Genomic DNA, 72,089 nt, shown 5'->3' with positions numbered 1-72,089 from the left:
AGGGAATTACAGCAGCAGAACATAGTGTGGGCCCAATGTTACCTCGAGCGACACCCACTAGGGCAAGCTGCCAGTAACAAGCAGGGCCCACCGGCCATGTAAATAAGAAAGGAGAAAGATGAGAGAGCCTCACAAAGCCTGAAGGAAGAATGAGAAGATGGAGCAAAGGGGGAAGGTGGAGGTGGAGGAGAAGGAAAGTAGGACGGAAGGGAACCCTGAGGGAGCTGAGCTAACCAGGGTGCCTTACTGAACCTAGCACCATGCATCGGTACTAACAAAGGGAGAGTAAGGATTAATCAAATGCCCCTGGCAGAGGATGTTCCACCCATGGCTTCCACAATAACTCATATGGTCAAGTAGGACTGCCTCAACCCTGGCTTGTATCATGACCCTGGTAATTCTATTTTCGGTTTCTACAATGCTGAGAAGTGGGGTTTTCCAAGGCCTTGGCAATGGAATCCTAACTGAACTATTCTAACCATAAGCTCCAGACAAGGTGCAGGTGGACACACATTTACCCCAGTGTTTCTTGTTTTTTATTATAGTTGTATTATATTTTTATTTATATATTTTATTATATTTTTTATATTATATTTTGTATTATATTTTAAATGATAGTTTTATATAATTTGCAATAACCCCACATCCTTTGAATGCAACTTTTGATTAGAATTTTGATCTGAAATAAAGTTAATCTAATAGAATTTTTACCCACATATGTGTATCACCGTATACTGAGGAAGAGGTGCGTATGTTTAGTGAAATAGAGTAATCTGATGTTCGTCATAGGCAACACTTGGGTGGAAGAGTAACCCAAAAAATGTCAAACACAAAAACACTGAGGACTTCTGCCATTAATTTCACCAATTGCTATTTTCCTCCTCTTTTCCTACCAGTGTTGTCCTGTGCACTCTGCAGCATTGCTGTATATCAAGCAGTATTATATCAGCCCTGCCTAGTTCTGCCCGTCAGCTACAGAGAAGAGAGGGAGTGCTCTGTAGACCCAACATACTTCCTGTGCCAGAGTGACAACTCTGTTTCTCTACAGATATGGTATAGTGGGGGAGCGTTATCAACCTAAGCCAGGAAGAGAGCTACAGGATCTCCAAGTGAAAATAACAGAAAAAATACCCCAAAAAACACTGATATAAGCACCACATCTAAGGACTAATAGGATCCAATGGGGCTAATTTACTAAAGGCAAATACACTGTTCACTTTGCAAGGGAAGCTGTACTTTGGGGAATTTTCCCCAATCACAGGTAAGTAAAATCGAAAAAAATAAATAAATAAACAATATTTCTGCTTGCACATGATTGGATGATGGAAGTCAGCAGAGCTTCGTCTCATTCACTAAGCTCTAGGGAAAATTCCCTTACAAACTGCAACTTAATTTGTAAAGTGGACAGTCTATTTGCCTTCAGTAAATCATTCCGAATGCATGCAATATTTGTTCCTGGGTCAATATATACTTTAATGTCACGTCTGTGAAAGTTTTCGGTATATCTAGTTGTTAGCCAACTGGACTTGTTCTATAATGTTAAGGACATTTTATAGGTTATCCAAGCCACTTCTTCAGCTCTAATGAGCATCCAAAAAATACCCCAATATTCATATCCACACAGGTAGCACCAACACCTTGAAAATGCTATTGTCCAAGAATAGGACAGGAGACATGAAAGTTGTGGAACCACTGTGTTCTAGTTACATAATCCCACTTTTGGTGTCAGTAAGGCTTCGTAGGCATTAATTCTTCAATTTACAAGGCTGAAGATGGGAATTGTCAAAATGCCAAGGTAGAGATATTAAAATGGCATTTTATTGTATGTGAAAGACAGATGATGTTGTAAGCCCCCACCAATGTTCAATGATGGTTGTTCCAGTTTGACGTACATGGCCTCTTTCTTGCCTCTTGTGAACCAATTGTCCTTTCTGTCCATAATGGCCACCTCACTGACCTCAAACGAAAGACCCTTTTCTTTAAAGGGTAAGTTCACCTTTTCATGAAAAATGAAATTTAAACTAACTCTAAATATGTGATGTCCCTTGGTGCCAGTGTAGCAGTTTGTACCACCATACACCACCTTACCACCGCATACCACAGTACCACCACAACACAGTCCTGGAGTGATTGGTCAGCACAGTCATGTGGCTGGCCATACACTGAGCAAAATTCTTCCGGTCCCTGCTGAACCATCTGAGTTTTGAGCAGTGCATAGCCAGGTTTAATTTGAATTACCCATAAATCTTGCATTGATGGCAGTCCTTGCCAGCAAATGTCTCTTCTTCCAAACAATACATATCTTTGTGATATCTTTAGTGATTCATTCGTTCTTTTTTTTTCCACTTTTTAAATTTTTTTTGTACTATTGGAAGACAGACAGAGACCGATGTAAAAATAACAGATACAGCAACTAATAGCTTTCTGTCACAAAGTTTGAAGTGACAACAAAAAAACGAAAGTACAGCAATTAAGGTGAATACAAAACCTCAGGTTTCTAAGCATTCAGCAGCTAAATTGAATCACTTAAAGTGATACTAAAGTCTCGTTTTTTTTTTAGTTAAAAATAACAAACATGTCACACCTGTTCTGTGTAGTGGTTTTGCTCAGAGCAGCCCAGATCCTCCTCTTCTCGGGTCCCTCTTCGGTGCTCCTAACCCCTCCCTCCAGTTGAGTGCCCCCACAGCAAGCACCTTGCTATGGGGGCACCCGAGCTGAGCCACAGCTCCCTGTATCCATTCAGACATGGAGCCTTGGCCCCACCATGCCGCCTTTCTCTCTTCATTGTCTGACTGACTTAGATTGACAGCGGGGGGCCAATGGCAATGCGCTGCTGTCTCGGCCAAAAAGGAGGGGAGTCCCGAGCAGCCGAGACACTCCTGCAACATTGCTGGATAGAGATGGACCTCAGGTAAGTATTAGGGGGGATGAGGGGGGCTGCTGCACACAGAAGGCTTTTTATCCTTATGCATAGAATGCATTAAGATAAAAAACCTTCTGCCTTTACAACCACTTTAAGCAGGCCATACGCCTTACAATCTGATTGTACCTTTAGGTATACCAACAAACATGTAGTGCAAGGGCCTGCCTGACTGCATACAGACTAAAATGGATAGTTGTGGTAGGTCTTCATATTACATAGGTTTGGTAGATCTGAAGTTGATTGTACACAGATTGTGTGGACAGATTGTTGTATTAATGTGTATGATGACCCTTACTGAGTATGCAGCTTCTTTGACATTTAATATTTTGATTATTAACCCTTCCCATAATGAAAAGTGCTCCATGAATGGAGGAGGCATACCTTTCATTCATTCATCCACCTGTACTCAACTCAAAGAGCACTTTTCATTACGGGAAGTGATAGTACAGCTGTTATGAATGAGCAGGGGGGCAGAAAGGGCAGGCATACTCAACAACAAGAGGACTGAATATTATAACAAACACAGCAGCCATCAGCACAAGGGTCACTCCTCATTCATTTTAAATATAGTCCCTGGTGCTGATTTAAAAATACAAATAAATAAATAAATATATATATATATACACTATCTCACAAAAGTGAGTACATCCCTCACATTTTTGTAAATATTTTATTATATCTTTTCATGTGACAACACTGAAGAAATGACCTTTTGCTACAATGTAAAGTAGTGAGTGTACAGCTTGTATAACAGTGTAAATTTGCTGTCCCCTTAAAATAACCCAACACACAGCCATTATAGTCTAAACCGCTGGCAACAAAAGTGAGTACACCCCCTACGTGACAATGTCCAAATTGGGCCCAAAGTGTCAATATTTTGTGTGGCCACCATTATTTTCCAGCACTGCCTTAACCCTCTTGGGCATGGAGTTCACCAGAACTTCACTGGTTGCCACTGGAGTCCTCTACCACTCCTCCATGATGATATCACGAAGCTGGTGGATGTTAGAGACCTTGCGCTCCTCCACCTTCCATTTGAGGATGCCCCACAGATGCTCAATAGGGTTCAGCTCTGGAGACACGCTTGGCCAGTCCGTCACCTTTACCTTTAGCTTCATTAGCAAGGCAGTGGTTGTCTTGGAGGTGTGTTTGCGGCCGTTATCATGTTGGAATACCGCCCTGCATCCTAGTTTCCGACGGGAGGGGATCATGCTCTGCTTCAGTATTTGTCACAGTACATGTTGGTATTCATGGTTCTCTCAATGAACTGTAGCTCCCCAATGCCGGCAGCACTCATGCAGCCCAAAACCATGACACTTCCACCATCACGCTTGACCGTAGACAAGACACACTTGTCTTTGTACTCCTCACCTGGTTGCCGTCACACACGCTTGACCCCATCTGAACCAAATACGTTTATCCTGGTCTCATCAGACCACAGAACATGGTTCCAGTAATCCATATCCTTAGCCTGCTTGTCTTCAGCAAACTGTTTGCAGGCTTTCTTCTGCATCATCTTTAGAAGCGTCTTCCCTCTGGGATGAAAGCCATGCAGACCAATTTGATGCAGTGTGCGGCGTATGGTCTGAGCACTGACAGGCTGACGCCCCACCTCTTCAACCTCTGCAGCAATGCTGGCATAATAGTGTGTACCAGGCTTAACACTACTCTCTCTCTCCTGACTGAATTCTGCTGCCCAAGAGTCCATTGGTCTGTGGAGTCCATTGGTGTGTTACTGGCTAGATTGCCAGGTGAAACTAAAGTATAAACAGCATTAAACAAAGAAAATGAATGCATCCACCACAGCTAAAGATTGATACAATTATTTTTATTTTTTTGGGGTAATACCTCTTAAACTTTTTCTTACCCTATCCTGCACAATAACCTCTTCATCTTCATCCTCCCACTGTGACCTGTAAATTAAAGTGATATTAAAGTCTATTTTAAAAAAAAAAAACAAACATGTTATACTTCCCTTCTCTGTGCAATGGTTTTGCACAGGGCAGCTCAGATCCTCCTTCTCTCGGGTCCCTAGCCAGCACTCCTGGCCCCTCCCTCCTACCAAGTGCCCCCAGAGTAAGCAGCTTGCAATGGGGGCACCCGAGCAGCCACACTCCCAGCCAGTGGCTCCGGCTGCTGTCTCAGCCAATAAGGAGGCAGAGTCCCTGGAGAGCACTCTTGCACATCATCTAGATCGAGAGGGGGCTCATGTAAGTATTAGGGGGGGGGGCTGAGGGGCTGCTGTACAGACAAGGTTTTTTACCTCCATGCATAGAATGCATGAAGGTAAGAAACCTTGAGCTTTTAGAACCACATTATTTCCTTCACATCCTTCTCCCTCAATGTATAACCTGTACGTAGTGCACACTTTCCAAGTTCCAAGTTTTAACCCCCTCAATACCAGCACGTTTCTTCATTTCCAAAAAATGTGTGGCAGAAAAATGAGATCACCTTGGAGTATCTCTATCCACTTTCCAAAACAGGGGGTGTTCATTCTGTCCTAGCTTTTTATTTTAACTGAAAATTAGGGGAGCATTTCTTGAGCTTTTTCAGTCATGTCACCCTTTAAAAGTATGTAAAATTTTAAGGCACCCCAGTCTAAAATGTATAAAAACCAAAATGTGACTTATCAATAGGGAACATGAGCCTGGGACAATGCACACAACCATCTTGAAGCCAGAAGGTGGTTGTGTGCATCCCCTTCACAGAGATCCCTCTTTCACATCAGAGCACCCCCTTCACATCAAAGTCCTTCCTTATTACCAGATCCCCATCACCAGAAGCCCCCCCATCACATTAGAGTACCTCCTGTATACTGCTATACATCACATCAGAGCCCCCCCCCCCTCCTTCACATCAAAATCTCATCATATCAAAGTCCCTCCTCTATTATCAGATCCCCATCACCAGAGCCCCCCATCACATTAGAGCCCCTTCTATACACAAGAGCCCCCCATCACATCAGAATACCCCCATGACAGAGTACCCCCATCATGATAGAGTTTATTTATAACATCAGAGTACCACCCTGGATCACAGAGTCCTTTCATCCATCTTTGATCCAGGACAAACGGAGTCTTGTGCTAGAGTCACCATGGGAGAACCCAAAGTCCACCACGAGGTGCCATGGCACCCTGGTTGACAAACACTGCATTCATTTTTTTTTTCCGCCTAATAAAAGTAAAAACAAAAAAAAGTGCTTATTAAAAAATTATCTAAAATTGTTAGTCAAAATATCACATCATAATAAAAACAAAACAAATCAGAGTGCTTTCAAAAAGTGGTATAAAATGAATTTGGGTACAGTGTTGCATGATAGAGTAATTGTCAGTAAAAGTATCACATCACAGAAAACTCAAAAAATAGTTGGGTAAAGCAAGGGTAATACAACCTGACATGCACGTCTCCTCATTCTGCGCACCAGCCTGAAATGCACGCCGTTGTTGGCTCTTCCGGTGAAGTGCGGCTCCCTAGCATAGTGCGGGAAACCGCATGGGAGCTCTGCTCGGATCAAAATGTTTGTTTTTTGTTATTTACTGTATTTGCCCTATTAGGATAAGCTTTTTTTAATAAATCAACATATTTTTTGATACTACACTATGAGGAGTCTTCCTCTCTCTATATTTGTGTTTCCCGAGATTCTCATTTAAAAGCATTCACCATATGGAGAGGACCCTTCAGGAGGATAAACTGAGTACCCATATTTAGATCATGGAGATCTTACAAGCCTACTTAGATCTCTGCTTACCGTAAGGTAAGAGAGGTCAATATCATCTGGTGAGTGTGAATTTTCTGCCATTTTTTGCAACAGAGAGGGTGTCACCTTCACTACAATCCAGGAAATATAGCACTTTGAACTTTGAGAAGAGTGTATTCACTTGGAGGGATATAAAGGAGCCAGGACACAGATATAGTTGGACTTTTGGACTGAATTTGCAGTTTTTGTTTTTTATGGTTTCTGATATATATTTTTTATATTTTCCGTTTTTATTTATTTATTTGTACGGAGCACTTTCTTATTATTATTTTTATTATTATTATTGATAGATTGTGTCTATTTAATTTGCACTATGTTTGATAAATTATTTATTGGCTTTTGAACTTGCGCTGCTGATCGCATATATGATTGCGGTTAATTTATTTACATAATACAAGCTAGTACTCGAATGTTTTAAACTCTAAAATGCAGTCAACATTCACATTTTAGCATATTTTCAGTTAAAATATACAGTATTTCCCAAAACAAATCCATATGAATTCCCTGGAAGGGAACTCTGATTATCCATGGAATACAGGCACTCATACAATAAATATTGATCGTGCTTCTTCTCTTCAGCTATGTGAAGTTTCATTTGGAAGGATCAGTAGTATTTAGCATATGGGTTCTAGGAGAGAAGACCACAGGCAAGGAATCCGACATTGAGTGACTAACCCCCCCTTTCAGAGTGTAAGCATTGCTAAAGGGTTTGTATGTGCCAGTACACAACACTTAATGAGCTACAAGTGTTAACCTTTAGTGAAATGCCACTTGTCAGTTTATCAGACCGCGGCAGAATGCGGAAGCTTTCATCTTTCTGCGGAATCTTGCTACTCCTTCAGCAACAAAGACTTCAAACATTTTTTGTTGTTCAACATGGAATCATCAGTGACAAATCCAGGAGAACTTTGCAGTCTTTTGATGTGATTTTCTGACACTTAAAATAACTGAAAAACAAAATTTAATAAACCCAGATTGGGTAGTTTGTTTTTCAGTTGGCATTCGCTATTACAGTAAAGCACAGCTAACCTTTCTACCATACCTTATCTTGTAAATATTGCTTTCATGGATCGTTAGAGAGATGAAGTTTGATTTTAAAGCGGAGTTCCACCCAAAAGTGGAACTTCCGCTTTAGGGAGTCCTGACCCCCCGACGTGCCACATTTGGCATGTCATTTTTTGGGGGTGGAGCGGGTACCTAGTTTTGACAGGTACCCGCTCCCACTTCCGCTCGGAGCGCCGCGGCGCCCTGAACGGAAGTTCTCCTCTCCCCCTCCCTCCCTGCAATCTTCTGGGACACGTCAGAGGTCCCAGAAGATTGCCGGCCAATCACGGCGCGCAGCGCGACTCGCGCATGCGCAGTGGGTACCCGGCTGTGAAGCCGCAAACTGTAACAGCCGGGTGCCCACAGCAGTGATGCCGGCGCCGAGGGAGAGGATCGAGGCTTCCGGCGGCCGCATCGCTGGACCGTTGGACAGGTGAGTAAATGGCTGGAACTCCGCTTTAATTGAGCAATTTCAAATGTTATACACAGCTCTGATTTCATAAATATGTATTACGATTAGTGAAAAATACATTAAAGTGGACCTAGCATCATATATATGTATTTTCCTTAACCACTTAAAGCGGAGTTCCACCCAAAAGTGGAACTTCCGCTTTAGGTATTCCTACCCCCTGACATGCCACATTTGGCATGTCATTTTTTGGGGGGGAGCGGGTACCTAGTTTTGACAGGTACCCGCTCCCACTTCCGCTCGGAGCGCCGCGGCGCCCTGAGCGGAAGTTCTCCTCTCCCCCTCCCTCCCTGCAATCTTCTGGGACATGTCATAGGTCCCAGAAGATTGCCGGCCAATCAAGAAGCGCAGCGCGACTCGCGCATGCGCAGTGGGTACCCGGCTTTGAAGCCACAAACTGTCACAGCTGGGTGCCCACAGCAGTGATGCCTGCGCCGAGGGAGAGGATCGAGGCTTCGGGCGGCCGCATCGCTGGACTGTTGGACAGGTGAGTGAAATGGCTGGAACTCCGCTTTAAGCCCTGGATGATTTTACTGCTCAAAGACCAGGCCCTATTTTACGATTCGGCACTGCGTAACTTTACCGGAAAATTGCGCAATCGTGCGACGCTGTACCCAAATAAAATTGATGTCCTTTTTTTTCCCACAAACAGAGCTTTCTTTTGGTGGTATTTGATCACCTGTGCAATTTTTTATTTTTTGCGCTATAAACAAAAAAAGAGCAACAATTTTGAAAAAATAACAACATTGTTCACATTTTTTTATATGAAATTCTCAAAAAAAAAAAGTAAAAATCTAAATTTTTTAAACATTTTAGGCCAATTTGTTTTTTGCTACATATTTTTGGTAAAAAAAATTGCAATAAGCATTTTTGGATTGGTTTGCGCAAAAGTTATTGCGTTTACTAACTACGGGAAAGATTTATGTCATTTTGATTGTTTTTTTTTTTTTTAACTAGTAATGGCGGTGATCTGAGATTTTTTTTGCGGGACTGCAACATTGCAGCGGACAGATCGGACCCCTGACTGACAATTTTGACACTTTTGGGAGTACCAGTGACATTACTACAGTAATCAGTGCTATAAATATGCACTGTTACTGTAAAAATGACACTGGCAGGGAAGGGGTTAACTTTATTGGTGATCAGTGGGTTAAATGTATCCCTAGGGGCGTGATTCTAACTGTGAGGGGGCATGGCTTGTGATGTAACCACAGAGACATACGATCCTATATAGCAGGATTGTATAGTCTCTGCATTCACATCAGGGAGAATGACAGACGGCTGTGTTTACATCAGCCGTCTGCCTTTCTCCCTTTCCTGCGGGAGATAGCGAGTGACCGGCGGACATCGGAGCTGCCGGTCACACACACGGGGATTACTGTGAACGAGCGGGGGCCGGAGAGCGCCTCCGGCGGCGCAAGCTCACCCCCTACAGGCTCCTGGGCGAGCGACGTAGCCCTACGTCGGTTTGCCTAGGAGCGGCTGACCGCCGCAGTAAGCTAGCCATAAACTCCTTGGAAGAAGATACCTGTGAGGCCATTATGGTATTGCCGGTGGAAGAACGTATCACCTTGGAGGAAATAATTGCTAGGCTGGAAGGCCTCTTCGAGGAGAATGTCACTATGAACCAGTTCTTCACATGCAGATAACAAGAGAGAAAGAGTCTCATCCGTTATGGGGTAGCCCTGCAGAAGTTGTGGAAGCGGTTGGAAAAGAAGGAACTCCAGGTGAGTGCTGACAGAGGCACCCCAGACAAGCTCTTACGGCATAATTTTATTGGTGGTATGAATGCAAGCCCTCTATATAGGGCCCTACAAGAGTGGGTGAGATCCCAACCTTCTCTCACCTTTAACAATGTTGTTGTGCGATTGGTGGCAAAGGAGCAGGAAGAGGCCACTGTGGTGATGACCAAGAAAAAAGGAGCAGAGGTGATCAAATACCACCAAAAGAAATCTCTATGTGTGGGAAAAAAGGACCTCAATTTTATTTGTGTACAGTGTCACACGACCACACAAAGTAACGCAGTGCCTAACGGCAAAAAATGGCCTGGTCATTAAGGGGGGTAAAACCATCCAGTCCAGAAGGGGTTAAAACAAACTGTGTAGCTCTGACTAAAGATGAATAATACCCTTGCTATAAGTGGAGGCCATTTACATACATTATAAAGCCTGACTGGAATACTCCCAGGATGTTGCTAAGTGAGGCCTAGTCTTCTTCACCGCTCATCTCCACCATCACAGGAGAAAGCTCTTTCTCTGATTCACAACCCCTCACATTCTCTCTTTCTCTCCCCTCCTGCAGTACATTTGAGCTCAGCATTTGAGAGCTTACTCCTGTAATGGTGGAGGTGAGCAGTGATGACTAGGCCTCACTTAGCAATGTCCTGGGAGTATTCTAGACAGGTTTCATGAGGTAGGTAAATGGCCTACACCCAATGGTGTATTTTGGTTTCGTGATGCCCTAGGCAAGACTAAAATTGCCCCCCCCCCCCCTTCCGACTCCTATGTAAATTTCCCCGTCTCCTTCCTTTTTAAGGGATGTGACTCCGTCCAAAATTGAAGGACTCCAAGTCCCAGCATGAACCCCTGAGAGCTCACGAGAGGGGGGGGTAAGAGAGGGTGGGAGAGAGAGAGAGGGGGTGGGTGAGGGAGGGAGAGAGAGGGGGGGGGGATGAGAGAGAGAGATGGGGGGGAGAAAGAGGAGGGGTTGAGAGAGGGGGTGTGAGAGAGAGAGGGGGGTGTGAGAGAGAAAGGGGGTGTGAGAGAGAGAAGGGGGGTGTGAGAGAGAGGGGGGTGTGAGAGAGAGAGGGGGTGTGAGAGAGGTGAGAGAAAGGAGGTGGGAGAGGCGGCTCTAGCAACCAGTGGCCAAAAGAGTCTCAGGTGGAGGGGGGCGGCTTTTTTGCTGCCCCCCTACAAAGTGCCGCAAAAAAAAAAAAGCCGCCCCCCTACAAAGTGCTGCCCTAGGCCTAGGCCTTGTTGGCCTAGGCCATAATACAGCACTGCCTACACCTATAGCAAGGGCTTTTTTAACTTTAGTCAGAGCTGCACAGTTTATTTTTATCTACAGATTCCCTTTATCTGCATAGGCAGTTTTGTGGTAAAGGTGAACTATCCCTTTAAGGCTATTTTCTCTTAGGATCAATGTTGAGGGGAATGTTACATTGGTCCTGTAATAAGCAACAAAGAAACTGATATTTCTTCTTGCCTTTTAGATGGAGCGGAATCCTTCAAGCTGATCTGGCTGCTCAACGGGAGATCTCTCCCCTAATCCCGCTGAGCAGGCAATGCAGGGCGGACACAGCCCGCTGTCCTCAATGGTGCGGTCAGATGGAAACAGACTGCATGTCCGATTCCATCCGACTGTCATCTGATCATCTGCCTTGGCGGATGGAATCGGACATGCAGTCTGTTTCCATCTGACTGCCCCATTGAGGACAGCGGGCTGTGTCCGCCTGCACAACGGGAGATCTCTCCGCTAATCCCGCTGAGCAGGCTATACAGAGTGCACACAGCCCGCTGTGCTCAATGGGGCGGTCAGATGGAAATAGACTGCATGTCTGATGTCCAATTACTGAACAATGTTTGGATCTGAGTGGATACAGGTGCTGTTAGGCCAATCATTTTTCGCCCGGCTCCTTTAACAAAATTCGATTGAAACATTAAAGCTGGGTTCACATATCTGCGAATTGATTCAGGGAAAAATTCGGAGCAGAATCGCACATGAACCGGTGAACAGACATGCACCGGACCCCAGACACGAACCCGCAGCTGCACATACAGTATGTGAACCTGGTTTTGCTTTTGTCAAGTAGGGTGGTGCCAACTGGACCAACCGCAAACCAATATCTGTTCAATCGACCGAAATGTGATCTGTGTGTGCCCAACTTTATTCACAATCAATTTTTCCCCTTTTATAAATCAAAATTGATAAAGCTTAATTTAAGGTTAGTAAGGCGTGGTTCACCGAGCATGGGCACATTTTTTTGTGTATTCTCACGCGTAGCATGTAGGGCAGCCTATTCTTTTCAATGGGCTGCCCTATGTGCAGGAAACGCGGACAAGAAGTCCCTGACTCTTTTCCAAATGCACGGCACACCGAAACACATGGTGCTGCGGCACTATATGGTTTGGTGCACATGAAAACATACACATTTGTGTAGGGGAATCCGTTAACAATTAAAGGCAATACCACGCATCTACTAAAGGGCAGTGGACTTCTGTGTGTTGGAAAAGCGAGCAATTTTGTGCACATTCCCAACATACATAGATGTGGACCTACCCTTATTACTTCAGTAATAACTGATAAAACCTTGGTAGGTGAGCTAGCCTTTCTACATCTTTCCAAAATAAAAACTTTTGGCTGAGGTTTTCCTTTAAAGCCAAAACCAAACATTTTATATATTGCAACTTACAAATCATTGGATGTAGTGGCTGCAGCTTTTCTTCCCCGTTTTGACCTGGTGATCTGGCCAGTAACACACCTCCTGTATTAGAGCGCCTACACTCTGAATGAAGGTACACAGGAGGCACAGCAGACAACAGCCATGTCAGTGGGGGGGAGGGGGGTGGTAAATGTTAAATGTATTGGCAGATATAGATACACTAACAAAATTGAAGCCAAACTCCAGCTAACACTTTATAATCAGTTACAGCAAATATTTTATTTCCTTTTGGGATAAAGGTTTTGTATGAATATATAAAAGCTAATCATTTTATACACCCCTGCCAGTATTAAGTAGTCTGTTCCATCCATGTAATCTGATACATTCTGCTGGAGAGTTTGAAGTGGTTGTAAAGTGCAGCAGCCCCCTTAATACTTATCTGAGCCCCATCTCTATCCAGCAATGTGCATGAGTGCCTCTCTTTTCTGAATGGCACAGGCCATTGGCCCCCACTGCTGTCAATCAAAGTCAGTTAGCCAATGATGAGAGAGGGTTGGTGGGGCTGAATTGCATCTCTGTGTCTGATTGGACACACAGAGCTGCAGCTCAGCTGGTGTGCCCCCATAGCAAGCTGAGTCACAAATCAGCAAAAGAGGCAAAGGAACCGCTCAGGTGAGAAGGTAATCCCGACCATCACGGTAAGGTGCAGCAAGGATCCGCAGTCCAGATAACTGTGATATACATAGAGAACTGTAGCCGCACTCCAACTTGAAGGTACAAAATGTAAAATCCGTTTATTAGAATCCAAGAGATAAAATCAATTCAAAGTATAATCCATAATACAGTCAGAGACAGGGGATGAAAAGCATAGTAGTTAACGCGTTTCACGGATAAACGTCCGCTTAGTCGTAGCGTAGGTTCGTTACCAGATGAAAATAGAAGAAAGAAAGTCTAAAAAAGAAAACAAATGCAGCCATCACATCTAAGAATTGGTAAGTTGCAATATAATAAATGCTTGCTTTTCGGTTTAATACTGCTTTAGGTTAACCTCTTGCTGACTACATAACGCACATATAAAGAGACAGAAAAAGCGAGCTGTAATGCCCAGCCGCCACATATATGTGCCCATGGCAGCCTGACATTGTGTGCTGACAGCCAGCTCACTACATGCTCTCAGCATACCAACTGAGCTGCCACCAACCGACAGGCTCCCTGATCATGTGACCGTCGTGAAAGCCAATCAAAGTGGTCACATAATAGAGAAGCTGTGCCACCTCCTGGACATGAAGGAGTTAATCTGTAGAGCGTAAGGCGAATCAATCATTTCCTCCTATGAGATTCAGCATTAGTCATTTGGGTGGTTTATATACAAGCTTAGTTAGAGATGTCTTTTATTTTTATTTCATCGTCCTTTCGCTGAAAACGATAATTACAGATTTTGTAGCCTGACAAAACATAATAACGGTGATTTATATTAACTTGGATTTGTTGGCGGATACTTCTATGTTATTTAGAGGTTTTCATCTGTACATTAATTATGGTACATAAACAGAAAATAAAACATATTCTCACATTTTATCATTTGCCTTAATGTGGTATTATACCTAAAAATACAAATGTATTATGGGGCAGCTTACCAGTTCTTAGAAGGCTGCATTAGTTTTATTTTTTAGGCTTTTTCCCCTTTATTTAAGTCTGTAATGTTTCAACCTCCTTTACCACACCAAGTTGTCCAGCAAAAGTGGCAGTTAGAAGATTAAGACAAACCACTTAATGCTGACAGGGGTTCTTACATTTAGCTGATTAGCTTTTATTTATTGATGTATGATGTAAAACCTTTATTCTAAAAGAAAAAAAAAACAGTTTTCTGCTTAAAAAGCGTTAGTTGGAAGTTGACTTTAGTTTGTTAATCAAGTCCATCTAAAGCTGGCTGGTTGATCAAAAAAAAATTAACCAGTTCTCCGATCCACACATTTGATGTGAATGGGGGAATCCCCCTTGCTGCGCTATTGTGTTCTGACAGCGGGACTCCTCCACTACCAGAATACATTGATCAGCGCTGCAGCAAATTGGCTGCAAGCACTGATCGAGGGAAAATATACCAATAGTCCCATTCAGGATCACTAGATCAACCTTCTCGAACTGGAACTGCCATTCATGGATCAAAGTTCATCCGGTTCTTGCTGAACTAGCTGTCACGGATCCTACTTCCCCCCCCTTCTTTTCCTCTCTTCTGCACCCCCAGTACTTTACTATCTTCCCCAGCATGGGATTCTTTTCTCCCCCCTGGCTGCTCACTCCTTTGCCTGCCCCCCCCACTGTGCTGTCCCTCTCCCCTCCCCAGCAAGGTGCCTGAATGTCTGCTTCTCCGCCTTCATGCTCACTGTGGACAATGAACACATTCCTTGTGTGGGCTCAAATAGAGGGGGGCGGGGCTGGTTGCTGGGGCAACTGGACGCCAGGCTGGGAGTTGCCTGTCCCACCTGCTGGGACACAAGTCCTAATATATTTAGCTGAGTGAGAGTCTCTCCTGTGTGTAGTCATCTCTGCTGTTTGGAAGACTGTGTGGCTCTGAGCTGCGGCCAGAGAACACAGAATCCCCTATTGGTTCCTGCGGGCCTCTTCAAACCTTCCTACAACCTGAATTTTGGATTTACCCTGTCCCTTCCTACAACTTGGATTTTGGATTTACCCTGTCCCTTCCTACAACCTGGATTTTGGATTCATCCTGTATCTGCCTGCTGGTGAGTGGATTAACACTGGGCCTACCAGAACTCTGCCTGAACTTTGTCACCTCATTGTTTGCCCTGATCTGTGTGTGGCCCAATCCCTCGCTGGCCAGGACTTTGCCCATTCTATTGGGAGCCCCTTGTTATGGACTAACCCGTTTATCTGCAACTCTGTCCTACCCATGTTGGGTCTGACCCTGGGCACCTTTGTTTGGCCCTTTCTTTGTGAACATACCCGCTACCGTTCAATAAAAGGCTTTGTTGGCACTCCTGCTCTCCATGTGCGTTCTGTCTTACCTACACTTCCGTCACACTGGTTGGCAGCGGCGGGATCGGAACGCTGAAGAGGATGGAGAGCAGCCCCCTCACATTGGACCCAATGCGGGGTGGGGAGTACAGAAATTGGACTGTGGCAAGTTTGCAAGAAAAGGCTCAGGAGTTAAGCCTTACCTACAGGGGCCTGTCCAAAGAAGAGCTGGTCACCGCCATTGAGGAAGCCGGCCTTCAGAGAACTGAAAGCTTGAATGCTCCGCCGTCAGAGAATGAACAGAGTGCATCCACCGTCTCAAGTCCCAGGAGCCCTTGGATCACATGGTACGAAGAGGAGATGGCTATCCTGGGGCCCGGGGCCACCTTGGATGACAAGCGGGAGGCTATCCGAAGGGCTCATGAGCGAGAAACCATGAGAGGCCTCAGGGGATATGACCCTCTCCCCAGCCCACGAGTCGGTGGGCCTGATCGGCCAAGGGTGACTCGTAAAGACTTCAAGACATTTTGTGAAGCTACAGGGGATGTGGAAGGGTTCTTCCAGGACTTCGAACACTTATGTCAGCTGCTGGAGGTGCCCCGTGGAGACTGGGTACGCCACCTAGTGGGCCTGCTGGAAGGGGGTGCGGCTGCTGCCTACCGGACAATGAACGCACAGTGGAATCGAGATTACAGTAGGATCAAACAGACTATACTAGAACACTACGCGGTAACTTCAGAAACCCACCGGATCAAATTCCGGGACCTCTCCTGTCATTCTGAGCCTTCCTTCAAGATGTATGCGCACAAAATCTCGCAGGCCTGCAGACGCTGGCTGGAGGGGGAGCAGGCCTTTACTATTGAACAAGTTGTCCAGGCCTTTCTAAAGGAACAATTCTTTGCCAAATGCCCAGCAGAGGTGCGGGAGTGGGTGAAGGAGAGGGACCCTGGCACCCTTGAGCGGGCTGCTGCACTGGCAGACGAGGCCCTTGCCATTAAACCCCATTGGAAGAGACTGGTAGTCGAGCCGCCCAAAGCCCAGAACACAGGCAGACCACTTCCCAGCAACCCCCTGCCACTCCTCCAGCGCCCTGTCGCCCCAACACCATCCACAGCCCCTTCCTACCGACCTCGTACTTCTGGGCCATTTCTGGACCGCCGGTGCTATGGGTGCAACCAGCCCGGGCATCTTCAGGCCAGCTGCCCTCAGTACCGTCGCACCATGTCTGCCAGCCACAGTCGCCCAGTCAACTACCTAAAGTTGACCCCAGAGGAAGAACCACTACCCCCACCTCCCAGTGACTGGCTGACCCCCACTGTTGCCAATCCTCCTCGGGGAGTCTACGGTGTTCATCCCCTTGTCCCATCCTACCCAGAGCAGAGGCAGCGCCACCTGCAGGAGGTCCTGATTGATGGAGAGAGAACTACGGGATTTCGGGACACTGGGGCCTTCCTCACCATTGCTGATCCCCGCGTGGTAAAACCAGAAGCCATCAAGCCAGGCCCCGGGTTCTTTATTGAAATGGCAGGTGGTACTACGAAACACATCCCCAAGGCGTCGGTTCGCCTTGACTATGGGTTTGGGGAAAAGCGCTGCCAAATTGGAATCATGGCTGGACTACCTGCGGACATTCTGCTTGGAAATGATTTAGGAGAGCTACAGTGCCAATACGTCAGAGCTGTGACCAGGAGCCAAGCCAGCCACGGCCTGCCTGCCGAGAAAACCCAACGGGACTCCCCTTCTGCCCTGGATCCGGTGAGTGTTACCAACCCTGACCAGAATACCACCCTGACCTGGGACCGTGAGAAATTTAAACAGGAACTAGACTCTGACCCCACATTGAGCAAATTCCGGTGCTATAGGTGTAACCAACCTGGGCATCTTCAGGCCAGCTGCCCTCAGAACCGTCGCACCACATCCGCCAGCCACAGTCGCCCAGTCAACTACCCAGAGTTGGCCCCAGCGGAAGGACCTCTACCCCAACCTCCCAGTGACTGGCTGACCACCATGGCGCCCAATCCTCCTCAGGGAGTCTACAGTGTTTATCCCCTTGTCCCACCATACCCGGCAGCAGGACCTTCAGTAGGTGAGCCTATTACCACAAGTGCCTCCAAGGAGACCTGCCGAGGTCCCCCTGTCGGCACTTGTAAAATAAAAGGGGGAGGGGTTGTCACGGATCCTACTTCCCCCCCCTTCTTTTCCTCTCTTCTGCACCCCCAGTACTTTACTATCTTCCCCAGCATGGGATTCTTTTCTCCCCCCTGGCTGCTCACTCCTTTGCCTGCCCCCCCCACTGTGCTGTCCCTCTCCCCTCCCCAGCAAGGTGCCTGAATGTCTGCTTCTCCGCCTTCATGCTCACTGTGGACAATGAACACATTCCTTGTGTGGGCTCAAATAGAGGGGGGCGGGGCTGGTTGCTGGGGCAACTGGACGCCAGGCTGGGAGTTGCCTGTCCCACCTGCTGGGACACAAGTCCTAATATATTTAGCTGAGTGAGAGTCTCTCCTGTGTGTAGTCATCTCTGCTCTTTGGAAGACTGTGTGGCTCTGAGCTGCGGCCAGAGAACACAGAATCCCCTATTGGTTCCTGCGGGCCTCTTCAAACCTTCCTACAACCTGAATTTTGGATTTACCCTGTCCCTTCCTACAACCTGGATTTTGGATTTACCCTGTCCCTTCCTACAACCTGGATTTTGGATTCATCCTGTATCTGCCTGCTGGTGAGTGGATTAACACTGGGCCTACCAGAACTCTGCCTGAACTTTGTCACCTCATTGTTTGCCCTGATCTGTGTGTGGCCCAATCCCTCGCTGGCCAGGACTTTGCCCATTCTATTGGGAGCCCCTTGTTATGGACTAACCCGTTTATCTGCAACTCTGTCCTACCCACGTTGGGTCTGACCCTGGGCACCTTTGTTTGGCCCTTTCTTTGTGAACATACCCGCTACCGTTCAATAAAAGGCTTTGTTGGCACTCCTGCTCTCCATGTGCGTTCTGTCTTACCTACACTTCCGTCACACTAGCCAAATTTAAATCCATGTAGTTTAGCACTTCCCTCTCCCCAGACTGTCAATGCTGCTATTTAAAGGTGTCTCTGTTGTTCCTCCATCCAGATTGGAGACACCCTAAGAGCCGGTGCACACTAGTGTGATGCCAGACATCGCATGTGATTTGCACCGCTTTGCTGTGCAGATAACATGTGATATCTATGCGATGCGAATTCAGCCATACAATCTGTATATTAAAATCACAATCCAGAGCCCAAACAGAAAAAAACTCCTTTGGAGGGACAATAGTCCAGAGCCCCAATGGAACGGTAAACTTGAAAGGGAAAACTTCCTTCTGTGAAAAGTTCAAACACCTGGAAACATCCGTGATTGAGCCCACCACCGACACACAGATTGCTCGCTGACCTCCAAATAATGACCCCTGTGTCAACAGGAAAGTCAAAATGCACAGATTCCCACTAGCTTGGGTTAGGGTATAACTGGTGTAAAGAAGTCTTGGCCGCTCCGGTAATAACATGGTTTTCACAGCATGTATGAAAAAAATAGAAAACAATCTAAGTGCTCTCTGTATGTAAAAACACACCTGTGTGTTCCGCTCGTGGAATTCTGAATAGCAGCGGGTGACGTCACGAAACGTGGCTCCTCCTACCCATACGCGTTATGTCCTACGGGACTTCGTCAGCGGGGTGGAGCTCCCTCTGTTTCCCAAAGACAACCTCTGGATATGACGCTGAGCATGTGCACTCAACTTCTTTGGTCAACCATGGTGAGGCCTGTTCTAACTGTCCTGTTAAACGCTGTATGGTCTTGGCCACCGTGCTGCAGCTTAGTTTCAGGGTCTTGGCAATCTTCTTATAGCCTAGGCCATCTTTATGTAGAGCAACAATTCTTTTTTTCAGATCCTCAGAGAGTTCTTTGCCATTTTGAAGTTCCAATGACCAGTATGAGAGAGTGAGAGCGATAACACCAAATTTAACACACCTGCTCTCCATTCACACCTGAGACCTTATAACACTAACGAGTCACATGACACTGGGGAGGGAAAATGGCTAATTGGGCCCAATTTGGACATTTTCACTTAGGGGTGTACTCACTTTTGTTGCCAGCAGTTTAGACATTAATGGCTGTGTGTTGAGTTATTTTGAGGGGACAGCAAATTTACACTGTTATACAAGATGTACACTCACTACTTTACATTGTAGCAGAGTGTCATTTATTCAGTGTTGTCACATGAAAGGTATAATAAAATATTTACAGAAATGTAAGGGGCGTACTCACTTTTGTGAGATACTGTAAGTAATCTTCTGACTGAACAAAGGGAAGTCTCTCTCATATGGCGTAGTCCCTTTAACAACAAAACTTCACATACACTGCAGCAACTGTATTTCCACTCCTTTTCTCACCCCACAGTCCTCCTACAGCAAGGGGTGTGATCCCTCCTGGGATCTCTGGAAACTAGCTGGGCCCTGTGCCTGGCTGCTTCTATCCCCTCTCTTGACTAAAGGAGTTCAAACAAACTGATGCCCCACTTTCACTTATCCTTGTTTCTAAGGGGGATGGTTACTCATAGTACATCTCATCGGGGGGCCTACTCTTCACCAGCCTTAGGAATGCCAGTAGCCAGTCCTGACTGTGGTGCAGGAACAGCAGTGGTCACCTAAACCAGAGGCATCATTCCCCCCCCCATTTCCACCTAGGGACCCCCTCCTGGCTCAGTACTCCATCTCTACACATGACTCTCCCCACATGGCAAGCCCCAGCAGTATTTATGTGGTGCCCGCACCATCAAGCTCTCAGCTTGGGATTGGCCATGGCTCCCACAATACTGCCAAGCAGTGGCTCTCTTCCCTGTCAGTCAGTCCCTGGGGAATCCCTGTAGATTTCAACTCAGGTTGCTGAGGGGGACCCAGCAAAGTCGGCCCACCTTGGTCTGCCCTGCCTACCAATACAGAGAATTAACTATTTACAGACACTAGTACCTGTAGGGTGCTACAATACGTTTGCCATCTCTCCAGGGGATTGGATCAGATGAGAATCAGATTGAAACGGACATGCGATCCTTTTCCATCAAACGACCCCCATAGAGGAGAGCGGGCTATGCAGTGGTGGGATTCAGCCGGTTCGCACCGGTTCCACAGAACCGGTTACTAAATATTTAGAAGTTCGCAGAACCGCCTTGTGAGTTGTGACCATCTGTATATCATCCTGATCCACTGACCGCTCTGCTGCTCTCTCTGTCCTCTGTCAGGGCACTCTCTCTGCAGGGAGGGGGCCAGAGCCCACACACTGCACTGGTTGCTAGGCTAGAGCCGCTTAGCGTCTAGCAACCCGTGACGTTACCCCTTTCTCCTCCAGGCCGCCGCACCGCCGCCTCCCAGACAGTCCCTGACTCCCCGCCTATTACAATTTGGCTCTAGTAGGAAAGGGTGGACCCGGGGCACAGAGCAGTGCCCCCCGAGCCCACTCATTGTGTGACAATAGCAAATGAAAATTCGCTATTGTCACACGGATCCTCCTCCTCCTCCTCGGCCAATGCCATTGGCTGAGGAGGAGGCGGGAGGACTTGAGAAGACGCGGGGACTGAAGAGAAGAAGCTGCCGCTACAACAGGTAAGTCAAGTGCACTGGTCTAGGGGGGGCTTGGCAAGTTGGCACGCTGTTCACTCTGCATTGAAGGGGGCACGATGATCTCTGCATTGAAGGGGGCATGATGATCTCTGCATTGAAGGGGGCACGATGATCTCTAAATTGAAAGGGGCACAATGATCTCTGCATTGAAGGGGGCACGATGATCTCTAAATTGAAGGGGGCACGATGATTTCTAAATTGAAGGGGGCACGATGATCTCTGCATTGAAGGGGGCATGATGATCTCTAAATTGAAGGGGGCATGATGATCTCTGCATTGAAGGGGGCACGCCTCACGATGATCTCTAAAATGAAGGGGGCACGAGGATCTCTGCATTGAAGGGGGCACGATGATCTCTGCATTGAAGTGGGCACGCAGCATGCTGGTCACTGTGCATTGAAAGGGGGCACGCTGGTCACTGTGCATCGAAGGGGGCACGCTGGTCACTGCATTGAAGGGGGCACGCTGGTCTCTGCATTGAAAGGAGGCACGCTGGTCTCTGCATTGAAAGGAGGCACGCTGGTCACTGCATTGAAGGGGGCACGCTGGTCACTGCATTGAAGGGGGCACGCTGGTCACTGTGCATTGAAAGGGGGCACGCTGGTCACTGTGCATTGAAAGGGGGCACGCTGGTCACTGCATTGAAGGGGGCATGCATGCTGGTCACTGCATTGAAGGGGGCACGCTGGTCACTGTGCATTGAAAGGGGGCACCCTGGTCACTGTGCATTGAAAGTCGGAACTGGTTACTAAAATTTTTGAATCCCACCACTAGGGCTATGTCTGTGTCCGCTCTGCATAGTGGAGTGGACATGGACCTACCATCCGCCTGCTCAGAGGAGAGATCCCGCGCTGAGCAGACAGATTCCGCTTGGACAGATCCGCTCCATCTGAAAGGGGCCTTATCTGCATAGGCAGCTGTTTGATAAAGGTGAACTGACCCTTTAAAAAGTCAGCACGATGGAGTAGATTTACTAAAACTGAGGAGTGTAAAGTCTGGTGTAGCTATTCACAGAAACCAATCGGCTTCCATGTTTTATTGTCAAAGCTCAATTGAACAAGCTGAAGTTGGAAGCTGCTTGGCTACCATGCACAGCTGCACTAGAGTCTGTGCGGACCAATTTTAGTAAATCTCCCCCATTATCTGATTGGTCCGATCTCCTTCAAACAGCCTTGTTGCCTATAGAGATATCTGACCCTGAACATGTCTGTCTGTGTCCAGGGTTACATATCCATCCCTAAACACTGGGACCGATTGAATATTAATTGATGGAATACAGCAGATTCCAGTGGCACGCATCAGTGGATTCTTGCGGCTGGACGTGCCGATACATGTGAACAGCCATGACTCCTCTCAGCCTGTCATTGCTTTGTACAAGCTGAGCGGGAGCAGATATTCACATACACCTGTCATCCCAGCCGCAGGAATCCGCTAATGCGTGCCACTGGAATCCGCTGTATTTCATGAATTCTTTGTGTGAATGACTCCTTACTGTTGTACTGTTGTAGTATTTGAACACAGTTTGAAATTTTCATTCCGCGCTTCTTCCACAGACCATTTATTATTTTATTATCAAATATTTACACTCACCGGACACTTTATTAGGTACACCTGTTCAATTGCTTGGTAATACAAATAGCTAATCAGCCAATGACGTGGCAGCAACTCAATGCATTTAGACATCTAGACATGTGGAAGACGACTTGCTGAAGTTCAAACCAAGCATCAGAATGTGGAAGAAAGGGGATTTAGGTGACTTTTAATATGGCATGGTTGTTGGTGCCAGACGGGCTGGTCAGAGCATTTCAAATACTGCTGATCTACTGAGATTTTCACACACAACCTTTACAGAAAATGGTCTGAAAAAGAGAAAATATTCAGTCAGCGGCAGTTATGTGGACAAAAATGCCTTTTTGATGTCAGAGGAGAATGGACAGACTGGTTTTAGACGATGGAAAGGCAACAGTAACTCAAATAACCACTCGTTACAACCAAGGTATGCAGAATACCATCTCTGAACACACAACACATTGAACCTTGAAGCAGATGGGCTACAGCAGCAGAAGGCCACACTGGGTGCCACTCCTGTCAGCTAAGAAGAGGAAACTGAGACCACAATTCTCACCGGCTCACCAAAATTTGATAATAGCAGATTGGATAAAACTGTGCTTGGTCTAATGAGTCTCGATTTCAGCTACGACATTCAGATGGTTGGGTCAGAATTGGCGTAAACACCATGAAAGTATGGAGCCATCCCGCCTTGTATCAATGGTTCAGGCTGCTGGTGGTGGTGGTTTAATGGTGTGGAGGATATTTTCTTGGCACACTTTGGGTCTCTTAGTACCAATTGAGCATTGTTCAAATGCCACGGCCTACCTGAGTATTGTTGCTGACCACGTCCATCCCTTTATGTCTACAGTGCCCCCATCTTCTGATGGCTCCTTCCAGCAGGATAACGCACCATGTCACAAAGCTCCAATCATCTCACCACTGATTGCTTTAACATGACAATGAGGTCACTGTACTCCAATGGCCTCCACAGTCACCAACATCTCAATCCAATAGAGCACCTTTCCGCAAAGCTCCCAACTGTCCCTGATTTTGAGGGTCTGTCCCTGATTTGGAACAAAGTCCCTCTGTCCCTCTTTCCTCCTCAATTGTCCCTCATTTTGGTCTGATCTATATGGTGGTATATAAAATGGACCTTTTACCTTTCAAAAAGGGTTTCCCGGTGCCAAACCTTTCATCCAATTTCTAAATTGCTGCATTTGTAAATTTCCAATAGCCGGTATAAAGGAATAGTATTGGTAAAAAAGCATTTGTGGGTTTACCTAACCTTTTTTTTGTATACTTTCTCTTTAAGGGGGCGTGGCAGGGATGTGTCCTTTGACTACATACTTTTTGCTAATAAGTGAACATGAAATGCACTGTTTATCTTTCAAAAAGTGTTTTACATCTTTCATCCAATTACTAAATTGCTGCATTTGTAAATTCCTAAAATCAATATAAAGGAATAGAAGTGGTAAAAAAGCACTTATGGGTTTCAAGCGGAGTTCCTGCCAAATTATTATTTTTTTACCTAAAAATACCTCTAGAATAGTCAGGGATAGGGTATTTAAACAAGGATATCCTCTAAACTGTCCCCTGTTTAGTGTACCAGCAAGATGAATTACTTACCTTGTGATGTTCTTGTCCAGCGCGACCATCTGCAGTGTGGGCAGCTGAAGCCGCAGTGTCCCTTTTCCTGGATTTTGCGAGTCCCAGAATGCTATACCCTCGTCACTTCCGGGGCAGGCGCGTCATCCCACAGCTCATTGCGCATGCCCAGAAGCTGTTTTCCATTCATCGGCAGAGAAGGACGTGCCTGCACCGGAAGTGACGAGGGACACCGCTGCAGGCGCATTGACTCCTGGGATTGATGACACTCATCTCCCAGGAGTCAATGCAAAGCAGGAAATGACGTCGGTGGCCACGGCCACATAAGGAGGAAGTTTGGAAGAAATGAAGTTATTTCTAATTAAAAATAAGGTAAGGGAACCAAAAAAAAAAAAAATAGTCAAATCGAATTTAGAAAGGTATATACCTATGCATAAAGTTTAAAATTAGAGTGGAACTCCGCTTTAACAAATTATTTATTTTTGTACAATTCTCCTTTAAGGGGGCGTGGCAGGGGGTGTGTCCTATGCCTGTATACTTTTGCTAATAGGTGTCCCTCATTCCCATCTCAGAAAGTTGGGAGGCGTGTCTTTGGGATGTGGAGGAACAGGAGATTTGTATCATGGATGTGCAGCCAACAAATCTGCAATAACTGTGATGCTACCATGTCACTATGGACCAAAATCTCAGAGGAATGTTTCCAACACCTTGTTGAATCTATGCCACAAACAATTTAAGCGGAGTTCCAGCCTTTATTAAAAAAAAATAAAAGTCAGCAGCTATAAATCCTGTAGTTGCTGACTTTTAATATAAGGACACTTACCTGTCCAGGGATCCTGCGATGCCAGCACCCCAAGCTGATCTGTCCATCGGCTTCCGGTGCAGATCCTTACTAAGGGAAACAAAAAGTGAAGCCTTGCGGCTTCACAGCCTGTTTCCTACTGTGCATGTGCTTTATGAGTGGTTCCACTGTGCTTTATGAGTGATCCCACTGTGCTTTATGAGTGATCCCGCTGTGCTTTATGAGTGATCCCGCTGTGCTTTATGAGTGATCCCACTGTGCTTTATGAGTGATCCCACTGTGCTTTATGAGTGATCCCGCTGTGCTTTATGAGTGGTTCCGCTGTGCTTTATGAGTGATCCCGCTGTGCTTTATGAGTGATCCCGCTGTGCTTTATGAGTGATCCCACTGTGCTTTATGAGTGATCCCGCTGTGCTTTATGAGTGGTTCCACTGTGCTTTATGAGTGGTCTCACTGTGCTTTATGAGTGGTCCCACTGTGCTTTATGAGTGGTTCCACTGTGCTTTATGAGTGGTCCCGCTGTGCTTTATGAGTGGTTCCACTGAGCTTTATGAGTGGTCCCACTGTGCTTTATGAGTGGTCTCACTGTGCTTTATGAGTGGTTCCACTGTGCTTTATGAGTGGTTCCACTGAGCTTTATGAGTGGTCCCACTGTGCTTTATGAGTGGTCTCACTGTGCTTTATGAGTGGTTCCACTGTGCTTTATGAGTGGTTCCACTGTGCTTTATGAGTGGTTCCACTGAGCTTTATGAGTGGTCCCACTGTGCTTTATGAGTGGTCTCACTGTGCTTTATGAGTGGTTCCACTGTGCTTTATGAGTGGTTCCACTGAGCTTTATGAGTGGTCCCACTGTGCTTTATGAGTGGTCTCACTGTGCTTTATGAGTGGTTCCACTGTGCTTTATGAGTGGTCCCACTGTGCTTTATGAGTGGTCCCGCTGTGCTTTATGAGTGGTCTCACTGTGCTTTATGAGTGATCCCACTGTGCTTTATGAGTGGTCCCGCTGTGCTTTATGAGTGATCCCGCTGTGCTTTATGAGTGGTCCCGCTGTGCTTTATGAGTGATCCCACTGTGCTTTATGAGTGGTCCCGCTGTGCTTTATGAGTGATCCCGCTGTGCTTTATGAGTGATCCCGCTGTGCTTTATGAGTGGTCCCGCTGTGCTTTATGAGTGATCCCACTGTGCTTTATGAGTGGTCCCACTGTGCTTTATGAGTGATCCCGCTGTGCTTTATGAGTGGTCCCACTGTGCTTTATGAGTGGTCCCACTGTGCTTTATGAGTGGTCCCACTGTGCTTTATGAGTGGTCCCGCTGTGCTTTATGAGTGGTCCCGCTGTGCTTTATGAGTGGTCCCGCTGTGCTTTATGAGTGGTTCCACTGTGCTTTATGAGTGGTCCCGCTGTGCTTTATGAGTGGTCCCGCTGTGCTTTATGAGTGGTCCCACTGTGCTTTATGAGTGATCCCACTGTGCTTTATGAGTGGTCCCGCTGTGCTTTATGAGTGGTTCCACTGTGCTTTATGAGTGGTCCCGCTGTGCTTTATGAGTGATCCCGCTGTGCTTTATGAGTGGTCCCGCTGTGCTTTATGAGTGATCCCACTGTGCTTTATGAGTGGTCCCGCTGTGCTTTATGAGTGGTCCAACTGTGCTTTATGAGTGGTCCCACTGTGCTTTATGAGTGGTCCCACTGTGCATTATGAGTGGTCCCACTGTGCTTTATGAGTGGTCCCACTGTGCTTTATGAGTGGTTCCACAGTGCTTTATGAGTGGTCCCGCTGCGCTTTATGAGTGGTCCCACTGTGCTTTATGAGTGGTCCCACTGTGCTTTATGAGTGGTTCCACAGTGCTTTATGAGTGGTCCCGCTGCGCTTTATGAGTGATCCCACTGTGCTTTATGAGTGGTCCCGCTGTCTTCTGGAACCTGAACTCGCACGATTTCCAGCCGGCATTTCAGTCAGACTTCAGGGGCGATTTTACAGACATCTGTTTCTGCAGATTCCTATGGAAATCGCCCCTCAAATCACCACAAGTAGAACAGAAACTACTTTTGGGAATCGGTGTGGTGCCGATTCGAACAATCGGTGTGGTGCCGGCAATTGGCACTGATTTGACATCTCAAATCGCATGTCAAATTGGACCAATGTGAAAGCGGGTTTAAGGCTTCTTTTACACGAATAATCCGATCAGATCCGCCTGTCAGTTTTTTGGGCGGATCTGATCGGATCCTCCATGCACCCCTATGGGGCAGCGGATGTCAGCGGAGACATGTCCGCTGACACCCGCATCCGATCCTGTCCGTGAAATCCGGACGGATGGAAACACTATTTTTCATCTGTCCAGGGGATCGGATGGGATCGGATGAGAGCAGACAGGCGGTCCGTTCTCATCCGATTCCCCCATAGAGAGCAGTGGGGCTCCAACACCTCCCTCTCCGCACACAGAGCGGAGAGGGAACTGTCACCTTCCTGCTCAGCTGGGATCTGTGTATCGATCCCCTTCTGAGCAGCACGGAGTCCGCCGACGGAGGCACACCGTGTGAAAGGAGCCTAAGCATACTTGCCAACTGTCCCTTTTTTCCTGGGACAGTCCCTGCAAATAGGAGCCTGTCCCAGGTAATTTATATTGTCCCTGGAAGCGCCTGTTATTCGGGCGGCCCATAAATGTTACACAGAAGTAGTGCAGCTGAATGGGAGAATTATTCCAAATTTGCTACTGTGGCCTTAAGTTTGAAATTCCCTTTTTAATTTCCTGTAATTCTCTCTACATTGGAGTAGACTCTATAATCTGATAAATAGGCGAGATTAATTATGCAGAGTGGGTGGAGCTTCAGGGACGTGGGTGTGGTAATTGATAGCTGTGCTGCAAAGTGTCCCTGGAATTTTTTTTTACATGTTGGCAACTACGCCTAAGGCAGTTCTGAAGGCAAAACAGTGTCCAACCTGAAACTAGCAAGGAGTACCTAATAAAGTGGCCGATGAGTGTAGATATTATTTTTTATTAGTTATGTATTCATACCTCCCAACTTTCTGAGATGGGAATGAGGGACCCCTATTAACAAAAGTATGTAGGCATAGGACACACCCCCTGTCACTCCCCCTTAAAGGAGAATTGTACAAAAATAAATAATTAGTAAGACAATCTAAAACAGCGCTATCAGGTATAAATATTCACAATAATGATAGATAATAAAGTGTACCAGTGCTCAAATCTATAATATAAATATCCAGTTAATACAATAGTGCTAAATATATGATTATTAATAAAGGGCACAAATTAATTATAGTACCTTCATGATACATTCATGATGCAAAAAAAGTGGAAAAGTGCTGGATAAGGTGCAGTCCAAAATTAATAGTCCACTTAAAGTAGAGCTAAAGTGCTGAAAAAAGTGCTTGAAGTGTTTTTTGCAAACCAATCAAAATACGCTTTTTGCAATTTTTTTTTACCAAACATATGTAGCAGAAAACAAATTGGCCTAAAATGTTAAAAAATTTTGATTTTTACATTTTTTTGGGGGGAATTTCATATAAAAAAATGTGAAAAATATTGTAATTTTTGCAAAATTGTCACTCTTTTTTTGTTTATAGGGCATGATCAAAAAATCGCACAGGTGATCAAATACCACCAAAAGAAAGCTCTGTTTATGGGGAAAAAAGGACATCAATTTCATTTGGGTACAGCGTCGCACGACCGCGCAATTGTCCGTTAAAGTCATGCAGTGCCGAATCACAAAATAGGGCATGGTCAGGAAGGTGGTAAAATATTCCAGGGCTTAAGTGGTTAATTATTTTTTATTATCATTATTATTGTTTCCTGGAATAGGAAGTGTCAGCTCTCCTGTCACGTGACAGGCTGTGAGGGTGACCTGGGCGCCTGCCTGGCTCTCATGACACAAGGTGACACAGCCGGCTTGCCCCTGCTGCCTGATAAACTTCTTATAACACTTTCACAAACGCCATAACCCGGCAGACTCGTTACATTTTACTGAACGTATCTATCTGTTCCGAAATGTATTCTGTGCGGTAAGTGTAAAGAAAAAGAAAAGTAATCCGTCGCTTTGCCTTAAGGCAGCATGAAGTCAGCCCCGACGTCATCAAGCGGCGACGCAGCGGGTCCTGAGGTCCTTCCTGTTGGAGTAGCCCGGCGTCCTGACGGAGCCTGAGCTCGCCACCATGTATTATAAGTTCAGCGGCTTCACTCAGAAGCTGGTCGGGGCGGCGCCGGTGGAGGCTTACAGCCCGCAGGTGAGAGGGGAGCCGGGGGTGTGCTGGGAGGAGAGCCCGGCCTGGGGGACTGACCTTCACCGGTTACTGACATTGAGCAGGCTGGTCAGGAGTCAGGGCAGGTGAGGTCTTGGGAGGACTACATATCCCAGCATGCATTGCTGCACCTCCCCTTGCAGATGCAACAAATCAGTGCTAGGTTTTTGCTGTTAAGTTTTTTTAATCTTTGTGTTATATTTGTCAGGACAGAACAATGTTACCCCAGGGGGGACAAACCTATCCAGGGCTCATATACACCTTGAGGAATAATCCACACACATGGCGGTTCAGCACTCAGGAGGCGATCCTGTCCACCCTGATGGCCCCTTATTTTGTGTTTTAGCAGATGAATGGTCTTTTGCTTATGGCGCGGCCCATTTCATTTCAATATGTTGGGGGGATAATTCCTGCTGTGGTGCAAAACATCATGACTGCTGCAAGTGTACCCCCCCCCCCCCAAAAAAAATCAGGATTCTTTCTCCAGAATCATGCAGCTCTAGCGGGCAGTACTGCCACTGAACACAAACCATTCACGTGAATAGGGTTGCCCCAAAACTGCCCTTCAACCGCGTGCAATGAATGCAGTTTTAGCCCTGTGGGTTTCCAAACAGGCAGCGAGAGGGCAACCGATTGCCACCTTCTTCTGCCTGCCAAACACCTGAAATGCAGTTGAATGTGTATTGCTTTTCAGAGGGGGCAGCAAGGCCTGTTGCGTGTGCGTTCTTACACCTCACACCCGGCCTTAGAGATGTGACACCTTCACATTAACTCAGTTAACCTGCATTCAATGTGTTAATAAACAATGCCCAAATGCCACCTCCTGGTTTTTGGGGTTCTTTTACAAGCAGAAGTGATTCCACAGACACATTGTAAAAGCTCCTGAGTGCTGCAGTTAAAGCGGAGTTCCGGCCACAAAATTGACAGTTGATTTTGGGCCATCCGCTTGCTTTTTGTCACCTGAAAAACAAATGGATAGTTACGATTTTTTTTTTTTTACTTACCTTGTTATTGAAGAAAAATATACTCACCTTTCTTCCACTTCCTCCCTCTGTGGCCGCGGCCCGCGCCGTCACTTCCTCTTTGCATTGATTCCTGGGAGTTAAACATCGCTCCCAGGAATCAATGCACCTGCAGCGGCCCCGCTCATCGCTTCCAGTGCGATGCCGCATTCCTTTCTAAACAGCTTCTGGGCATGCCCAGAAGCTGTGGAGGAATGCGGCGCCGCACCGGAAGTGACGAGGGGGGTCGGTGCAGGCGCATTCTGGGAGAAGAGGACGCGCTGGCTTCAGCTTCCCACATCCGAGATGGCAGCGCTGGAGAAGAAATTTTCAAGGTAAGTATTTCTTCTTGCAGGTAAGTGCGACCCGGGACAGTACAGAGGCTATCCATTGTGGAATATACTAGCCCTGACTGTCCCGGGGGGATTTTTATTGAAAAAACTTTTTTGTGGCCGGAACTCCGCTTTAATGCAGTGAAAGAAGGTTGAGACAAAGCCTAGAAAATGTGAAAGGCCATCAAATTCTTGATGCAACGCCAACCTGCTGGTGTATACAGTCCTGTATGTCTGCCATTGTTTGCAGCACTGACTGATTCTTACATTTGTGGGTTTGATAAAACTTTACATTTTGGAATCTAAATAAGAGGCGTGTCATAGCTGTACCATGTTGTATTTCTGCTGGACTGAAAGCATTTCATGATATCTCTCTTCATAGGTAGACCAGTGCAGTCCGGGCTCGAGGGCTCTGTAGAACAAGGATGTGCAGTGTGAGCGTTCTGAAGATATATTTAGTAATGATTCGAAAGTTAGTCAGTTCAACAGTTGAGTGAATTTGTTTGTGCTGTAAGTGTATTAAAGAGTACATGTTGCCACTGGGATTTCTTTAACCATTTTTCTGCCAGAGATGTTTGTAATATGTTGGCAGCAGTGGTCTGTTTTGCAGACTCCTGGCTAATAGGAGCGTGTGTAACTCTGACAAGCTGACTGTCAGATGGAAGTAATCTGGGGGCTGTACAACTGCTGTACTGCTTCAACACACCTCGGAACATTCATACACATACACGGCTACACGCACATGTTTGAAAAAACATGCGTTGGATTTGGAATTGATTGTGCTCCATGTTACATATTGCCGCTAAAGAATTCTTCGCCCAGTATTCATAGCTTACTGTAAACTTGATTTACCTGTAGTGGATTTTAAGGCATCACCTATCAGTTTGGTGCTAAATCACAGGCTTGTACAACTTTAAAGTGGTTGTTAAGCTATTTTGTTGCCTCCTTCTATTCTCTGTGTGTGTGCGCTTCATTTAAAAAAATAAATGCCAATCTATACGTTATTTCAGAGTACCTCTCGGCACTCACGTGACCTCTCTTCTCTCAATCTGACAGCTTCAGTGGGAGGAGCCAAGAATCCCCCGCTGATGTCAATCAGGAGGAGAGAGGCGGCCAATCATGTGAGCAGCGCTCTCAAATAAGGTATAGAACGGCTTTTTGGCACACACCTTACATACAGGGGCACCTAACATTATTAAACAGAGGATTGTATGTAAATGTAATTTCAGCAGCAGGAGGGGAGGGGTGGGCACTGTCACTAGCGGACAGGGAAGGGGGGAGAGGAGGACAGAAGTGAGAGTGGATGACGGAGGCGTGTAAACTGACCAGTGTCAGGGCTCAGCAGCCATGATAAACTCTGGTCAGTGTACAAAGGGGAGGGCAGCACCAGGCAGGATCAACCAGGTATTTCAGGTGATACAAAGTAGGGATCAACCAATACAGTTTTTTCATGGCCTGCCGCCTGATACCGATTTTTCAGGCCGATATTGGGTGCCGATATTCTGCACATTTAAAGTTGTTTTTTTTTTTTTTTTTTAATCACTTGCTGTCACAAGGAATGTAAACATCCCTTGTGACAGTAATTAGCAGCGACCGGTACTCTTTACTGGGGGATCTGGGGTCTATAAATTTGGCTATTTTTGAATACTTTCATTTTTTTTTTAATCTGGTGCCTTTAAGGCTTTAGTAACCATAAGTGATGTCATGACTTTGCTTCCCGGTTACTACATCAGAGACCTGGTCAGAGCCGATCTTGCTTTGGTCGAATCTTCGGCCAGCCAGGGTACATGCCAGCTAGTCGCTTGGGCCTCCCGTTAGAACTGGAGACCTGGGCGGAGCTGCAGGGGTGGGGGGGGGGGACGTCCCCTCCTGCTGTTTGTAATAACAGCCGAGCGGCTGCTGAGCTGCATCCGTTGTTAGTACAAGAAACCTGACCGTCGACTCTTAAAAAAAAAAAAAAAAAAAAATGGTACCAGAGTGATGCCTGTAGCTGCAGGCATCACTTCAGTACAACCACTTGCAGCAATATTGGTTAAACTGCAAGTTTGTGGCCGATGCCGATACTTCAAATAAAAGTGAATATTGGCCTCCGATAATCGGCTTCACTGATAATCAGTCGATCCCTAATACAAAGGGCCAAATTACACAGCATAAGCACTGCGCTATATAACATGCTTTAACCTCTTGCCGACCGCCCACTGTAGTATTACTGCGGCAGGGCAGCTCGGCTGTGCAAAATCACATAGTACTACATCATTTGGCATGAGGTCTCGGCGGCGGTGTTTAGACACAGCGGGAGGCGGGCAGCTGGAGGAGCGATGGCTATTGCTGCCGGCCTCCCGCGATCGTCAGAGTAACTGACAGAAGACCCACCAGCTTATGTAAACAAAGCAGGCGAGTCTTCTGTCAGACAGGCAGGGAGAGATCAGAAGTTCAGCAAAGCTAAAACCCCGATCTCTGATTACTGTATTAATGTCACTGGTCCCCAAAAAGTGTAAAAAATATCAGTCATTAGGGGTCCGATCTGTCCACTGCAATGTCGCAGTCCCACTAAACGCTCATCGCCGCCATTATTAATAAAGATCCATAAATAAATTCCAAAAAGCTATCCCGTAGTTTGTAAACGATATAACTTTTGCACAAACCAATTAAAATACACTTCTTTTTTTTTTTTTTTTTTTTTTTTACCAAAAATATATAGCAGAATACAAATTGGCCTACACTGATATAAAAATTCGATTTTTAAAATTTTTTATTGGGAATGTTTATAGCAGAAAGTAAAAAAATATGGCTTTTTTTTTTTTTTTTCAAAATTGTCGCTTTTTTTTTGTTTATAGCGCAAAATATAAAAAATTGCAGAGGTGATCAAATGCGACCAAAAGAAAGCTCTATTTGTGGGGAAAAAAAGGACATCAATTGTATTTGGGTACAGCGTCGCATGGCTGCGCAATTTTTCGTTAAAATAACGCAGTGCGGTATCGCAAAAAATGGCCTGGTCATTAAGGGGGTAAAACCTTCCAGGGCTGAAGTGGTTAAAGAAACAGGATCAAAAAAAAATTTATTTTTATTTTTCTAGGGTAACAAACTCTTTAATATATTAAAGTATCTATTTATTTACTTGGCAAAATCAAATCTTTTATATCTTCTATTACAAAAAAAAAAAAAAAAAAAATTGGCCAGCGTGTTGCATTTATGTAAAAATGTTATGTTTGATAACAAACATGTTCCTAAGAGTCGGTTCACACTGGGGCGGCACGACTCTGTACTACTTCGGGGGGCGACTTGTGCATTCCCATGCACCACGACTTCGGAGCAACTTGCAGGGACTTCACATAATGGAAGTCTATGCAAGTCGCTCCAAGGTCGCCCCGAAGTAGTACAGGACCCTTTTTCTAAGTCGGAGCGACTTGTGTCGCTCTTATTAGATCGGGTCCTGTACCAGTCAATGGACCGCGAGGGAGCATGACTTGTCAGGCTGACAAGTCGCCTGACAAGTCGCGCTAGTGTGAATCGAGTCTAAAATGTATGTTTTGAAAGTAGAAAAAATGGGCTAGCGTATGGATTTGAGCGACCAGGATAAGGGCCAAACGGTAATGTTTAGACCAATGGGTCAGAGCAACCCCAAAACTGCAGCTCTTTTGGTAGGTGCTGAAGACTGAGAACATCCCACAAGTTGTCCAAAAGAAGAAAAATCCAGTGACCTGGTCCTGGGTGGCCAAAACTCATTGATGCACGTTGGGAGTGAAGACTGGCCTAAGTAACCGAATCCACTAGAAGAGCTACTGTAGCTCAAATTGCTGAAAATGTTGATTCTGGTTCTGATAGAAATGTGTTAAACACACGGGGCATCAGTTTGTTGTGTATGGGGTTGTGCAGCCACAGACTATTCCAGGTGTCCATTCTGACCCGTGTACACAGCCAAAAGCGCCTACAATGGGCATGGGAGCATCAAAACCAGACCACAGAGCAATGGAAGAAATTGGCCTGGTCTGATGAATTCAAGAATGGTTTGAGGAACTCGGCAAGTAGTTTAAGATGTTGGCCTCCACGTTCTCCAAATCGCAGTTCAAAAACTAGTCCGATCCATGGAGGCCTCACCTCTAAACTTACAGGACCTAAATGATCTGCTACTGATGGCATACCTTCAGAGGAATAGTGGAGTCCGTGCCTCGTCTGGTTTTGGTACAAAAAAGTTTCCCTAAACTTAGCAAATAAAAATGCCAGCACAATACAAACACCCCTGGATAAAATATGGAGCTTGTTCATGGTGTACTAGATCCAGCACATCGTTAATGTAAAGGTCATACACAGACGGAGGTGATAGAGGTTAATGTACAGGTCACTTACAGTAAGAGGTTGGAAATGTGGGGGTTAATGTGTGTTCTAAGGGAGGTAAAGGGGTTAATATAAAGAGACAGCATTGATCTGAGGTATACAGGAGAGACGTTATTCATTCATCACTACTTCCTTTGTAATAGGAAGGGGAAGGCTCCCAGATGTAAACACGTGTGCTTACATTTATTACTGTGATTGGCCATCACTGCATTTACGAGTTGCAGAGCCACTCTGATCTGCTCTGTAAATTCTGTCTGTGATCTGAGTCTTCTGGCTGGCAGTCATTACTAACGTTGGCTCCAGTGATGATTTTACAATACAATTACAATGATTGCCGATCACTCACACTCCCAGCCTCCGGTCGTTCAGAACTGCTTTAAGGGACCCCAGGGCAGGCAGGAAGGAGTTAGGACTCTTTCACATGGGGGGCCTCTGCCTAAATTAATCCACTTGGTCAGCGGGGGATCGATCCGCTGAGTAGGTGGGCACGGACACAGGCCTGCTCTCCTCTATGGGGAAATTGGGTGAAAATGGATAGCCTGTCCGTTTTTTATCAGATCCGCCAGACAGAAAATAGAATCACTATCTCTTGATTTTGCAGACAGGCTCGGGCCGCAGTGGATTTCAGCGGACATCCGCCACTCCATAGGAAGACTGCAAGATCTGACGGGTCCACCTTAAAAATTGACAGGCAGATCTGATTGGACAGCCTGTGTGAAAGGGCCCATTAAGAATATAAGAAGGTATACATGGCCAGGAAACAAGCATTTTGTATAATAGGAAGTGACAATGGCAACCTGCATGTCTCTCTGAGAAAAGGTTTCCTTAACTGTTTGGCTACCAAGGATGTGTCCTAAACATGGTAGTCAACAGGTAAAAATCTAAAACTTTTCTTTACAATTCTCCTTTACTCTAGTAGCAATCTGGGTGGCTGTAAAGCCATCTGATCACTTCTACATCCCAGTGATTTGCAGCTTCCATACTTCTCATTACAACTGTAGGTTTAGATAGACTAGGCGCAGTGATGGCAAACCTTGGCACTCCAGATGTTTTGGAACTACATTTCCCATGAAGCTCATGCATTCTGCAGTGTATTGGAGCATTATGGGAAATGTAGTTCCAAAACATCTGGAGTGCCAAGGTTCACCATCACTGGACTAGGGAATGGTCAAACCCCCCCCCTTATCCATGTCCCGTTTGAGAGATTCCACTTCCTGTCTTGTAGACTCTACAGAAGATGTCAACTGAAAGTTGTGACTGCGCTATAAAGTACAACACTGTTCTTGACAAAAACTCATAGAAACCACGACCCTTTTATAGGAAGAGGACTACTTCTTATTCCTGCACCTCCGGTGTGTTATCGGAGCCCTGTCCAATACCCCGTACTTGTGGGTATAGGGCAGTGTTTCTCAACTGTTTTTCAGTCAAGGCGCCCTGCAAAATGAACACAGCACGGCATTCTAAACTGTAAAAACTATTGTAATAGGTTTACAAAATACAGTAAAAGCGTAAGGTTTTGGCAGCAACAAAGTGACATACCTTGATGATTTTATAATGCTTTGCTATTTTTACTGGTAAATCTGAAAATATACATTTAGTAAGTTGTCTAAGTATAGATGACACATAACCAAAGATCTCTTCCTGGATGTCCAGAGATTTTTCTGTGGATGTTGGATCTAGAGGACACGGGCCCTAAGAACTCTACCCTGGATGCTCTACAGCTGCTGGATGATGGCCAAATAATATTTCATTGTTGAGAACTGGTCCAAAACGGTCTTTGTTTTGTCAGAGGATTTTTTTTTTTTTGTTAGACAAAATTGGTGATGGTTCCCTATGGGTTTTTGTTTTATTTGTGTCTGTTAAAGCTGCTGCAGTTTGCAGATACTAAACTTTATGAACAATTACATTTTACAGCCTAGTTTCATTTTGAGTGTCAAAGTACACTGTAGTCATATAGGGTTTTGGTTTTATCTAGGCTTTGCTGTAGTGTACTCATTCTAAACGTGTTTTTTTTTTGGGTGGGGGGGGGGGGGGGGATTTGGAAAACACTTATGACTTCTTCTTTTATAGTATTAACCACTTGCCGACTGCCTAACGCCGATCTACGTCGGCAGTCAGCCCCTCACAGGCAAAGTGACGTAGGGCTACGTCACTAGCTTGTGAGGGTCTAGGGAGCGAGCGCGTGCCCCCGGAGGCGCGCTCCCGCTCCTGCGTGGTCACGGACCCCCCCCCCCGCGCGTGTGACCGGCGGACCCGATGTCCGCCGGTCACTCGGCGGGGGAGAAGGAGAATGTCAGGCAGCTTGTGTAAACAAGCCACCTGTCATTCTCCTTGCTGTTAGGATACTGATCACTCTGATCTAGTATGTAGATCCGTTGATCAGTGTCCATACAGCTCAAGCCCCAGCCAATCACAGTAGAAAGCATGCCCCTAGGGATACACACAGCCCCTCCCTCCCAAATAAAGTTAACCCCTTCACTACCAGTGTATTTTTACAGTAACAGTGCATATATATAGCACTGATTACTGTAGAAATGTCACTGGTAACCCCAAAAGTGTCAAAAATGTCAGTCAAGGGTCCGATCTGTCCGCCTTAATGTCGCAGTACCGCAAAAAAATCGCAGATCGCCGCCATTACACGTTAAAAAAAAAAACAACAAAAATGACAGAAATCTTTCCCTTTGTTAGTAAACGCAATAACTTTAGCGCAAACCAATCAAAATACGCTTTTTGCGATTTTTTTTTTTTTTTTTTTTTTTTTTTTTTTTTTTTTTTTTTTTTTTTTAACCAAACATAGGTAGCATAAAACAAATTGGCCGAAAAAGTAAAAAAATTTTGATTTTTTAATTTTTTTTTTCTGGAATTTCATATAAAAAAATGTGAAAAATATTGCTATTTTTGCAAAATTGACGTTCTTTTTTTGTTTACAGCGCGTGATCTAAAAATCGCACAGATGATCAAATACCACCAAAAGAAAGCTCTGTTTGTGGGAAAAAAAGGACGCCAAATTCTTTTAGGTACAGCGTCGCACGACCGCGCAATTGTCCGTTAAAGTCACGCAGTGCCGAATCGCAAAATACCCCCTGGTCGGAATGGGGGTAAAATCTTCCGGGGCTTAAGTGGTTAAAGAGGTTGTAAACCCGTAACATTTTTTTTTTTTTTTTTGCAACCTGTAAGACAAACACATAATGAGCTAGTATGCACCACATACTAGCTCATTATGAAATACTTACCTTCGAACGAGCCCCCGCCATGCCGCCCGCTTACCTGTATGACGGGCGACATTCTGCTATAAAAATTGTAAAAATCAAAATTTTTTAACATTTTTGGCCAATTTGTTTTCTGCTACATCTATTTGGTAAAAAAAAAAAAAATCGCAATAAGCGTGTTTTGATTGGTTTGCGCAAAAGTTATTGTGTCTACTAACTACGAGAAAGATTTGTGTTTTTTTTTTTTTTTTTTTTTCACCTGGTGATCTGGTCAGTAACACCTTCCCTGCATTAGTGCCTTCACTCTGGATGAAGGAGCACAGGGACACCTTTTGGACATCATTGTCAGTCTAGGGCGGTGGTTCTCAATTTTTGTCCTCGGGACCCACTAACAGGCCAGATTTTAAGTATTACCTTGGGGAGATGCAGACTAGAATACTGGAATCACTGAGCAGCAAATGATATCACCTGTGATGTATTTCAGTTATCTTGCAAACCTGGCCTGTCAGTGGGTCCTGAGGACCGGAGTTGGGAACCACTGATCTAGGGGGAGGGGAGTGTTAGATGAACTATTAGATTTAGATACACTAATCAATTATAGCCACACTCAAGCTTACACTATAGTTACAGCAATAGTTTTTCTTTTGGGATAAAGGTTTTATATGAATAAAATCTGATCATTGTAAGCACCACTGTCAGTGGTAAATGGTTTGTCTCAACTCTTTAACTGCTTGTTCAGTTGAAAAACAGACTTACTGGCTAGATCACAAAGTAAAAATAAAGGAAAGGGGACCTAAAAAAAAAAAAAAAATGAATCAAAGCCATTATATCTAAGGATTGGAAAGCTGCAATATGTTTGCTTTTGGGTTTAATACAGCTTTAGTTTTCCAGTATAGAAGCTATGTGAAAATCGTACCCCCGATCCCTTGTCACTGGTGTTGATTGACAGGAGCAGGAGCCATTGACTCCTACTGCTATCGACCTGCCCAGGGAGGGGGGACAAAGCCAGGAGAGCCGCAGCTCTTGTGCCCAGTGCTGGATCACGATGGATATGAATGCTGTGTGTTCTGACAGTGGGGGGGGGGGGGGGGGGTGTCTCCCTGTCTCCCTGCCTCCCAGCTGTCAGAATACAATAGCACAGGGGGAAGGATTCCCCATCCACACTATATAAAATGAACGAAGAACTGAAAAATGTGATAGGCCTGCCTTATGGGCCATACACACTATACAATTGTCTTTAGATTTACTAAAGCCATATAATATGAGGTCATTGTATGCAGTCAGGTAGGCCCTTGCACTACATAGTTGAAGGTAAAGCCCCGTACACACGTACCGATTGTCGGCCGTAAATATTCGGCCGCCGACCGATCGGCCGATTGTAGGCTTGTTAGTATGATGCTTCCGACAGCGCATTTTCGGCCGAACAGAATCTGTCATGCAGACTTTAAAATATTTGTTGGCCATCACCAGAACGGCCGATTGTTCACCAGTCAGTACAGATTTCGGCCGACGGACAGCAGATTAGCAAGACTGGGCATGCTCAGAAAATAAAAAAGACACGGAAAATTAACCATCACATGACATCACTTCTGCAGTCGGGCTGTTGTTGGCCGACAAAATTCGTGTGCAGTCTTTTGCAGTTTTCAACAGACACGACAGCCCTGGACAAAAGACGGCCGATCGTTCGGCCGACGATCAGTACGTGTGTACGGGGCTTTAATCCAAAGGAAATCTAACAGCAAAAGTTGTATAGTGTGTATCCAGCTTTAGTTTGGTTTGCATTTGCTGGCTTGTGAGGATGAGTTCTGGGAAATCTGTGTATTGTGCTGGTTTATAGATAGAAGTCAATGTCTTTGAACCTGTGACTTCTACTTTTTCTAGAATCTCCACTAGACAGTGGAAGTCTTCATGTCTGCGGACACCTTCATGTGATAAGTGTGCAGGAAATGTTCTGATTACAGTAACATTTAGAGGTGAACAGAGAGTCCAGCTCACCTCTTATCTGGGCTGCTGACAGTTATTGGATTGGAGCGACAGATTCTCTGCTTATTTGTCCTCCACTATCACGATTTTCTCTTGTGTTGTTGCTGGAGAAATGTGAACGTGGGCAGAAAAGAATGTAACAGTCAGCCTGTCGGAATGACCTTCATCGACAAAGACATGTTGTAGTGTAGGAGCGCTTGTGGGAACAATACCAGGTATGTCTTCTATCAGCGAAGTATTTATCCTCCTTGCTGCTTGTTCATAAAGAGTTGTTGAGCCTGTTCATGAAAAGCCTTTTAGACTCTTATCGTCTCCTCTTATTTTAGAAATATGACAATGAATCTGAAACGGCTACATTTTAAATGAAATCTTCACAGTGAATTCTATTTTTCAGGTGTGCTTTTTTAAATGGGTAAAAGAGGATTTCTGCTTTCTCTCAATTCCCTAATATTTGATGATATTTGATACAGGAAAGGTATTAATATTGGTAGTATAGTTTTTTCTTTCACTGTTGCAGAGATCCTTTCTAGTGACTAATCATCCCTTTCAAAGGCTGTAGAGGTCTCAGAGAACCAGTCACATTTATATGGGCAATAAGGTCCATTCATACCAGATGCATTGGCACACTTATCAATGCTTGCTATTGCAAGGACGCGTGTGTGTTGTGAATGGGAGCAGTTCACACTGGTGTGGTGTTGATATGCTCTGGTATTCAGTAAGGGGGGGGGGGGGAGCGCTCCCTTTTTTTTTTTCCTATTGCGATGCATGCTAAGCTTCGACACACAGGAAAAACATCTGGCCAGCAGCCTTCTGTTCCTTTTGCATATTCCAGGAAGTGTGGGGGAAAGGCACACATTAAAACTTACTGCACCCCAATGCAGTATACCAATATACATCAGCACACATGTATTTACCTATGTTGAATGTACACTTTTTGGTGTAAATGGACCCTAAAATGGCTTACCACAGCCATAAACTTCTGAAATGAAAAACCATCAAAGCATAGCCTTCTATAGTGTGTACTTGCCTTAATCCAAAGCACCATGGGTGATTTCTGATACTCTAAGGCCCCTTTCACACATACGGTCCGTTCAGTTTATCAGTTCAGTCACGCCAAAATGTATCTGTTTTTCATCAGTTGTCGTGCGTTTTTCATCAGTTGTCGTGCGTTTTTCGTCCGATCCGTTTCTTTTCTTTTTTTTTTTTACGGATGAAAAATGGGGCATTCATACGTTCAAAAAAACTGACATTGACGGAAGCGGATGAAAACTGATGTTAACTGATGATCATCCGTTGTCATCCGTTTTTACATAGAGATACATTGATGTCCGTTTTTCATCAGTCAATGGATGGATGAAAGACGGACCGCATGTGTGAAAGGGGCCTAAGAAATTCTTTAAATATATCAACAGCAAAAAAACAAGGTCAGAGCACGTTGCACACATAATTAACGATGATGGGAGGATGGTTACAGAGGACACTGATAAGGCAACCATGCTGAATGCTTTCTTCTCCTCAGTCTTTGCACAAGAAAAGGAGGGGTACACTGACCATGACTGTATGGTTAGCAGTACGTCACTGGACTTGCCGCTATGGCTATCAGGGGGTAAAAACAGGGAAAGGCTGGATAAAATTAACACAAGTAAATCACCAGGCCTGGATGGCGTACATCCGAGAGTACTTAACCTTCCTAGCGGTATTCCCGAGCGTGGCTTGGGGTTAAATTTCAGAGCCAAAAGCGGTAACCCCGAGCCACACTCGGGTACCGCTAAGAAGATGCTGGATCCTGAAAGCGGGGTTACTTACCTTGTCACCGGGATCCAGCGATGTATCTCGGCGGTGTGTGGCGGCGGATCTTCCTCCCGATGCTCTGTGCCCCGGCTTCCGTCTCCTGCGACGTGACGTTCGCAGGCGGGTGGAACCGGCGGCAAATTCAAATGTCAAACACACTGATACAATTAAAAAAGAAAAATCACATTAGTTTGCCTCCCAGTGCCCTTTCCTGCAGTTTTACTGTGTGTATGTGTGTGTGTGTGTATATATATATATATATATATATATATATATATATGTGTGCTCTGTGCTTCAATAAGTCATAATGCTGTGCTCAATTTTGTGTCATCAGCAAAAACTGAGATTGAGCTACTGATCCCGTCCTCAATGCTTTTTATGAAAAAATTGGTCCCAGAACTGAGCCTTGGGGGACCCCGCTTACCACCCCAGACCAGTCCGAGTATGCGTTGTTTATTACCGCCCTTTGGACACGCCCCTTTAACCAGTTCCGTATCCAAGAGCAAACCTTGTGGTTGATGCCTGTTGCCCTTAATTTATAAATCAGGCGTATGTGGGGAACTGTATCAAACGCCTTAGCAAAATCCAGGTACACCACATCCACTGGTCTCCCCTTATCTAGCTCACAGCTTACAGCTCACCTCCTCGTAGAATGTTAACAGATTGGTTTGACAAGAACGCCCCTTTGTAAACCCGTGCTGATGATGTTGTTTTCTTTAGCAAACTCTTGGATATAGTCCCTTATCCCCTCCAGAAGTTTACATACTATCAATGTCAGGCTGACCGGCCTATAATTTCCCGGGACATGCCTCTGCCCTTTTTTGAATATCGGTATCATGTTAGCTTTTCTCCAGTCACCTGGAACATTTCCTGTCTTAATACTGTCAGCAAAGATCAGGAACAGTGGTCTAGATATAACCTTACTGAGTTCTTTAACCTCCCTGGCGGTATGATTCTTTCGGATTTTAGGTGCTGAAAGCAGTACCATTATTTTGCATGTTATTCTTAAGAATTAGCAGCCCAAACCAACTATTTACATATGATTTTTTTTTTTTACTGTGCGTTCTTCTTTATAACATCTCGGTTATGATAAAGTTTGAAACACAAAATCATAAATAATATAATAAAATAACTATAAATAAGTTTGTGTATATGTATATGTATATGTATGTATGTATATATGTATATATATTTATTATTTTTACAAAATATATATATAATTTTACAGTACATGAACTTTATTTGTGAATGGATGTAGAAGTACTTGGTTGCAGCTCTGCAAACCATAAATAATAAACTCTTTAAGAACATGAACTTTATTTTTTTAAATGGCTGTATAAGTACTGTTTTTGTGCACTTAACCCACTTCAGCTCCGGAAGATTTTACCCCCCCCCCCCCCTTAATGACCAGGCAATTTTTTGCAATTTGGCACTGCGTTATTTTAACAATCTCGCGCTGTACCCAAATACAATTGATGTCCTTTTTTCCCCACAAATAAACCTTTTCTTTTGGTGGTATTTGAACACCTCTGCTGTTTTTAGATTTTGCGCTATAAACAAAGAGCGACAATTTTGAAAAAAACACAATTTTTTTACTTTCTGTTATAGGACATTCCCTGGCCAATTTTTATTCTGCTGCATATTTATGGTAAAAGAAAATCCCAGAAAGTGTATATTGGTTTGCGCAAAAGTTATAGCGTTTACAAACTATGGAATAGATTTTTGGACTTTTTATTTTTTTATTTTTATTAGTAATGGCAGCGATCAGTGATTTGTAGCAGGATTGCGGCAGACAAATATGACACGAAGTGACACTTTGGGGACCAGTGACACCAATAGTGATCAGTGCTAAATAATATGCACTGTTACTGTATAAATGACACTGGCAGAGAAGGGGTTAATACTGGGGGTGATCAAGGGGTTAAGTCTGAACCTAACTGGGGGAAGGTTCTGAGGCAGGCACACAGAGATCGGTGTTTAAGCTTAGCTGAGAGACACAATCTCACTGTGCCTGTCTGACAGGAGAGCCACCTGCTTTGTTTACATAGGCAGGCGGCTCTCCTGTTAGTTTCCCTGGGATTGTGGGAGGCCAGCGGCGATCGAGCCTGCTCCTTCCGTGGTCTGGCTCCCGCTGTGTCTAATCACAACGCGAGCGCGACTCCGGTGGCGCTCACACAGAATCGTGTACATTTACGTGATCATGCGCAGCCGAGCTGCCATCCCACAGTAAATCTGCGTAGTGTGGTCGGCAAGTGGTTTAAAGTGGATGTAAACCCTCACATATACCCAGTGAAGTGAACAGCCTCAGATGATCCACAGATGAAACAACTCTCCCTACATAAGTTTTACATGTATATGTGTTGTCTTCACCTTTTCTATAGTGCATGTCCTGTTAGAATTTTCTCTTCCTGATTCACCTGTGAGTGTGAATTCGTGCCATACACTGAGACAGCTGATTGGAGGAAAGGAGCACACACACCCCCCCTCTCCACATAGGCAGAAACATGAAGAGCTGTGCTGTTAATAGACCAGCTCTCTGCTAATCTATTTATAGCACTCACCCCGACACAGAATTCAGCCTGATTTTGTCAGAAGTTATCATGCAGATTAACGGAAGATTGGAGCAGGCGAAAGCCGCTGGATTTAGGACTTTGAAAAGAAATAAGTAAACACTGCAGATGTGCCGAGGTAAAATTTCATGAATGGGGTTTACATCCACTTTAATGATATTTATTGCACTTTTCCATGTGATCAGCTTTCATGAATTTTATTTAAGTTGAGATTGATTTGAGCACTCTATTGTATACAGTATGTTGAAATGGCACTGCACTCATAGTGCAGGCAGCTACAAGGAAATACACACCATAGTGTGGGGTTTTCACTGCTCTTAATAACACCTCTGACCTGACTATAACCACCTTGTCAGGTTTTATATATTGAATGGCACCCTTTAGTTTTTGCAGAGGTTTAATTTAATCTCGTAGATATTGATATGAACAGATTCGATCATCTATCTCCTACAGTATTTAAAAAATCCAATATAAAATAAATGTCACAGAAGTGCCTGATCAAGTTGTGTGATAAACGGTGAGATGAGAAATAAAGTAGACTAAAGATCGGATGTGTGCTGGATTCTTTATTTAGCACATTGATTATAAACACCAGTAATGCATTTCGTGATAAATGGTAACTTCTTCAGATTTTGGTGTAGCACAAACATCGTGCCCAATGACCATTTTTCTTTTTTTCTCTTCTGTAGGGTTTCCGACCATTTACTAACCCTGAGGCTCCAGCACCCATTTTTGCAACACCGACAAAACTTCCAGGTGAATCATCCGCTGCTGACTCCCGGATCAAAAACAGAGTGCCAGAACTACAGAAACTTTTCCAGGTAATTAATGGAACATGAATGCTACATAATGTGTTTGATTCTTTTACCGTGTGCACATAAAGAAAGAGGTAAAGGTTATTCTCCTCCATTTACTGCTTCTGTTGACTTTTGAGGCCTTCACTGCTGAATGACTGTTTATTTGTCTCATGTTGTCAGCCTTTTCGTCTTAAAGGGATTGTAAAGGCAAAATGTTTTTATCTTATTGCATTCTATGCATTAGGAAAAAAAAAAAACCTGTGTGCAACAGCCCCTTCAGCCCCCCTAATACTTACTTACCTGAGCCCATCTCTATCCAGCGATGTTGCAGGAGTGTCTAAGCTGCCTGGGACTCCCCTCCTCATTGGCTGAGACAGCAGCACGGGGCAATTGGCTCCTGCTGCTTGTCAATCAGGAGAGGGGGTGGGGCCAGGTCATGGCTCCATGTCTGAATGGACACAGGGAGCTTTGACTCTGCTCCGGGTGCCGCGGAGGATCCAGGCTGCTCTGCAAAACCAACTGCATAGAGCAGGGTAAGTATAATGTGTTTTTTTGGGGCTAATTCAGAAGGGCACAGAGTCCCACCCTGCTATCTAAGCCACTCGGCTGGGTATGAATTTACATCACATAAGTGAATACAGTGGCTGCATGGACACCGTTGCAAGTCAGAATCTGATATATAGGTAGGAGTGGGCATACTCATCCACTGGGGTTGATTTACTAAAACTGGAGATTGCAAAATCTGGTTCAGCCGTGCATGGTAGCCATTTCGCTTCTAACTTCAGCTTGTTCAATTAAACTTTGACAATAAAACCTGAAAACTGATTTGGTTTATATGCAGAGCTGCAACAGATTTTGCACTCTCCAGTTGTAGTAAACCAACCCCACTGTATCGGAGTTTGGATCCGTGTACCTGCACTTGCTTGCATATAAAATTTTTATATGCAATGTTTTTTCCGTGCAGCAGTTCGTTTGCAAACACTTCTATGGGCTGCCTGCATGCAGCTTTGAGGATGATTCACAATACAGTAGACAGTGGCTCAGATCTGAGCACAGCTCCTACCACCCTTCACAATAGGCCCTTGCACTTCAAAGTATCAACCCAATAGCACTGCTAATTGTGCTGTGGCAGTCTCATATTTTTATGGAAAAATAACTCTAAGAGCTGTGAAAATGTGGAATAGACTCCCTCCAGAGGTGGTTCTGTCCAGCTCAGTAGATTGCTTTAAAAAAAGCCTGGATTCTTTCCTAGGTGTTCAAAATACAACTGGGTACTAATATTTATAGGTAAAGTTGATCCAGGGACTATCCGATTGCCTCTTGGTGAATTGGGAAGAAATTTCTTTTCCCCCCACTGTAGCAAATTGGATTATGGTTTGCTGGGGGTTTGCGCCTTCTTCTGGATCAACTGCGGGTATAGGATTGTGTAAATGGGATTTTGTGGTTGTGTTTTGTTTGGTTTTTTTTTTTTATTGGTTGAGCTAGATGGCCTTGGCTTTTTTTCAACCTGACTAACTATTTAACTACATAACTATGAATGATTGTGTGTAAAACCTCCAATAGGCCATGTTATACATATACATTTAGGGGAGTTGCAGTGGATCCACAACTTTGAGGCAATCTAATGTTTAGTCAGAGCAATATAGCGCAGGTTCAAAGGAAAAGGATCAGCTGCACTATGAAAAAAATTCAAACGCTGCTAACTTCCTCTGACACGTTTGACCTATAAGCCTGATTTTTAATCGTAGGGGAGGAGAGCCCAAGCATGTTGTCCGGATGAATGACCCAATTCAGGGCCTTGGGAGTGCATACCCGATACTTTTTCCAGCAAGCTAGCACATTGACCCTTAAAGGGATTAAGTCAGAAGGTTTTTTTATCTTCATGCATTCTATGCAAAAAGATAAAAAAGCCTTCTGTGTGCAGCAGCCCTCCTAACACTTACCTGAGGTCCCTCTGTCCAGCAATGTCCATGAGTGTCTCAGCTGTCTGAGATTCTCCCTCCTGATTTGCTGAGACACAGCAGCAGCGCCAATGGCTGTAAGTCAGCTGGCCAATCGGGAGAGAGGGGGGGCCGGGCCAGGTCAACGCTCCGTGTCTGAGTGGACACAGGGAGCTGTGACTCGGGTGCCCCCATAGTAAGCTGCTTGCTGTGGTGGCACTGAACAGGAGGGAAGGGTCAGGAGCACAGAAGAGGGACCCAAGAAAAGGAGGATCTGGGCTTCTCTGTGTAAATCCACTACACAGAGCAGGTAACTATAACATGTTTGTTATTTTTACAGGGGAAAAAAATACTTTTTAATTACTTTAAACGATAAGTTCACCTTCACATGTTACACCTGTATTAAGAAAAGATGCGGCCGTGCGGCGCTTCACCCACCGGGCCGTATCACTCAGTATTTTGTGAATGGGTAAACGACCACTACCGACAGCCTTTGTGGCTTGTAGTTATCAATGAACTACCACAGCACTGTTGAGCGCTGTGGATAATTCATTGAAAGTTCCTGTCAGTGTGTAACTGAATGCAAACTTGCAAAAAAGATGTGCATTTATTGATTTTTGAAAAGGTGAACCTTTTAAACTGGAAATCTTATCGGAACTTTTCAGCAGAGTGAATATATAGAATATTTTGACAGAGTGGGAATAATCTTTATAATAAGTGATTGTATTTCTAACAATGGCTGTAGGGAGTGTGTGGCTGATAACTATAAGGAGAAAAGGCACCTCTTTGATTCTGCCACCTGTAAGAATATCGCTACTGTTCCTACCCTCTGCAGTGCTGTGTATGATCTGCAGTGACATGTCAAATGTGATGAAGTGTCACCAACCTCAGAATTGCCCTGAAGAGACTTCCGCTTCTGTGATGTCACTCCCTTGCTGACTCAGAATGCTGCCAAATTTCCAGCAAGTGAGTGACTCAGTAGAACCAGGACAGCAGTCTATGTGAGTCTGACTGGAGAGCTGTTGCTAGCAACTGGATTACTGTTGTGTCATGGTCCTTAGTGTAAGACGCTCAGCTATGGTTAAGACCATAAATGAAATCTTTAACTTCTAATATTTTCATACCAAGTTTTTCTTTTTTTTTCTCTTCAGAAACCTGATGGCATACCTGTCCACTTAAAAGGAGGATATTCTGACAGACTTCTGTACCGAACCACTATGGCGTTAGCACTCGGAGGGACCATCTATTGCCTCATAGCGATCTTCATGGCCTCACAGCCCAAAAAAAATAAATGAGTCTGGGACTGATCACAGCTAATGTCAAACATCTAAGATTTTATTTTTGTCAATATATCTATCTTACTGAGCGTTTTACATGTTACTGTTGAGTTCCAAAAACATTTGTTTTACTTTGGGGGGGACAAAAGGTGTTTTGGCCATTTCCTCAATCACATAGGCTGTGAGTACTGATCAAATAAGGCATGATTTATAAAGCTGGCTGTATTTATTGGTAATTCCTCTTCCATTCCTATGAATACTCTTATGCAGATTTAAGAAATGATCTTTCTGAACAGACCCCTAACCGGGATATAGTGCAGAATGTTTTTTTTTTTCTATTCAGTTGTCTCGAGCTGCTCAGGTCATCTTACCAGGTTGATTTAACTCTTGTAACACACAGGTTGTGTTAATGCATCTGTATCAGCGATGGCATTAAAGCAAAGGGTCACATGTACAGTGAAAGCAAGACTTCTGTGCAAAGTATGGAGCACAATGTAACAATAAATACTTTCCATCTATAATGAGTAGAATTGTCTTGTTTCAGTGATGTGCTGTGTTCAAAGAGAATGCTGAACAGCACAGCGTGCGCTGCCTTTATGTACTTTGCTGGTGTAATAGTTTGCTGATGGACTTTATTTTAGGGAGATAACTGCCAGCATAAAATTTATACTGATGTATTTCTATTTTCTGAAAGTGGACCTGAACTCAAAAAAATGGAGAACTGCTATGTTCTAGTGTATGTATGTATGTATGTATGTATGTAGTCAGGTAAATCTGTGGATGTAGTCACAGACATGAGATGCATTTCCACCTGGTTTAGAAAATTCACCAATTACTATAGGGTGTCGGCTGCAGAGATAGCCAACAGGAAGTTGAAAACCATTCAGCTGTTCAGAATGAGGAAATGGAAGGCCTCTATAATTTGTCCAAAGGAAGTCTAAGGATTGCTGCCTCTTGACGCTGTGTGAAGCTGGGGAGAGGAGGACAGTCAGATGTGTACCTCCCGACGCCATGTGGGCAGAGGGAGAAGGAATGCCCCCTGAAAGCTGTGTGAGCATGGGGGAAGACCTCCCTGAAGCGATGGGCGCTGAGGAGGGTAAAGTGTGAAGACTTCTCAAGGTGAGAAAATGAACTATTTCTATGTGGAAGAAATAAATGAACTGTTTGCTATATGAAGAGACAAACAAAGGGACAGGTTAAATGAACATGTGCTGTGTGAAGAGATAAAACATGGACTATTGAGAGTCTGCTGTATGATCAGCCAAGTCTGCCCAACAGTAGGTTGGGGACAGACTTCATTAGATAGGTTCCTATATGTGAGAAGGTAGCCGCCCACAGTGGCAAGGATTTATTTTGCTGTTTTGAGGCTTGCACTTGTGTGAAGTATGTTTGCAACCACTTCTCGGCTATCTCCCTGTGTAAACGCACCCCCCAAAGGGGTCATCCACGCCCACCACCGAGCTAATCAACCCCACATATGGTGGAGGATGTGGGCAGAAGCAGAGATCCCTGCAAAGAAGTGCATATGTTCTATGAATTTTGTCTGGTGCATGAGATTGCACAATCTATGTGTGCAGGAGAGAAGATCCTGAAAGAGAGAAAGGTTGTTGTTCCTAGCAACACTCAGGAAAATGCGGATTTTCAGCAGAGCTTTGCAGCTCAACAAAAGGCTCACCAAGAGAGCATGGCAGGCTGAATGGTTCAACTTCCTGCTGGCTATCTCTGCAGCCGACACCCTATAGTAATTGGTGAATTTTCTAAACTAGGTGGAAATGTATCTCCTGTCTGACTACATCCACAGATTTACCTGACTTCCTGTCATAGTATGTATGTATGTGTTACTTGTGCCTAAACCTTGCTCTAAAAGATTTACACTTTTTTTTTTTTTTTGTCCTGAACTCTGGAAAGTTATCAGCGCACTTCATGCCTTGATCCTCATAGCTGTAAAATCTCACATCTGAGGCATTGTTGCATCTAACTGATAGTGTCTGAAGATGTGGTGATGTCCATACTGCTCTGCTCAATGTTTTCCTTGCTGGAGAGAAAGCTGTATGGAGGGGAACCTGCCGTCCATGCATCTCCCTGGTTCTGATTTATTTATTCAATGGATCTGTTCTGCACCTCTTCTGTGTAATCCTTACCCCATCAGTAATCACAAGAAAAGCAAAGCCTTGATCCTTTACCAATAAGGCTGCCTCCATAGAGACTGTGCAGAACAAAGCATAGTATGAAGATGAGCTGTAGAGAGCCAACAGGCAATACTGGTGACTAGTTTGTAGCTATGCCAAAAAAAGCAGGCAGAAAGCAAAAGTTTGGGTACTCTTTAAGTCATTGTTAGTCTCCTGAATACAAGCTCCCTGGTTGTCATACTGAACCTCTTGCTTATATTCTGCACACCCAAAGTGTAATATACTTATCGCCTTTTCAATAAAGTATATAGGTGGTTGTTCGTACACAAAGCCTTTTGTGTAAGGCTTTACTGACTCAGGCCAAGTATACCAGGTGGGATTTCCAAATTGTTTTGTTTGAACCCTTGTTTTGGCTTAGTAGCTGGCTAGCAAAGCCAGGGGATCCACATTGCATCCAGAGAAGTGGAAACTTCAAAGATATCTGCAATGTGATTGTCCTTCCACCTGCAGCTTTTATCAAACATGTACCTGTTAGTCTGTGTATTGGTATGTCCTGCCTAAGGTTACATACCCAAAACATCCTTACATTATTGTCACTATCCAGGAAAGCTTCCCTTGGCTGTCTCTGATTTTTACTTTGATTACTACAAGGTCCTGATTTCAGCTTTAAACCCTGTCCCACGGTCATTCCTCTGTCTTGTGACCGCACTAATCTTAAACTTCCAATTCTGGCATTTCTCTCCTACATGTAACCAAAAAAAAGGATCTAGATATATGTATAGATAGATATCTCTGCGTATAACACGCACCTTCACTTTAAGGGAAATTTCAGGAAAAAAACATTTTAAATATTTAAAAATAACAGTACACTGCCCCTTTCATTAAACAGCATCTCTATGCATTGCACAGTACATACCCCCTTTTTATTCTAAAGCCCCCTTTACATTGCAAAGTCAAGTCCCCCTGCACTCCCAGGAGACCCCCAGTCTCCTGGGACAGCCCTGCCAGCGTACTCTAAAGTAAAAAAATAAATCCCTACCAGCCCCTCTTCATAGATGCTTCCTACAATGTGTCAGTTATTGTAAGCCGATGCCTCTAAATACCTCAGTAGCTCTGTTCTTTCATGGCCAGTCAGGTGACTGCTCTACTGGCGTTTTTAATGGCCGGTCATGTGATAGCTCTCCTCCACCAATCTGAAGCTACACTCGGAGGAGAGCAGCCAGCAAGAACAAAGCTAAAAAGGTATTTAGAGGCAACATTTTTCAATGACAGTGATATAATGTAGGAAGGATCTATTAAAAAGAGCATGATTTTTTTTCTTAACTGCTGAGTACGCTGGCAGGGCTGTCCCAGAACGAGGAGAAGTGGCCAGCCTGACACCCCTCCAATGTGTGGCACCCGGGGAGGACCACCCGATCCCCACCCCTGTTGGGGAAAAAAAATTAAAAATATTGGCGTATAACACGCACCCAGTGTTTGCACTATATTTTCAGGGAAAAAGTGTGTTGTATGCAGATAAATACAGTATATATATATATCATAAAAGTGAGTACACCCCTCACATTTTTGTAAATATATTTATTATATCTTTTCATGTGACAACACTGAAGAAATTACACTTTGCTACAATGTAAAGCTTATATAACAGTTTAAATTTGCTGTCCCCTCAAAATCACTCCACACCCAGCCATTAATGTCTAAAGCACTGGCAACAAAAGTGAGTACACCCCTAAGTGAAAATTACCAAATTAGGCCCAATTAGCCATTTTCCCTATCTAGTGTTATGTAACCCGTTAGTGTTATAAGGTCTCAGGTGTGAATGGGGATCAGGTGTTTAAATTTGGTGTTATCACTCTCTCATACTGGTCACTGAAAGTTCAACATGGCACCTCCATGGCAAAGAACTCTGAGAATCTGAAAAAAAAGAATTGTTGCTCTACATAAGGTAGGCCTAGGCTATAAGAAGATTGCCAAGACCCTAAAACTGAGCTGCAGCACGGTGTCCAAGACCATACAGCAGTTTAACAGGACAGGTTCCACTCGGAACAGGCCTTGTCATGGTCTGTCAAAGAAGTTGAGCGCACGCGCTCAGCGTCGTATCCGGAGGTTGTCTTTGGGAAATAGACGTATGAGTGCTGCCAGCATTGCTGCAGACATTGAAGGGGTGGGGGATCAGCCTGTTAGAGCTCAAACCATACGCCGCACACTGCATCAAATTGGTTGGCATGGCTGTCCCAGAAGTAAGCCTCTTCTAAAGGTAATGCACAAGAAAGCCCGCAAACAGTTTGCTCAAGACAAGCAGACTAAGGACATGGATTGCTGGAACCCTCTCCAGTGGTCTGATGAGACCAAGATAAATGTATTTGGCCCAGATTGTGTCAGGCATGTGTGGTGGCAACCAGGTGAAGAGTACAAAGACCAAGTGTGTCTTGCCTACAGCCAAGCATGATGGTGGAGTGTCATAGCCCAGGGCTGCATGGGTGCTGCTGTCACTGGGGAGCTACAGTTCATTGAGGGAACCATGAATGCCAACATGTACTGTGACATGCTGAAGCAGAACCTGACCCCCCCCCAGGGACTGGGCCGCAGGGCAGTATTCCAACATGAGACTGACCCTAAACGCACCTCCAAGACGACCACTTCCTTGCTAAAGAAGCTGATGGTAAAGATGAACTGGCCAAGCATGTCTCCAGACCTAAACCCTATTTGGGCATCCTCAAATGGAAGGTGGAGGAGTTCAAGGTCTCGAACGTCCACCAGTTCCGTGATGTGATCATGGAGCAGTGGAAGAGGACTCCAGTGGCAACCTGTGAAGCTCTAGTGAACTCCATGCCCAAAAAGGTTAAGGCAGTGCTGGAAAATAATGGTGGCCACACAAAATATTGACACTTTGGGCTCAATTTGGACATTTTCACTTAGGGGTGTACTCCCTTTTGTTGCCAGTGGTTTAGACATTATTGGCTCTGTGAATTATTTTGAGGGGACAGCAAATTTTTCACTGTTATACAAACTGTACACTCACTACTTTACATTGTAGCAAAGTGTAATTTCTTCAGTATTGTCACATGAAAAAAAATATAAACATATTTACAAAAATGTAAGGGGTGTACTCACTGTTGTGAGATACTGTATTATTTCACATGGTATTTGCGCAGTAATTTTTTAACCCCTATAGTACATCTCTGAATAGAGCATAAAAGGCATGCAGTACCTGGTGGAGGTGTTCTTATTTTGTCCTCACTTCGGATTTTCCTGATTTTTCCCTGTGCTCCTGCCGGTGATCCCACAGTGGTCGGTCCCCTTGCTGGGGGTAAAGCCCCCTGATTTTAGACTCTCCTGGTGCCAGAGCATGGCATCCACATAACATGTTGCAGCATTTTGTGTGTAGAAGCAGCTATCCTGTGCTCTCTATCTCCCTTTTTCCCTTGTTCCTGGGTGAAGTCTGCAATGGGGCGTGCGTTCCACGCTGGTGGCAGGCCTCTGTTTCACTATTAGCTCGCATTGGGGGAGCAGACTGGCTGGGCGACGCTCACCTCTCCTCCCTCTCAATCCTGTGCCTCCCATGCGTTGCGGCGGGGCGATGTCATCGCTCTGCCTCTGATTGGCCAGTTCCCGGAGGATGTGATTGGCTGAAAGATAGAGAAGCTCTTATTGGAGGAAGAATGGGCGCTTCCTTTAAAAGCTATTCTGCTTCTTTCTGTTCTGCTGCTGCCCTAGCTGGCTGTCATCTGTTCTCCGGGAGGTGAGCTGGTTTTCCCCTGGAAAAAAAAAAGAAGATAGTCTTTGGTGCCAAACTTCGGTACTTAACTGCTTCCGGACTGCCGCCACGTATTTACGTCACTACTTTGATGTTAAATACAGGTGTTATGGCAGCAGCTAGCTGCCATAACCCCGTTTGTTTTGCTACACGGCTGGCAGTCGTCCTTCGTATAAAAGTGGTCCCAGTGGCGGGATTACTTTTATGTGTGGCGGGAGAGGTGTCCACCCCCCTCCTCATTTCCTGGTCGTTTTCCCCACTTACCGGAGCCATCTGTAGCGGGGAAAAGGATCCGGTCCTTCTGTGTCCCAGGTAGGAAGTCGAGTGAGGGCAAGATGGCCCCCACTCGACTCTATGGCCTTGGAGGACCAAAGCAATGTCATAAGTTGCTTCCGCCCAATGGCCTTAAAGGGCCCATTTTTGTTCTTTTTTTTTTTTTTTTGTGTAGATGTGAGATCTGAGGTCTTTTTGACCCCCGATCCCACATTAAAGAAGTCCTGCCCTGCTTATTTATATTACAAGGGATGTTTACATTCCTTGTAACAGGAATAAAAGTGATGACGTTTTTTTTTTTTTTTTTTCAAGGGACAGTAAAAATAAAAGGTAAAATAAATAGGGAAAAAAACCAATTGAAAGCGCCCTGTTCCTCTGAGCTTGTGCACAGAAGCGAACGCATACGCAAGTCGTGCCCACATATGTAAAGCAAATGGGCCCTTATGTAAAGCATGAGATTAAAAAACATTGATCTCTGCTTTCCAGGGGAAAATCTGGCAGTGTTTACATCTGCCAGAGCCAGACGTGATGTCAGGACATTGCTTCTGGCTTTCCAAGGTCATAGATCTGGCCGGGGACAATCTGGTACATGGCCAGCAGTGTGGTAAACCGCCTACTGATCGGATCCCTGGCTTCCTGATTGCATGGGAGAGGGCGGATGGATGGAGGGAGGAGGTGGGTGACGTCCCCTCCTGCTGCCTGTAAAAGTAATCCAGCAGCTAAACAGCGGGTAGGATGGCTTTTACAAGTGAGGGAATCGCCAGCTGAAAATTACATCCTACAGGTGGGAAGTGGTTAGAGCAGGTCTCCAGCCAATCCAAAAAATATACACCTCCTACATCTGTTCAGCATGCTTCCTTTATTCTTTATTTGCCTTTTAACATATCTTATAAGCCCTTTGTTGTTCGACAGCTCATATGTTTGGGCCAATAAAGGTAATGGCAGGTACTATGTTTTTTTTTTCTTTTTTTTTTTTTCCCCTTTCACTTGAATTTTAATAGCAATATGTTACCAGATATGACCATAAGGGCTCTTTCAGACGGCCGCTCCGCTGCTTTAGTCCGCTGCGGGACTTTTTTTTTTTCACGGAGCGGATGACATTTGTGTCATCCGCTCCGTATGCCCGCATATCATCCCATCCGTTTGCGGATGATATGCGGACATAATGTAAGTCTATGGGGATTGCGGATGACACCGCTGACATCCGATTTTCCTTCCTTTCCGTTTTTTACACGGATGAAAAAATAGGATTCTGTTCCGTTCCAAAAAACGGAACAGAACTGAAAGGAGGAAAATATTCCGCTGACATCCGCAGTGCCATTGACTTACATTATGTCCGCAAATCATCAGCAAAAAAATAGGATGATTTGCGGACAAGCGGAGCGGACGTGTGAAAGAGCCCTAAGGCTGCATAAAGTACAGGTACATGTTTTGACAAAGGAATATAAAAAATGTAAAATGTTCAGACCAATGATAAATAAAGAACAGAAATATTACAATTCGAGTATGGTCATTATAGCTTGTGGTGCGTTTAAAGTACCCATAGAACAATATCACAGGAAACGATGTAGGCTGTCAATAGATCAGCTTTGATAGCCAAGTTATGTATTCGTATTCCTTATTGCGTCAGGGCTGGCACAGAGTTTGTAAAATGTTATACTCTTTAAAAAGTTACTTAACCAATACTATGTGTAAAGTACCTTGTACCATGGTGATGTCACAAATTCCTAGGAGTAAGGGGAGTAGGTATAAATCTGTCCTGCAATGTGGTTGATTCACATCTGGCCCAATATCAAATCTATAACTAGAGTTATAATTGCGCTCATCTTCCATGGTAATTTTCTGATCATAATTCAAAACTACTGTGATCAGCCATCAATCTTGATGTCATCCTACTGAGATGTCAGCATATAATTATACAGAATTTAATGTACGATATCCTTGGATTCAGGTGCACTTGTTCTGTAGATCAGTCTTGTTCCATTCAAGGACATTATCCATTTTGAGAGCAGAAGATGGGACATGAAGCTTGCAACCCAGCCATGACAGCTGCTATAGAAACTGCAACGTTGCTGCTTGAAAGTTCTGTTAAATTATTAAACATTTAAAGCTGAACTTTAGGTGGATATAAAAGACACAAGTTATTGCAGCTGTGTTCATTAATACACCATTAAATGTAGTTTTTAGCTGTAAGCTTTAGAGAACCTGTATCTGACCTGGTATCAACTTCTTGAAGTTCCTATGCAGCAGTGCTGGAGTGTGAGAGGAAGAAGCAAAACAAGAAGCTAATCGGTACATCTGCTGACAAAATGCATGATGATAGGCAGAGAAAGCAGAATGCCAGAGAGGAGCTCATTACTGTGCTGCTTCTCTTTTCACTGTCCAGTCACAGGCTTGGGTGGATTCTAAATGACCTGAGCTAAGAGAAAATGGGTTGGATGATGCCAATCAGTTTGAGGGCAGCTAGAAACAGAAAAAAAAGTAGTGCAGGAAAAATCTCTGCACTAAAGCTGAATATTGTATGAAACATGTTTTCTCTTACGTCCTCCGACAGTCGCCGCCTCTTCATATTCGTCACATATGGGTATTAGACTTTGCTCCGAAGGAGTAGCTAGGCAACAGAATATGTTAACAATAAAGCTTTAACATATCCCACCCCCAAGGGGTGGTCCCCTCAGTCAATACCCTCCTACTTCCTGCAACCATATCTCAGTTTTAATGTCTAGCTTGTCAGGAGTGGCTGGCTCTCTCTGTGCTGGGACTTTTTGTCCCAGACTCTTTCTTCTTTTTAATATTTTATTTGAGTTTTTTCTCTACCTTTACTTAGCTGTTATTTTTGTCAGCATTAGTTAGTTCTTCGGACGAAGAGGATCATGCGGACTGGGTCTCGGGCTGATCCCCCCTGATCGCAGGTCGTGGGTCAGTGGCTTCCCAGTCTGCCATCGAGCGTTCAGCCAGGTAACGCTCCTGGCACGGTGAACGACCCATCCCTGTTCGGTGCAGGGATGATTGGTGAGGTGGCTACCTCACCGGACGCTGTGCGGTTTCTTAACCGCCATTGTGTGCGTCTTGAATTGCGACTCTCCCTGCCTCATGTGCAGTGGCTTGTTCGCCTGTGCGGGTTCCCCACGCCATGTGAGGTAAGTGTATCTATGTGGGGACCTGTCTGTCTGGGGGGGGTCTCAGTCTGGGACTGTGTAACCTGCCTTTAAATCACACTGCTTGTCTCCCTATCTCTCGGCTGCATGCTGTGGGCTGCAAGGAAGAGGTTCGTGGCAAGGACGCGCGACCCTTGGGCAGACGCGTCGGACGCGTTAGTGGCCCCGTGGCATCAGTACAGGCTGATGTACGCGTTTCCACCGATTCAGTTGCTGTCCAGGTTCCTTCGCAGGTTACACTCGGAACGCAGCACGGTGATTCTTGTGGCACCGGACTGGCCTCGCCGGTCCTGGTACGCAGACCTCGTGAATCTGGCGGGCGACGCCCCCTGGCGTCTGCCTCTTCGAGACGATCTACTGTCTCAAGGACCGATTTACCATCCTGCTTTACAGTCGCTGGCTTTGACGGCCTGGCTGTTGAGACCGAGGTCCTGAAGGAGAAGGGTCTCTCTCCAGAGGTTGTTCATACCTTGATCAACGCGAGGAAGTCTTCCTCGGGAAAGGTTTATTACCGTACTTGGAAGGCCTATTTTGCCTGGTGTGAGTCCAGGGGGTTTTCACCCCGCACGTACTCGGTTTCCCGTGTGCTGTCTTTCCTTCAGACGGGTGTCGATCAGCGTTTGGCGCTGGCTACGATAAAGGGTCAGGTGTCTGCGCTGGCCGTTCTGTTTCAACGTCCCGTGGCTTCCAACTCCTTGGTTGGCACTTTTGTTCAGGGTGTGCGGCATCTGGTTCCTCCTAGGAGGGATCCTTTGCCCCCTTGGGACTTGAATCTAGTCCTTTCTGTGTTACAACGTACTCCTTTTGAACAGATCAGGGAGATCTCGTTGTCTATGTTGTCCAAAAAGGTCGCCTTTTTGGTGGCGATCACTTCGGCTCGCAGAGTGTCGGAACTGGCGGCTTTGTCCTGCAAGTCTCCGTACCTGGTTGTTCATTTGGATAAGGTGGTCTTGCGACCTAATCCTTCTTTTCTGCCGAAACGAGTTTCGGAATTCCATCTTAACGAGGATATTGTTTTGCCTTCGTTGTGCACGAAGCCTAAACATCCAAAGGAAGTGAGATTGCACTCTCTGGATGTTGTTCGGGCGATAAGGGTTTACCTTAAATCGACTGAGTCTTTTCGTAAGACGGACTCCTTGTTTGTTCTTCCAGAGGGTCCTCGGAAGGGCGTGGCGGCTTCGGCCTCCACCATCGCCAAATGGATCAGGCAGACCATTGAACAGGCCTATGCCTTGCAGGGGAAGGTTCCCCCTGTGCCTGTGAAGGCGCACTCTACTAGATCCCTGAGTGCGTCTTGGGCCTGCCGTCATGGGGCTTCTGTAGCCCAGGTGTGTAAGGCGGCGACTTGGTCGACCGTGCACACTTTCACAAAATTCTACAAAGTAGATGTTCAGGCATCGGCGGATGCTTCCTTTGGCCGCAAGGTTCTTAGTGCGGCTGTTCCATAGGGTCCCTTGTTGGGGACTCCTGGCTGTTGGGATAGTTTTTTGTATCCCCTGGTTTTTTGTCTTTTCCTGGGTTGTTGCTCCTGTTGAGCACTTATTTTTGCTGTTGCCCAGCTGGTTTCCTTCCTTTGGTAAGGTTCCTTTCTTTGATGTGGAGACTGCGTTGCCTTTCGGCGCGGATGCGTTTCCCACCCCTCATGTTTGCACTGCTTTGGGACGTCCCCATATGTGACGAATATGAAGAGGCGGCGACTGTCGGAGGACGTAAGAGAAAACGGAATTTTTGTAAAATCTTACCTGTAAAATTCCTTTCTCTGAGTCCTCCGACAGTCGCCGCCCCCGCCCCTCTTTGGGGTTTGAATGTATACTCTACTGCTATTCCACTAAAACTGAGATATGGTTGCAGGAAGTAGGAGGGTATTGACTGAGGGGACCACCCCTTGGGGGTGGGATATGTTAAAGCTTTATTGTTAACATATTCTGTTGCCTAGCTACTCCTTCGGAGCAAAGTCTAATACCCATATGTGACGAATATGAAGAGGCGGCGACTGTCGGAGGACTCAGAGAAAGGAATTTTACAGGTAAGATTTTACAAAAATTCCGTTTTTTTTTTTTTAGGGGGTATATTGTTTTCAGAAAAAGCTAAAGATGTGTTCAATCATTTTGCCATTGGACAGTGAAACCTCGCTCTCAAATGGTCATTGCACTGCTCTTTCCTCCCACAGGCTACGGTCACATCTTGGCGTTGCTATTTCCAGGCGTATTTTCAGGCGTTTTTATGGGCATTTTTTCAGGCGTTTTTAGGTTGACAAGTGACCAATGGAAAAAAAAAAAGGCCTGTAATCTGCCCAAAAAGAAGCTCATGTACTTTTTTGAGCATTGGGCGTTTTGCTTAAAATGTCAAAACACTCAGGGGCCATTGAAATGAATAGGATTTGTCTTGTTGGGCGTTTTTTGAGCTGATCCTTAGGCTACGTTCACATGAGGGTGTAGCGGATCGCAGGCAGAATCACTGCGATCCGGAAATCATTGCAAATCGCGTTACGTCCCCAAACGCTGTGCGATGTTGCCGCGATTTCCGCCTGCCGAATCGCGGTAACAGCGCAAACAGAATCGCGGGACGCATGGTGCACAAAAGAAGCTCTTGTACCTTTTTTGGGCATCATGTTTCCCGCGATTCTGTTTGCGCGATGTTACCGCGATTCGGCATTCGGAAATCATGGCAACATCGCACAGCATTTGGGGTGCCATTGCAAATTACGGGCATCGCACAGGCGTCCCGCGATTTGCAATGATTTCCGGATCGCGGGCAGAATCGCGGTAATTCTGCCCGTGATCCGCTGCGCTCACATGTGAACGTAGCCTTAGAGCTGAAAAACGCCAAGATGTGAATGTAGCCTAAAGTATTCAACTGGTAGCACTGTGCAATGCAAAAAAAAGCCTTAGTTGACCCAGGGCTGCCCTCCAGTCTCACTGCTCTAGGCATGGTGTGTAGGGATTACAGGGAGCCAATATAAAAGAATACAATTATTATTTTTGACCCCTTCTACCCCAATAAATGAAGATAGCCCAGTGGAATGGCACTGGCAGGCAAAAAGGCAGTCTGGAACCATTATTAACCAAGGAAAAGTGTTACTAACCACCCGCAACATGTGTGGCTCCTTGGCCTTGCTGTGTGCCTCCTTGGCCTTGCTGTGTGCCTGCCATGCTCTCCAATGCCACGTGCTATGCAGAAATCCAGCTCTGCTCATTTACAGGGTTGGTTCACTTCCAGTGTAAAAGTGAACTAACACTGGAGACCCCAATCCCCCTCCCCCCTCAAAAAAAAAAAAAAAAAAACTTACCCCTGGATTTGCTGAGATGTCAGCACCTGCAGCCGGTCCAGCGGTCTGCACTTCATCAATGCTCCCGGAAGATTGATTCTGATCCAGGGTCGGCGTTGGCAGTTACAATGATAACACTCGCCCCTCCCCCCACAACATTTTTTTTTCTCTTATGGCACTTTTCCACTGCAAGTACCGGCTCGGCTCTACTTGGCCGGTTTGCTTTTCCACTGCTGGTACCGCATGGTACGGTGTTGGAATGGTTCGGTACGGTATGGTTTGCTTTTCCACTAAAGTAGTACTGAAGTTAAGTGGGTGGGATAACAACGATTCTCTGACCAATCAGTGGCTAGTAGTGACTGCATGCAAAGGATTGTGGGATATGGTACCTCTTGGAACCACAATCGAGGTGGTACTGTTTTTGAGAGCCGTACCGTTCGGTTCCATGCAGCGGAAAAGCGCCGCCGTACCGTACCGAACCATTCCTACACCGTACCATGCGGTTACCAGCAGTGGAAAAGCACAAAAGCGAGCCGAACCGTTCGGTTCCATGCAGTGGAAAAGTGCCATTACTGTAGTGCAGGCAGACACAGCCAACATGGGAGTGACAAATTTAGGAGCAGTTGCAGTGTTATTAGTTTATAGAAAGCTGTAAGGGTCAGTTTATACCTGGGTCTCACAAGAACGTGATCCGTGTTCCTGTGTGAGACGCTGTAGTGCAATTTTCAGCTCATTCTTTTGAATGGCCCGGAATCGCACTAAAAGCAGTGCATGCTCTATGTTCCAAAAGTTTGCTGCACTGGATCGCATGGTACCATGTGATCCAGTGCAGGTAATCACACTGCATTTGTGATCTTTGGGGTGTCATTAGGATTATATTGTCACCCACAGCAGATCACATACCCAGTGCGCTTTGAACGTGGTGCAGAAAATGCACCCAGAATGTGGGTTTTTCCACACCACGTTTTATTGTGAACGAGCCCTAAATGCAGATGCTCCTGTAATAAGGCACTAGATTGCTTTTAGGCCATAATGCTAACTTCTGTTTTATTTCTATTGGCTCTTCAGCCTTGCTTTACATGTAAAAGATCTAAAAGTTTGGTGTTGTATGATTTGTGACCAATGCCTCTACATCTTACGGGTTCATAGCATGGCCTCTGAAGAATTTTTCCATTCTGGTTTGAAAATTCGATACCATGATCTGCTATTCCAAGCTGAGCATGAAACCGAAATGGGCAGTCTATTATTGCTTGTGCCACGGCGGATGTTCCTGGAAAGACCGATAAGAAAATGAACAGGAATAATCTTCAAGGGATGCTACGGTCAGGTGGCCGCATGTAATTATTAAGACCTACTGTATTCCTACCAAAGCCATATAAATGGAAATTGTCTTTAATGTCCTGATCCTTTTCTGACATTTACACAGCAGTACGGCAGTTGTTGTCTTGGTCTTAAGAGCTTCCTAAAATAGAACATTGAAGTGGATGCCTTCGTTATCAGCTCAGCAAATTGTTACTGTGCATTCTAATCTTCACTCCACACTTATGTGAGCCATTAAAAATGGAACTGGTCATGTTTGTCATATGACCCGAGGTGACGGGAATACTAGCAGCAGAATTTAATAAATACCAAAGTAAAATGCTAAACTGTAATAGTTGCTCAGAGTCATTACTATAATCTTGTAATCAGAAATTGGAGTTAAAGAGTAACTCCACTTTCTCTTACGTCCTCCGACAGTCGCCGCCCTCTTCATATTCGTCACAATGGGGTATTAGACTTTGCTCCGAAGGAGTAGCTAGGCAACAGAATATGTTAATATAAAAGTTTTAACACATCCCACCCCCAGGGGGTGGTCCCCTCAGTCAATACCCTCCTACTTCCTGTATCCATACTCCAGTTTCAATGTCTAGCTTGTCAGGAGTGGCTGGCTCTCTCTGTGCTGGGGCTTTGTGCCCCAGACTCTTTCTTCTTTTTTGATTTTTTTGTTTGAGTTTTCTCTCTTGCTTTACTTAGCTGTTATTTTTCAGCGTTAGTTAGTTCTTCTGATGAAGAGGATTCGTGCGGGCTGGGTCTCAGGCTGATCCCCCTGGTCGCAGGTTGTGGGTCGGTGGCTTCCCAGCCTGCCATCGAGCGTTCAGTCAGGTATCGCTCCTGGCGCAGTGAACGACCCATCCCTGTTCGGTGCAGGGATGCTTGGTGAGGTGGCTACCTCACTGGACGCTGTGCGGTTTCTTAACCCACCATTGTGCTGCGTCCTGGATGCGACTCTCCTTGCCTTGTGTGCAGCGGTTTGTTCGCCTGTGCGGGTTCCCCACGCCATCCGTGGAGGTAAGTGTATTTATGTGGGGACCTGTCGGTTTTGGGGGGGGCTGTCAGTCTGGGACTGTGTTACCCTGCCTGTGTTCACACTGTGGATTTGTTTTCTCCCTGTCTCTCTGGCTGCATGCTGTGGGCATGAGGAGGGGGGGCTGGGCTGCACTGTCTGTGTCAGCCTGTGTATGTGTGAAGGCTGTGTGCTGTGGGACATGCTTTTGACCATGTTGGGGGCACTTTACAGCGATCGCTACGGCGATCCGCCATGTTTTTTTGCATGGGTGGTGTTAATGCATCACTGTAGTGGGGGAGCGGCGGTTTTGGCGCCAAATGGCCCCATTTTGCCTGCACTCGCCCAGCCGCATGTTTTAACTGCGGGCGGCCATTTTCTTGTAGCCTTCCATGGGCTTTCACAGAGCGCCCTGCATCACTTCCTCTTTCCTGGTGTGCACGATCGCGGCGGCAGCTACAGCGAGGTCTCCTTCAGGTTTTTACCTTCTGTTCTTCCTTTATCCATTGCCTGGGTTCTGTGTCTTCCCTGTGGGGGTCCCAATTGTGCTGTGTGTGTGTGCGGTGGGCTGCGCTCGCTGCGCTCGTTAAAGGGGCAGTTAACCCCTTCTTGGCCAGCAATAATTTTTGGGCAATGGATTCTCAGGAGGGCAAATTTCCTACCACATTGATGGGTAGTCAGGGGACTGCTGTTTCCCCCCCAGGGGGGGATTTGGCTGCGATTGTGGCTAATCTGGCAGCACAGGTGCAAATGCTGGTGGCTGCTCTATCCACAAAAAGGTCCAGAGATTCAATTTCCTCTGGTTCAGAGGGTGATGGTGCAGGGGCTGGTGTGGCCGGGGTCTCCTTATCAGGGTCCCGTTCCTCCCTGGATCTTGTGGGGTCCGAGGTGGAGGCTTAGGTTGAAGGGGTGGATGATTCTCCCCCTGGCTCGTCTGAAGAGCCTGCACTCATGGATGAAATGGTTGCTTCTATTAAACATACGCTGCGCTTGCAGGATGAACCGTGTCCACCTGCTGCCTTGGCAGCTTATGGGACAAAGAGACGGCGCAAAACATCGCAGGTTTTTCCCTGCACGGATGATTTTCAAAACGCTGTTAAAGAGCAATGGCGTAATATCCGCAAGCCTTTTGCTGTACCCAGTAGGTTCAAATTGCGTTATCCTTTCACGCCCGCTACTGACGAGTGTTGGTGTGTACCACCTCCGGGGGATCACGCGATCGCGGTTTTGAATAAATCCACTGCAATTCCTGCTGAGGATACCCCGGTGTTCCGGGATGCCACGGACAAGAGGCTGGAGTCTCTTGCCCGTCATACCTATTCTATTATGGGTTCTATGTTGAAAGCTCTGTTTGCTTCCCTTATGGCGGCCCAGGCGGTCGCGAGTTGGACGCAGGTGCTTAGACGCATTTTGGTGGCTGACTCAGCCCCGCAGGCGACATTGGACATGGTGGATCAAATCCATCAGGGTGTCATGTATTTGTGCGATGCGGACTTGGATATGGTCCCGTTGGCAGCACGTGTACACGGTGTGGCGGTGTTGTCTCGCCGCTTGGTTTGGTTGAAGTGTTGGTCGGTGGACCAATCTTCTCGCAAGACTTTAGCCAATCTTCCTTATGACGGTTCTCGCCTTTTTGGTGAATCCTTGGATACATTGATAAAGGGGATCACGGGTGGTAGGAGCACGCTCTTGCCCCAATCCCAGAAGGCTAAGTCGACTACTGGTAAGAAGCATGCTTCCTTTCGGCCCTCTCAGGGGTCCTTTCGTGCCTTTCGGCCGCACTTTAAGGGCAAACCGTTCAAAGGTCAGGGCTCTCAAAAGAAGCCGTGGACAGGTAAGCAGAAGTCCGGCCAATCCGGATCCGCTGCCCACAACAGTGCGGCCCGAAGGGGCGCCCTCACCCGGTTCTGGGGTGGGGGGACGCTTGCTCGGTTTTCTACAACCTTGGCTGGCCCGGGTTCGGGACAGGTGGGTTCAGGAAATCGTTCGATCTGGTTACAAGATCGAGTTTCTCTCTCGGCCGGAGGGCAGATTTTTTCCCTCAAATCTTCAACTGTCTCCGGAGCGTTTGCGGGATCTGCACCTGGCGGTGCGGGACCTGAGAGCTCAGGGAGTGGTGGTCCCGGTGCCTCATCGGGACAGATTTCGGGGGTTCTATTCGAATCTGTTCACTGTACCCAGGAAGGAGGGCAAGGTTCGTCCAATTCTGGACCTGAAGGCTCTAAACCGCTTTGTGCGGGTCCGCAAGTTCCGCATGGAATCTCTGCGGTCGGTGGTGGCTGCCCTGGTTCCGGGGGAATTTATGGCCTCCATCGATCTGAAGGATGCGTACCTTCACATCCCCATTTTCGAGGGTCACCAGAGGTACCTTCGATTCGCCATCGCGGAGGATCACTACCAATTCGTGGTGTTGCCTTTTGGCCTCGCTTCGGCTCCGCGGGTTTTCACCAAGGTGCTTGCGCCACTGCTGGCCTTGTTAAGGGCCCAGGGCATCTCTGTCCTGGGGTATCTGGACGACATTCTGGTTCGGTCTGCGACCAGCCAGGGTCTGGAGAAGGATCTGTCCGTCACGGTGCAGACTCTGCAGGAGTTTGGTTGGACGATAAATTATCCGAAATCGACACTGTGCCCGGCGGTTCGTCTTCCCTATTTGGGAATGATCCTGGACTCGGTCCAGGCGAAGGTCTTCCTGCCGGAGGACAAACTCAAGGTTCTTCAGGGAGAAGTCCAGTCCCTCAGGGACGTTCCGTGCTCATCCCTGCGGAAGTGCATGCGGTGTCTGGGTCTGATGGTCTCGGCTTTCGAGGCAATTCCCTTTGCCCAGTTTCACACGAGGGGTCTCCAAGCGGAGATTCTGTCCAAGTGGGACGGGCGTCCGCAGTCTCTGGATGTCCAGATTTCGTTGAGCCGTCGCACCAGAAGGGATCTTCTGTGGTGGCTCCAATCCCCGGCGGTGTCGGGGGGAAAGTCTTTTCGTCCTCTTTCATGGACGGTGATCACCACGGACGCCAGCCTGTCAGGCTGGGGTGGTGTTCTGGGCGTTCTGTCCGCCCAGGGGACTTGGTCGGGGGAGGAATCCTCCCTGCCGATCAACATTCTGGAGTTGCGTGCGATAAATCTTTGCCTTCACCGTTGGACGGACAGGCTGCACGGCTGTCCGGTTCAGGTGCAGACGGACAATGCCACGGCTGTGGCTTACGTCAATCACCAAGGGGGCACCAGGAGTGCCCGAGCGGCTCGGGAAGTGGCCGGCATTCTTTCTTGGGCCGAGACTCATGTCCCGGCGATATCGGCAGTACACATTCCGGGGGTGGAGAACTGGCAGGCGGATTATCTGAGTCGCCAGACCCTGGATCAGGGGGAATGGTCTCTCCACCCGGCTGTCTTCCAGATGTTGTGCGCGAAGTGGGGTCTTCCGGAAGTGGACCTGTTCGCGTCTCGTCTGAACAACAAGGTAAAAAGGTTCGTGGCAAGGACGCGCGATCCTCGGGCAGACGCGTCCGACGCGTTGGTGGCCCCGTGGCACCAGTATCGGCTGCTGTATGCGTTCCCGCCGATCCAGTTGCTGCCCAGGTTCCTTCGCAGGTTGAACTCGGATCCACACATGGTGATTCTTGTGGCACCGGACTGGCCTCGCCGGTCCTGGTACGCGGACCTCGTGAACCTGGCGGTCGACGCTCCTTGGCGTCTGCCTCTTCGAGAAGATCTCTTGTCTCAAGGACCGATATTCCATCCTGCTTTACAGTCACTGGCTTTGACGGCCTGGCTGTTGAAACCGAGGTCCTGAAGGATCGGGGTCTCTCTCCGGAGGTCATTCACACTTTGGTTAATGCGAGGAAGTCTTCCTCGGGGAAGGTCTATCACCGTACTTGGAAGGCCTACTTTGCCTGGTGTGAGTCCAGGGGGTTTTCACCTCGCACTTACTCGGTGTCTAGGGTGTTGTCCTTCCTTCAGACGGGTGTCGACCAGCGTTTGGCGCTGGCTACGGTCAAGGGTCAGGTGTCTGCGCTGGCCGTTCTTTTTCAACGTCCTGTGGCGTCTAACTCGTTGGTTAGTACCTTTGTTCAAGGGGTGCGACATCTGGTCCCTCCTAGGAGGGAACCTTTGCCTCCTTGGGACTTGAATCTTGTTCTGTCCGTGCTACAACATGCTCCTTTTGAACAGATCAGGAAGATCTCGTTGTCCATGTTGTCCAAGAAAGTCGCTTTTTTGGTGGTGATCACTTCGGCTCGCAGGGTTTCGGAGCTGGCAGCTTTGTCCTGCAAGTCTCCGTATCTGGTCCTTCATCTGGATAAGGTGGTCTTACGACCTGACCCTTCTTTTCTTCCGAAGAGGGTTTCGGATTTTCACATCAATGAGGATATTGTCCTGCCTTCGCTCTGCGCGAAGCCCAAACATCCGAAGGAGGTGGAGCTGCATTCCTTGGATGTTGTTCGGGCGATTAGGGTTTACATGAAATCGACTGAATCTTTCCGCAAGTCGGATTCTTTGTTTGTCCTTCCTGAGGGACCTCGGAAGGGCTTGGCTGCATCGGCCTCTACCATTGCCAAATGGATCAGACAGACTGTGGAACAGGCCTATGCTTTAAAGGGGAAGGTTCCCCCTGTGCCTGTAAAGGCGCACTCTACAAGATCTCTGAGTACGTCTTGGGCCTGTCGTCATGGGGCTTCTGTGGCCCAGGTGTGTAAGGCGGCGACTTGGTCGTCCGTTCACACCTTCACAAAATTCTACAGAGTGGATGTTCAGGCATCGGCAGATGCTTCCTTTGGCCGCAAGGTTCTTAGTGTGGCAGTTCCCTAGAGCCTCTTGTATGGGCTTCTTGGCTGTTGGGATACATGTTGTTATCCCTAGGTTATTTGTTTTCCTGGGATTCTTTTGCTTCTGTTGAGCAAGTTTTTTTCTTCTGTTGCCCAGAGGGTTTCCTTCCTTTGGTAAGGTTCCTTTCTCTGCTGTGGAGACGGCGTTGCCTTGGGCGCGGCTGCGTTTCCCACCCCTCATGTTTGCACTGCTTTGGGACGTCCCCATTGTGACGAATATGAAGAGGGCGGCGACTGTCGGAGGACGTAAGAGAAAACTGAATTTTTGTAAAATCTTACCTGTAAAATTCCTTTCTCTGAGTCCTCCGACAGTCGCTGCCCCCGCCCCTCTTTTGGGGTTGAATGTACTCTCTACTGCTATTCCACTGAAACTGGAGTATGGATACAGGAAGTAGGAGGGTATTGACTGAGGGGACCACCCCCTGGGGGTGGGATGTGTTAAAATTTTTATATTAACATATTCTGTTGCCTAGCTACTCCTTCGGAGCAAAGTCTAATACCCCATTGTGACGAATATGAAGAGGGCGGCGACTGTCGGAGAAATCAGAGAAAGGAATTTTACAGGTAAGATTTTACAAAAATTCCGTTTTTGTTGAGAGAAAAACATTCCCCTCTGGATGATCAATGTACATTGTAAGGTTTACAACAAACTTTTTTGTATATTCCTACATGTTGATATTCTAAACAAATAGCTGTTTGACTGTGTCCATGTTTAGAGTGAATCTGTATGGGAGTCATTTTATAATTATCAATCAGCTGCTGCACCTGCAGGGTTCTAATGAGGAAAATGGCCGGCTCTGCTTCGGTCGCGGGCACCCACACTGTTAACCCCTTCCCTGCCAGTGTCAATAACAGTGCATATTTATAGCATTGATTACTGTAGTAATGTGACTGGTCCCCCCCAAAAGTGTCAAAAATGTCAGTTAGGGGTCCGATATGTCTGCCGCAATGTCACAGTCACCATTTACATCGCCGCCATTACTAGTAAAAAAAAAAGACAATAAAAATTACATAAATCTTTCCTGTAAGTAGACGCAATAACTTTTGCGCAAACCAATCAACATATGCTTATTGCAATTTTTTTTCCAAAAATATGCAGCAGAAAACAAATTGGCCTAAAACTTTAAAAAAAAATTAGATTTTTAAATTTTTTTTTTGGGAATGTCATAAAGCATAATGTGAAAAACATTGTTTTTTTTTTCAGAATTGTTGCTCTTTTTTTGTTTATAGCGCAAAAAATAAAAATCGCACAGGTGATCAATTACCTCCAAAAGAAAGCTCTATTTGTGCGAAAAAAAAGGACATACATTTTATTTAGGTGCAGCTTTGCACGACCGCGCAATTGTCCGTTAAAGTAACACAGTGCCGTATCGCAAAATATGTAATTAAGGGGGAAAATCTTCCGGTCCAGAAGTGGTTAAGGTGGAATTCAAGTCTTCTAAATGTAAGTTTAATAGATGAAGATTTTAGTCAATACATTTTTTAAAACGCACTGCACAATGAATCCTTCTCGTTTCATTTAAATATGCCCGTGGAGCTCATTCACTCTGGATAGAGGTGGATACAAAGGGAGGATAGCTGAAACCCTGAGAGGAATACTTTTGATTATATTGCGAGATACATGTATGTTTTTAGGTGAGCGCGCATTGCATGGTGAATGCCAGGTGGTTGGAATCACCCAATAGAAATCACCTACTCATCACTGAAGACTCACGTGGAGCACTCCATGCACCGAAAATAGTTTTGTGGACTTTATTTACACTGCTTGGTTTTTTTGGGACTAGAAGTTTTTTATCTATGTTACAATTGATTTTTACATCATGTCGTTTTTTTTTCACTGCGTTATTATTATATGTATGTTTATCTAATGTGCACTGTTTTTTTTTTTTTTGGTCACTATTTCACAGATATTTATGATCTTATGGTTTTTGATATATGGTTGATGAAAGTATTTTTTGAATTGTGTTTGGTTTATATCAGCGCACCATTTCACGAATTCATTGCTATGCTTGGTACCGTCTCCCCTTAAGCTTCAAGCCTGCTGAACACAACTGTCGGGCAAACAGGGAAGCGCCTCAAACACTCTTTCTCTGTACTGCAACTTACAATTGGTCCTAATTACCTCTAGTTTTGTTATCTATAAACCGCAGGTAATTCTTTTTGAATTTGGTGCATTAATAGTGACACTTTAAAAAAGGGGTACTATTGAGAACTATCTGAATCACATGTCTGTAATGTTACCAAAACTTTTGGCATAGATTTTTTCATCTAGAGCAGGCAATTTTAACATGTTGGAATAAACAGGCATATACTATATACCCAAACTCCTCCAATAAATTCAGGCCACCATGCTGGCCTTCTTATTTATGATCAGAGTTTACCGAGCTGAGACAGACACAGATACAACTAACAGGAAAAACGCAACAAAGACTTACAGACGTGACACAGACCTGAGGTGTGCCCTGGTCAGCTGGTCAATACTCCCAAAAGTAGGCAAAAACAGGACTAGGTAGGGAAAAAACTGTTTATTGAACAACAATTTACATTTCTGGCTAATTTAGCGAATGCTTGTGACATTTCCACATGGTGTTTCGGAACATACCGGAAAAAGAAAGAGGACTTCCACCTGCCCAACCTCCTGAAGACGCGAACCAGAAGTCCAGTCCTGGAGGCAAATGATGCCGCACTTATGCAGAATGAGTGACCCGAATATTGACGGAGTAAAGCCCTAAGTTAACGAGAAGAATATATGCATGTCTTATAAACTAACCAGTGGCAAGGGTACCAGAAAGAAACGGTAACAATGAACTATCCCTGGATTTTATGGGTAAGTGCGCCAACAACTGGTCCAAAACTGCAACTGGGCCCATTCGTTGAGAGTCTGGAAAAACTTGGTGTCCACGCCCCTGCTTGCCTGCTACGTCTTGGAAACTGTTAAATGTAACACAAAATGATCCATGCGTCGGGACGGGTGACCCATATGCGGTATTTGTGAATCGCCAGGACATAGAAAACCATAAAACGCTAAGTAAATGGCAGTTTTGATGACTAGAATGGGAAGGAAACCAAAAGAGGACTGTGAAAGTATGGCAGACATATCCCTGAACAGGCCACTGGATACAGGTAACCGCTTAGCTCCAGCCACTGGTTGGCACTTCTGAATGCCACGAAGAATAACTCTGATCGTGTGGGCCGCAAACAGGGAAGGCTTCTCTAGGTTTTGTAAGGACAAGAAGTGTATGCTGGCCAGGTACAACCTGATGGTATTATGGGACAATATGACACAATGCCAAAACATATTTAATGTCACCTACATCCAACCTGGGGTAAGAGACTTGGGACCTACTGAAAGTGTTCCATGCGGTATGGTATGCTTTAAGGCTATTGCGGGACAGGGATTGAGTGATCAGATCAGTGGCATTGTACAAATGATTGTTTCATTCATAATCAGCTGAGACCAATTTGGGACGGGTGACACTGTTGTATCAGCTACTGGTTCTGTTGGAAAAAACTGAAAAGTTAAAATGAGATAACGCATCTGCTGCAAAATTGTACTTCCCAGCAATAAAGGAGCAGTGAACGTTTAACTTGTGCTGTAGTGAAAGCTGAACCAGTCTGCGCAAAAAAGGACATTATGGCCAAAGACTTAGACCTACCTTTATTGACAATCTCAGCCATGGCCAGATTGTCAGTGGTGAAACTACCGTTTGCCCTACTCGGGTGTGACCCCA

The 72,089-nt window shown here is 45.7% G+C and overlaps 1 protein-coding gene across 1 annotated transcript; it reads left to right on the top strand.

The window, feature by feature from the left end:
* The first annotated feature begins 29,220 nt into the window (after positions 1 to 29,220).
* On the top strand, positions 29,221 to 48,773 carry COX7A2L (cytochrome c oxidase subunit 7A2 like). Its single transcript, XM_082250029.1, has 3 exons — positions 29,221 to 29,383; positions 45,309 to 45,440; positions 48,508 to 48,773. Exons 1-3 carry the CDS (start codon positions 29,312 to 29,314, stop codon positions 48,649 to 48,651), a joined length of 348 nt encoding a protein of 115 aa, XP_082106155.1. The 5' UTR covers positions 29,221 to 29,311; the 3' UTR covers positions 48,652 to 48,773.
* Positions 48,774 to 72,089: the final 23,316 nt, after the last annotated feature.

This window comes from Pelophylax lessonae (assembly GCF_965119305.1).
Source record: "Pelophylax lessonae genome assembly, chromosome: 3".
Lineage (NCBI taxonomy): Eukaryota > Metazoa > Chordata > Amphibia > Anura > Ranidae > Pelophylax > Pelophylax lessonae.
This window is presented reverse-complemented; position numbering and strand designations above follow the sequence as displayed.

Coding starts and splice junctions, on each gene's coding strand:
- COX7A2L (XM_082250029.1), top strand. CDS start 29,312: ATGTATTATAAGTTCAGCGGCTTCACTCAGAAGCTGGTCGGGGCGGCG. Junction 29,384..45,308: donor TGGAGGCTTACAGCCCGCAG/GTGAGAGGGGAG, acceptor TCTCTTCTGTAG/GGTTTCCGACCATTTACTAA. Junction 45,441..48,507: donor AACTACAGAAACTTTTCCAG/GTAATTAATGGA, acceptor TTTTCTCTTCAG/AAACCTGATGGCATACCTGT.